Source organism: Fistularia commersonii, chromosome 28, assembly GCF_037954325.1.
Source record: "Fistularia commersonii isolate RoL2024-O1a breed Wild chromosome 28, RoL_Fcom_v1.0, whole genome shotgun sequence".
Taxonomy (NCBI): Eukaryota; Metazoa; Chordata; class Actinopteri; order Syngnathiformes; family Fistulariidae; genus Fistularia; species Fistularia commersonii.
Genome location: NC_141311.1, coordinates 537,421 through 588,551, shown reverse-complemented (window position 1 = coordinate 588,551; position 51,131 = coordinate 537,421). Strand labels below are relative to the sequence as shown.

The following is a 51,131-nucleotide window of genomic DNA, read 5'->3' as shown; positions in this document are numbered from 1 at the left end:
AAAGATATATAAACATACAAATACATACATATGTACACAAATATGTATATATAAACATATACGAATATCGAATACATATATACATACATATATGAATGGGCATTTATAATTGATATACCAAAAATAATTTGTCCTTTATATATCTATGTACATATATACATATAAACATATTAATATACATATATACACACAAATAAATATATGCCTATATGTAAATACATATAACGTTATACAGATATATCTACATATATTATATCTACATATAATAACATATAAATATCTACATATGATAATCTACATATATATTATATACATAAACATATACAATTTATACATATATATCTATTTATACATATGTGTAAATATAAGCATACATGTATATATATACATATATATATACAAATATATAAACATACATATGTACATGTAAATATATACACTTATTTTTGTATACACATGTATAAAAATAGACTAATATATATATACAAATATGTACACACATACACATAGATATATATGAAGACACATATTTACACATATATATAAATATACAATATTAACATATATACATATACATGCATATATATACACACATACCCTTGCATAAATATAAAAATATAAACTTATATATAGATATGTATTCAAACACAATCTCATATATACAAATTGAAATACTAAATAAATTTTTATATACAAATATACAAATATGATAAATTCATTCACGTATACATGTATTAATGTATACAAATATGTACACATATATATATATATACAAGTAAGTTCATTTAAATATTCATAAAAATGTAAACACACATATATATAAAATACATAAAAAATATATATTCATATATATAATACATATATATATAAACATACACACATACAAATATAGCCGCAGGGAATCTTCAAATTAAATCAAATCTTTGAAGTTACAGTTAACAGTTAAAACAATTTATATTTCATTATATTTCATTGTATTTCTTATTCTTCCTCCTTTCTTCTATTATCTATTACTGTTATGGTTTTACTTGAAACTCTGGCACAACAATTTCCTTCTGGATAAATAAAGTTGTTCTCATCTCATCTCATATACATTTATGCATTTACAAATATTTTTACTTATATATATATATATATATATATACACACACACATATATATGTAAAAACACATAAATATTTACGTATATACATATGTACATATTCAAATATATGTAAATGTATCCTTTAAATATTTATTTCCATAGAAACATAATATACCTATAAATATGTAGATAAATAATTGCAAAAAGATATTTCTATAATGAAATATATGTATATATACACACTCAAAAATATGTATAGATATATAAACATATACAGATATATATCAATAGACATATTTATATATATAAATAGAAAAATACGAATATATATATGTATATATACATATACGTATATACACACATACGCATTCAATTGTATATATATCAAAATATATATCGTATGCATATACATATATAATAATATACATATATAATAATGTATCCTTTGTAATACACATATTTACATTTTTTTTAAATATATGCATTAAATATCTATTCATACATACACAAATATAAATACATAAATATACTTATACCTACAATAAACATACACCTATAAATAAATATATACTATATATATACTATACTATACTATATACTATAAATAAATATACTTACAAAACTATGTATACAAGTATATACACACAGATATACAGCATACATATATATACCTACCTACCCATATACATAGATATACATTTACATACACAAATATACAAATATATACAAACACTTGTATATAAAAATGTATCTACATACATATATCTATATATCTAAATATATATATATAAATATAAATAGACACAGACATGCACAAACATCCATATACATGTATACACATATATGAATACATATCAATAAAACACATACTTATATACAAATATATATATATATATACATATATACACATACATGCATGCAGATAAATATATACACATATATTAATAGGTTTTTATAAGCACACAAACGTACATATACATACATATATGTTTACCTATTTACAAACACATGAATATACATCTTCTTCTTTCGGCTTTTCCCTTCAGGTGTCGCCACAGCGAGTCAACTTTCTCTCTCTCTAAGATCCTGTTGAATAATCTAGTCACACATGAATATACATAAATATATTTATAATGCCATATATATTTAATTTTTACATATACATAAATATACATATGTATGCTATACATATATGTATATTTATACGCATATATGTATGTCAGTAAGTTACATCTACAAACATACATATGAATATACACATATTTAAATGTATTTGCAAATATATACACACATACACATATGCATACATATATATGTATATGCCTACATATATACACATATTGATATACGCAGACATACATACACAATATATCTTTTCACGTAAATGCATATATATATACATAAATACATATTCAATGCATACACACATTTTTTAAACATGTTCATATAAATAGAAATACTGTTTTATATGTAAACATGCATAATTATACGTTAAATAATGTAAAAAATGTATATGCATATATACATAAACACACATACATAAATACATATCCATAAAATACATACGTATATATGTATATACACGTAGATATAGATATATATATTTACAAATCTACATATATGTATACATACATATATTGCATATATATACATAAATGCATGTATACATGTTAGTATATATATCTTGTATGTATGCCTTCATGTATACAAACACACAAACATAATATAGACATGTACATATGTATATTTATGTAAATGTATATATATATTTATTTGTATGTTTTGTATATATACATATATAAATATACAAATGTATATGCATATATGTACACATTTACAAATATATATACACATATATATACAAATAAACATACAAACATATACAAAATACACATATACATGTATATATGGACACACACATAAATATATACATACCTGTGTCAATATAGAAACATACATAAACACATACATATATTATAGATAAGACCTTATGTTCCCGGCAGAGAGCTGCGTTCCTCTAATACAAACCTACTAGCAGAACCTTCTGCTCGCTCTAAGCGATCTCAGGCAAAACTGTTCTCAGTTCTACTACCTCAGTGGTGGAACAAACTTCCGGAAGCAACAAGACCAGCATCATCTCTCTCAACCTTCAAGAAACAGGTCAAAACTGTTCTCTTTCAGGACTTTTTACTGCGCTGATGGCCCAGATCAGGTTAGGCAGCAAGTTAGGCTATGCAGTGTGTGTGTGTGTGTGTGTGTGTGTGTACGTTTGTGTATGTCTTTGTCAAAAAAAACAAAAACAAAAAAAAAAACCTCACTAACCCCAGCTTACTGTTCTGTATATTTCCTGTGCATCTTGTATTTGCAAGTGTATTTGCAGTCCTTATGTCCTCTATTGTAAGTCGCTTTGGATAAAAGCGTCTGCCAAATGTAATGTAATGTAATGAAACATATATACATATAAACATGCACATATACATACATTTGCATGCTTATATATACCTATACATACATATATATTTGTACATACATATACAAATATATATGCAAACATACACATCCATATACATACAGTAATTTATAATATATTTATGCAAATATACATACATATATACACACTTATTAATATAGACACATATGCATAGATAACCATATACATACATACATATATTTTTACCAGGGTGAGAAGTTGGGGAGAAGTTCAGAATAGAGCTGCTCTTCCACGATGCGAGGCCTGGACTTTACTGCACCTGCTGCAACGCCGGATAAGCAGGAGAAGATGGATGGATGGATGGATGGGTGGATATACTTATACAAACATATAAACACACATATATACATATAACTATACATATGTGCATAAATACATATATTTTCATATGTATCCACACACACACACACACATATATATATATATATATATATATATGTACATATTCACACACATATATATACAGTTTATATACACATACAAAAATACATACATACATACATACATACATACACATACATACACATATACATACATACATATACAGTCATTCTTCCTTTAATGACAATGATCCGTTCCAATGACCACATCATTAAGCTATGTTGTTCAGCAAAAACTCCCTTTATGTCAATTCAAATAATCATGTATAAGTAGTATAACATATAGCCTTACAGTTGGCTGGCCTACCCGTGCTGCTTCGAACCCCAACCTTAAACAACTTTCCTCATGTCACTTGATCATCTGAAGATAGATTTCTCAATCAATCGCCCTCCTTTGCTTCTTGGTAGAAGATCCATGAGCAGAACGAGTTGTATATGTATATATACATACATACATATACTGTACATATATACACACACACACATATGTATATGTATACATATATATATATATACACACAAATATATAAATATACATATATGCATATACAAACACACACACACACATACATATACATATATATATATATATATATATATATATATATATATAAAATTCTCTTTTTTTTTATTTTATCTCGTTATGCTTACAGCTTTGATGCTCCAACCCATCTGCCCCTCTATTGCTCCTCAGGGACATTTTTTTATTTTTTATTCTGATTCTGATATTAGCTGATTCCAACGGGCATTGGACCAGAGGCAGATCACTCATCCTCTCATTAACGCCTCATATAAGTATAAAAACATTCAATCCTTGTGAAAATCTTCTTGTTGTTGCAAGTGGACTTCACTTTCTTCCATATATATATATCGATGTGTATCTGTGTTTGTTTATGTATATACATATAATTATCTTTTTTTTTATTTTATTCTTAATGCTGCTACCCCATGTGCCCCCCAATTGCCCCTCTGGGACATATAAAATGATTGTGATACTGATATGAGTCGATCCCAGCTGGCATTGGACGTTAAGCCCTGGAGATGCTAGTCAACAGGGACACTCCTAGAGACCATTCACCCTTTCATTAACGCCTCACATTAACATACAAACATTCAATCCATGAGGAAATCTTCCTGTTATTGCAACTGGACTTCACTTTCTTCACTTGAAGATGTTCCAGCACTCCTCCCAGAGCCGTCTTCACTTCTAATGACCTGTGAGGAATTTCCTAAATATACCTGCCAGGGTTGTGGGCAGGTCCAGGCTATCGTGGCTTGTTGCGTAAATGTAAGAGTTGATGTGCAGAAACCAGGTCTAAGTAATTGTTATGCTATCCGGGGTGTCGTTTGTGGGACAAAAGAGCAACTTTTGTGGGATTACCTGGACTGGAATGTTAAAGGGTAAAGCTAAACTTCTCTTCCTTTGGTCCACAGCCAATCAACCCTCTTCATCTAACCCTACTCTCTGGATCCACCTCTCACACACCAACCATCTTTTTATGGATCCTCTCTCACTGGATCCATAAATCTTCTCTTTGGTCTTCCTCTACACCTCCTGCCTGGCAGCTCCACCTTTAGTATGCTTCTACCCAGATCTTCACCACGGTTTAGACATGAACAGTGTTCATATTTAAGCCATTGCCGTCATTACTTTGTCTTGGTCATACATGTCCTGCACCCCTGTGACAAATTCTTCTTTTCCTTTGGGCTTTTCCCCGCAGGGGTCTTCACAGCAAATCCACCTTCTCCATCTTATCCTATTCTCTGGATCCTCCTCTCTCACACCAACCAACTTCATATCCTCTCTCACTACATTCATCAATCTTCTCTTTGGTTTTCTTCCAGATCTCCTGCCTGGCAGCTCCACCTTTAGCAACCTTCTACCCAGATCTTCACCATGGTTTAGACATGAACAGAGGAGTGTTCATGTCCAAACCATCCCAGCCATCACTTTGTCTCGGTCATACATGTCCTGCACCCCTGTGACAAATTCTTTTCCTTTGGTCTTTACCTTACAGGGGTCTCCACAGGGAATCCACCTTCTCCATCTAACCCAATTCTCTGGATCCTCCTCTCTCATACCAACTCACTTCCTATCTTCCCTTGCTATGTCCATAAGTCTTCTCTTTGGTCTTCCTCTAGACCTCCTGCTTGGTAAAGCCAAACGAAGGCGTGAAACCTGTTGGGTCCCCTGAACTGAGGCTCATGTGGATGTTATTGGGGGCTGCTTCAGGCGGCGGTTCTTTCCTGGTTTTCTGGCCCATCGGCACCCAACGAACGAACCGTAACCAAGACCCACCAACAACCCTGGGGCTTCTACTCGGAACCCCCCCCCACACACAGGTCATTACAAGTGAAGAAATTCAAGTTCAGCTGCCACAAGAAGTCACCGCGAGCTGGTCAGCTGAGAACCTCCACAGACATCCAAGCATTCACTCAGTCATTCAAACATTCTATAAAGACATGCAATCATTCATTCGTCATTCACTCACCACAGAAACTGACATTTCAAGCTGTATTGAAAAATGCAACCATTCACCCACATTCACTCGTCTCAATCATAATCAAACGTCTTCTTCAGACATCCGAGCATTCGGCCTTTCATTCACACGTCCAACCAGCTCATGAACCCACACGAAACCCGTCATCCATCCATAAAGGTGTGTGTACCAGGGTTTGCACAAAACACGTCCACAAACGCAAAGGAGCTGAAAACACCTTTTTAATTTCCTGACATTTGTTACAACCGATATAAAAATGAGATTCTAGGGTGGAGGACGCTTGAAGAAGAAGTTTACACAGTCTTTGCTCTCAGAGAGTAACGAGGAGGAGGGAAGCACCGTGAAACCGCTGAAGCCAGAGAGAAGATGCCATATAATCAGGAAGCTGAGAGATCCCTCCAGAAGGGAGAAGGTAACATAAGGAGAGGGTTTGTCGTTTGGGGCTATTTTTGGTCTTAGCTTTGGTGGTTAGATGTTTGGCAGATGGGAAATCAGATCCGCTCCTGGAAACATTCATTCATTCATCTGTTCATTCAGAGCTCCAGGAGCAAACTGAAACCCAAACATCGAGCTGTGCTGACTTCCACGTCTGGAGGACGTCTCCAGGAGGCACCTCGGACGCTTCTTTGGGTCTCCAGGAACATCGTGTTGCAACCATCGAAAGCAAGAAGAAGGACGCTTCTTCAAGGAGGAGGAGGAGGAATAAACGGGTCATGAGGTGGAGTCCTCAGCGCCATGAAGAAGAGGAGAAGAGCTGGATGAAGGCCGGGTGAAGGCTTTTTGAAGGTTCTCAGTCGGAGAACCAGAGTCAAAGACCAACCATGTCTTGTGAAAGGTGTGTGTGTGTGTGTGTGTGTGAGAGTGTGTGTGAACATTCAAAATGGAGCTCCAGGAGGTTTCCGGGGACGATGGTTTTTCTCTTGATCACAGAGCGGTGGTCTCGGCCTGCAGGAAGGCGTCTGGGGGCGGGGCTTGGGCGGCGGCGGGCTCCTGACCTGCAGAGCTCTCCTCCGGTTGGTCCACGATCACCGCGGGGACGAGAGCTCGGCCCGTCCCCTTCAAGAACAGGACCCCATCTACACGGCCGGCAAACACGTGGACTTTCAGACCAGATGATCACACCACTTCTCAAAACACACACACACACACGCACACACGTAAACCGTCACACACTCTGCAAGACACCAAGGACGCCTCCTTGTTTTTGAGCCGGAAACGTGGGAGAATCTGGAGAGCGTCCCTGGTGTGTCGGCGCGAGAAGACACAAAGAACGCACAAAACAAGCGCACACTCGGGTGTTTGCAGACACACTGAGCTTCATGCAGAAGGCTGAAGGTCCATCCAGGAGTTTGGAGACGTTTCCACAGAGGAGTTAGCTTTAGCACGCTTTTAGAGCCAGACAAAAGGAGCTACCTGCTGAACGTGCACTAACGCTCGGCATCAGTATGGATTAAAGAGCACACAGCGGCATTATGTTTATACACACACACACACACACACACACACACACACACACACACACACACACACACACACACACACACACACACACACACACACACACACACACACACACACACACACGATGCAGCAGCCTTTTTTGAATCCTTACCATCACCTGCCTTTCAAAGTTCATCCTACAGGCATGCCGGCAGCTCAGACATCTGCAACGTTTACACACAGCCCGTCATGCTTTATGTCCCCGCAGTGGCAATCTGTATGTGTGTGGGTGTGTGTGTGTGTGTGTGTTTGTGTGTGTGCTGGGAGAGGGAGACCCAAAGGCAGGAAACACACACACACACACACAAGGTGAAGCACTGAGAAGGAGCTTGGAATACTCAACGCTTGTTAATCCAGATGAATGAATCTGCATGATTCATTCATCTGGATTGATAATTTGATTAAAAATGTAAACACAGTGAATGCATCCACATCCACATCGGTGCTCCAACTCGCCAGAAGGACCTCCATCCAGATGGACGACTGCAAACAACATACGGGAAGGTTGATGCCCAAAACCGCAGGCAGCCGCCAGCCGTCGGGGTTCTTCTGCAGGGGCTTCGGCCAACGCAACGCCATTTTATTTCTATTTTACACCACCTCTATTCTTCAGGTTAAATAACATCATCATGTGTGTGTTTGTGTGTGTGTGTGTGTGTTGTATATAAACTGACCTATGAAGTCACAACATCAAGCTGTATAGATAATGAATGTATAGGTTGTGATTAATCTAAAGTTTTCATCTAAATTTGAAAGTTTGACAGCATTAATCCACATGTATAAATGTATAACAGCTCTAATGGTTTGACAGCACTAATATATGTATCATATAAAAAAAATATATGTCTATATATGTTCTGTGATATATGTATATACATATATTTATATCTGCCCCCACAAAATGATATATATAACATAAATATAAAAATGATAAACATAATGAGTGTATGATAGTCATGAGTAACCATGTGTGTGTGTGTGTATGTGTGCTTTCGTGTGCTTACATCATCTCCCCCCACAAGTTGAAAAACAATATACAGATTGTGTTTTTATATATATATATATATATATATATATATATATAGATGTAGATTTGTAGATATACACATAGGTTAATATATGTATATATAGTGACTTGTAAATGTGTGTGTGTCTATATATTTACATATTCCTACCCTGAATATATACATGAATAACATTATATATAAACTACATTTATACAATGTTTCTAATGGTTTGATAGCCCTAATCTTAGGGGCTCAGCTGCTGATGGTGTGTTTTTCACACACACACACACACACAAACACACACACACCATCGAGACCAAAAGAGCAGAATACACACTTCTTGTCACCTTCAGGGACGCATCCAACAACAATACAGGAACACACAGACACTTAGGAGTCAGTTTCTCATCAGCGATGTGTGTTACGTTCTCAGAGGAGAAGCCTGGTCTCATCTGTGTGTGTGTGTGTGTGTGTGTGTGTGTGTGTGTGTGTGTGTGTGTGTTGCATACCTGTAACGACCCTGGAGGAGGCGTCACTCCCGCTGTCGTTGGCCGCAGGCTGTGGCGGCGGCGGCATGCTGGGCCTGGGCCGCGGCTTGGGCGCCGGCCTGGAGGGCCGCGGGAGGGAGCCGTAGTGGGGGGTCGCCACCGGGTGCGCCCCGGATCCGTCGTGGGGCGGGGTGTCCGGCGGCGTGGGCGTGCCGGGCGGGGAGGACTCGGGCTCCCCCTGGCCCGGGTGTGGTTGCGGCGGCTGCGGCGGCGGGTGGGTCGGAGAGTGGAACGGGCCGTCTTTGCCCGGGTGGCGGCGAGGGGTGACGGGCGGGTGGTGCGGCGAGCCGGGGGTCTGGTTGCCCGGGTGAGAAGAGAAGGGGCTGGCCTGCTTGGGCGGGGCCGGCGCCTGCTTCTTGGTGCCTGCCGACACAAACGCAACTTAGTCAAAACATCGTCGGCGTCAAACGCGCCTTCGGGAAGGCCCGCTCACCTCTACGGACCACGTGCGGACTCGGACCCCGGGACCCGCCCTGGGAGTTCTGGGCTCCCGGCGCGAGGTGAACGGAGCCGTTCCTCTGGGGGGGCGGGGTGGACGTGGACTCCCGGGCCGGGCTGCGGAGGCACAACACATCCGGGTTACTGGGGCGTCGGCGGGAAGCGGCGATCGCGGCGACGGGGGAGTCGGGACGGGGTCATGCTTCGGACGGAGGTTATGGTTCGGGGCGGAGGAACCAGACGGGATCCACAATCACTGGGGTTTGTTTGATCTGCATGCAAGATCCGACGGCGTCTGCGGGTTAGAGACGGACGGGCAGGCGGGAGGTGAGAGAACGGACGGCCGTGTGCTTTTTAAAAATGTCCGGAATCGACGACGACGTCGCCTGCGGAGGAAAACACCGCACACATTTTACAAAGGTTTTCCATTGGTGTGAAAAGCGAAGCGGGACGCAGGATATCCACAGGGCGCCGCCGGAAGCCGCCGCCGGAAGCCGCCTCGGAGCCAAGACGGGCCGAGGCTCCGGCGCGGACCTCCGGACCTCCAGAGCGCCGACGTTTTCATTTCTCTACGGCGACGGCACTCGTGAAATGAGTGAGGACATGCGATATCGTGCATCCTATGATTGCTCACTTACTTTGACGACACATTTGACTACTCTCAGCGGGCGTGAAGGCGTCAGAATCAGGATAATCGTCAAAAAAAAAAAAAAAAAAAAAAAACGGGCGACTGAGGCTCCTGATTGGTGGATTGGTGAGCAGGAAGTGGAGTGGCGCCGCCGCCCGGGCTCCCTCCTTACCTGCTGTCCGCCGCGCTGAGCCGGGTTACGCTCGGAGGCGGCCGGAGCGAGGAAGGAGCCCCGGCCTCCAGGAGCGGCGGCGGAAGCTGGAAGGTGGGCGAGCTTAGCGGGGGCTGCTCTCTATTTACAGTGCTGGATCTACGCGAGGCCTCCGGCTGTTTGCTAGCGACGCTGGGAAAGAGGGAGGAGATTTCAGGAGGAGGAACCCGAGGAACCTGAGGAGCGGCGCAGAAGGAGGAGGCCCACACAGAACATCAAACCAGCAGCGGGCGATCACCTCAACTTTAATCGGAGGTAAAGGAGAAAACACAGGTGTACACAGCTGGACAGAAGGCTTTCCCGGAGAGCGGCGACGGTTTGCTGGAGGGTCTTCAGCCCGGCGTCACCGCGGCGCCGCCTCCATCCCGCCCGTGGCGAGGAGCGGGCCGGCGGGAGCCGCGCCGGACCACGGCTCTGCTCTGAAGTCTGGACCGGGCAGATCTTCAGCGGGCGTCTCCGTGACCGTGACTGACTCGTCGGCCGCTACATAGAGCGCCGCCACGGCCGGGGCCCGCGACTCCTGCCGGCCCGGCGGCCGGGGGCGGGGCCGGGGCGGGAGGCTCGGGCCGAGGGCGGGGCGAGACAGGTACCTGTCTTTTCGGGGGCCGCTGCCGTCCCCCTCCTGACCCGGGCGCCTCTTCTCCGGCTCGGGGTCGGGGGTCGCCGGGTGGCTGGGCACGGAGAACATGCCCGACACGTTGAAGTCCACCTCTGAGGAGCAAAGACGGCACGGATGAAGCGGGTGAGGGGGCCATCGTTGCCATGACGACAACGACGACGGCAGGTCTGACCTTCAGGGAAGAACCAATCGGCGTGCTGGATGATGGGCTCGATGATGGCGACCACGTGGACAGATGTGGCCGCTGCCATCTCTGCTAGCGTCCTGGACACACACACACACACACACTTGGTCGATCTCATCTTCACCGGTGACGGAGGCGAGAAGGTCACGCTGAAGGGAGTCTCACCCCTCGGTCTTGGCCCACAGCAGGTTGGGCCCCAGGACGATGGCAATGTTGCTGGGAGTCATTTTGTTGACGTCGCTCTCTTGGGCCAGTCTGGCTAGAAACTTGACCAGATACCTGCAACACACACACACACGCACACACACACACACACACACCGCTTAACAGTCTGGAACCTCCAGGTGCTGACGGATCTTCTCAGGAGAGCTCTCCCTCAGGCTCCCCGGCAGGTCAGAGGTCAGATTCTCCACCCCCAGATGAGAGGAACAATCCAGCAGCTTCTGCTCGGACGGAGGCGTCGTCAGCTGAAGGCCTCAGATCTCCAGGGCAGAAACGAGGGCCAAGGAAAGACGCTGACGTGACTCCGCCGTGGGGTTTTTATGTTTTAAACATCTACTCAGATCATCTGGAGACACTTCCAGGACCATCTCCTCTGGAGGGTCTGCTGGGTCGGACCGACCGAGGAAGGCGGCTGGGCTTTGGGACGAAAGAGAACGTCAGCCAGCAGGTGGTCTCTGACGGACCGCCTGTCCATCCCGGCCTCGACGCCGCCGCCTTCCACGTTCAAGGAGAAGATGCCACTGAAGACCTCGACGATGGAGATCATTGCTCGCGGTGCAAACATGAAGATCATATTGTTTCTATTCGGATTGATCGCGTCCACGAGGAGGAACGAGCTCCATCCAGTGGCGCAACGGCGCCCTCTAGTGGCGACCCCGCTGCCGCCTGGCGTCCGTATGGAGAACATTCTTTCCAAAACGTTCCTGACCACCTCCACCTCCAAGTCCTCTCTGGAGTTGGAGGTGAAACTCACACATGGAGATGCTCTCACCTGAAGTTGGCTTTGTGAGTCTTTGGCAATCGGTCACACGTCACCCACAACGCCTGGAGACGCTTGTCGGGGTCGGACACACTGAGAACACACACACACACACACGGTATTGGAGCTGGGTGTGTGTTACGCCACAGAAAGTGTGTGTCACAGGAGATGGAAGATCTACTCACTTGGAGGCCAGTGTCCACTCGTCATACAGGGCGAAGGTCATGAGGGGCTCGGGGAGCTCCCTGAGGTATGACTTCAGGGCTCCTGTGTGAGGACATCACACACACACACACACACACACACACACACACACACACACACACACACACACACACACACACACACACACACACACACACACACACACACACACACACAGGCAGTGACACACTGACCTAGACGCCGCCGGCGCCCTGCGGACTGGAACGTACCAGCGACGGCGTGGGGGTCGAAGTAGAACTCCTCCAGCTGGGAGGTGGAGCAATCCAGCGCCGCCTTCAGCTTCTTCAGCTTGGAGGCTCCGGCAGCGATTCTGAAGAGACCCTGTGGGACCAGGGAGAAGATGAGGAGGAGAAAATGAGGAGGAGAAGATGAGGAGAAGAACCGCATGCAGCCAAACCTCATTCACTCATACAAACCTTCACCCTCTCATCCACGCCTGCAAAGTTCAGCGCTCGTTTCTCCATAAACGACCAAACGCTGTGAATCATTCACTCTTGATGAAATACTCAATCTATTCTGCATTCCTTTACTCTACTTTCAGACCTGAAAATCAATCTCCAAGCCCTTTCGGGTCAGTTATTGATCAGGAGTAAGGATCGATCAAATCGGTATTTGAAAAACCTGACAGAGTGACATCTCTGTCTGTGAGGATCTCAGTGTAAAGCCACACACACACACACACACACACACACACACACACACACACACAGTGTATTCCTGTATCCCATAGTTTCCCAACCACTGTGCCGCGGCACATTAGTGTGCCCTGAGAGATCCTCTTTTGCCCACTTTCACCTGATTGGTCCAAAAATGATTTATCAAACACAAATAATATGTCTTCCTATGTCTATGTGGGCAGCGTGTCCATTCCATGGCGATGGGTAGTGAATTAACCCGTGCATCTGTGTATCAGAGTGATTAGTGATGCTTTGCGTGATACATTTTTAAAATAAAAAGTACCATAATTTCCGGACTATAGGGCGCGCCTCAGTATAAGCCGCTAGCCGGTCGCTATCTCGGGCTTCCTCCTGCGCGCTAAAACCGTCAAAGTCGTCTTCTTCGGTGTCGGAGTTTAACGGACTCAGAATTTCACGGTCATTTCATCCGTCGATGTGACGAGGATAAACGTTTTAGCGGCGTGAAGCTCGTTAGCGTCTCCCACCCAAAAAAGTCCAAATATTAGCCTCATTGTTGTTTACGTGAAAAAAGTTGCAACTTATCATCCGGAAATGACGGTACTTGTATCTGCGTAAACAAACAGGCAGCGTTGTTGAAAACGACCAAGACCAGTGAGAAAGCAGTGAAAGCTGCTATAAAGTTGCTGAACTCGTCTCTAAATCCAAACAGCAAAACATTAACACGACCTGCCGGCTAAATCATTGGAGAAGAAATGCTCGGCTCTGGCCTTGATAAAGTAATAGCCAGTTCTCTCAAATAATATCATTTCCAGACATATTGATGACATGTCTTCAGTCGTTGCAAAAAAGTGTTCTGGAAAAGTTGCACATCAGCGGGAAATTTGCATTGCAACTTGACGAATCTACAGATATTAGATATATTAGATTTCACAAGAAGTAAATTGAGACGACGGTTTCATTCTAATTCGTTAAAAAATGTTTTTGACATATTTATTTGTTGGTGTGCCGTGTGATTTTTCTAATGTCAAATATGTGCCGTGGCTCTAAAAAGGTTGGGAAACACTCCCGTAGCTGAGTGACCACATTTTGGCCTCAGATGTTTCCAGTGTGGCCCGTTCATCTGTACCTCCTCCTTCATGCCGGTCTCCAGCAGCATCATGACGCAGGCCTCTATGGGCAGGGCGATTTCACGGTTGCTCTTCTTCAGGTGCTCCTCCAACGCCGTCCCGAACGCCGGCTTCTCCATCCAGGAGTCTAGGACAAAGAAAGAGAGCGTCATGTTCTCCGTCCACCGCTGGAACTCATCAAGTCAATCTGGCTCTGCTTACCTTGCTGTAACTGGATAGTGGGAATAGCTGCCTCCAGAGCCGCCAGAGACCTCCTGTGATAGTCGGCCTGGGCTTCCAATAACTGGAAGGCATGCAAACCAGACGTCAGAAGATCACGCTCCATGCAAACAATCCAGGAAGTGTCCGGTACCGTCCGACGAGACGCGTTTACACCGGATTTCCGTTCCCGGATCCGATGGGAGATGCACCCACCATGACGTAGTAGCGCGCGTACTCCCCCTCTTTGGATGCAAAGTTGTACATGTCAGCGGAGAGCTGGTCCTGCCAACGTCAGAGGAGACACCAGATAAGAGTCCTGGGTTTTTTTTTGGATCCTTCAGGTGGTTCTGGAGCTGCAAACCATCATAAACTAGAAGCCGGACACCGAGCGTGTTAAACTCCATTTACTTTGCATATCTCCACTTTGTTGAGGGCCTCGTCCATCTCGTCTTTAAGGGAGTCCGCCTTCGCCGCCATGGCCTGGTTGTTGGACTTGGTGGCCTGGTACCACCTGCGGGCGCAGAAATGACCCCGCCCCTTTTTTTAGAGAACCAGAAATGACGTCTTCGCCGCCGTCCCGCCGTCCGTCCCGTACCTGGTCTTGGCCGAGTCGTAGTCCAGGACCAGCTTGGCCAGCTGCTTCCTCTGTTTGAAGATGTTGGGGATCTCCACCTGGAGGAGGTCAGGACCGGAGCGTTAGCGAGCTTCACACACCTGCACAGGTGAGGCGGCGGCCAATCACAGCACGTTTAACATCACGCTGCAGATAAACAGCGCTCTTCTAAAAACACAAATCAGGAAGTGAAATCGAGAGCATGCTAACGCCTTGTTTCCTGTGTGTGTGTGTGTGTGTGTGTGTGTGTGTGTTACTTCTGCCAGCTGGTTCAGAGGATCCAGGATGTCTCTCTCGATCTGAAGTTCATGCTGCATCAGCTCAGTGGCCAGCTGGCTCTCGGCCTCCCCACACACTTCCATCATCTTACTGTTTGCACACACACACACACACACACACACACACACACACACACACACACACACACACACACACACACACACACACACACACACACACACACACACACACACACACACGGTGGTCACAGTGCTCCTCAGAGGGAGTAAAAAGAAGGAATGTGCTTTTCCTTCACTCCCTGAGATAATGACTCTGCTTCTCTGATGAAAGAACTACCGAGTTCTTTCTATCACTGACAGCCGGGGTGTCGTTTCCACCGAGGGCCCGAATCAGTGTTATGGTTGCCCTCAAAGGGCCACATGGAACGGTAACGGTATATCTGTAACTAAATGTAATGTAAAATAAATGTAACTACCCCTTAATGCTAAATAACTTACTCAAATCCAATGTGTTACTCATGCATTTGCGTAGATGTAAGAAAATGTCTTTCGTGAACACATTCTGCTGCCATCGTAGTTTGGCTTTTAATTCTTGGACAATTTATTGTTTTTCTAGGAGGCTAACTTTAGCATACTTAGCTCCGTGTTTGTTGTCAAAATGCCAACGTAGGTTGTACTCTTTGACAAGCGACGCTAACTCAGAACACAAAAAAACATACTCCTTTTTCTCCTTGAAGCACAAACATGTATTAGCCTTCCCATCTTTCTTGAAACAAACTTCCATCTGCATCAACTTTTCTCTTCCTGGACATTTCAGGATCTAATGATGGGATGCCGTCACTTGGCAGGTAACATGATCGGCATGACTTGTAGGAAATGTACTTTATGGTTTGTCTCATTTATTTTAAGACCTTCAGAGCTTTTTAGATGTTCTCGCAGGCCACAGAAGATGAGTTGGCGGGCCACATTTGGCCCGCGGGCCTTGAGTTTGACAAGCGTGACCTCTAGATGGAGGTGGCCAGTCTGGTGAAGTGTGAGGACAACAACCTCACCCTCAACTCCGACAAGACCAAGGAGATGATAGTGGACATGAGGAAGGCCACTGCTCCTCTGGGGTCTTGAGGATGAGCAGCTTCAAATACCTGGGCGTCCACATAAGCGAGGACCTCACCTGGTCCCTCAACACCACGCAGACGGACAGGAGGACTCAAGATCAGATGTACTTCCTGAGGAGGATGAGGAGGTTCGACATGTCACCTAAGATCCTCAGCAACTTCTACAGCTGCACTGTTAAGAGCCTCCTGACCAGCTGCAGCTCTGGACCAAACACCTGCAGCGAGTGGTAAAGACTGCAGAGAGGTTCACCAGAACCCCACTGCCTTCTCTGCAGACCATCTACCACCGCAGAGTCCACAGGAGAGCTGCCACCATGGCCAAGGACCACGCCCAACCTCAACATGGACCATCACACTCCTACCCTGAAGACCTCGTTCTACTTGACTGCCTTCAGACTCCTAAACAGCCGACACCTTCTTCTTCTGCACTTTCCATGCAGCTCAGCACATCTAAAGTGCCCTCAACCTCACCCCTGCACCCTGTGAGCTGCAGCCAATGGTTTACTTGCACTGCCAGCTTCTTCTCCTTTGACCAGGTCCATGGTCTCCCCCCATTCCAACCTGCTTGAACCCATTTCTGCCAACACCGTTCATATTTATTATAATATTTACACAACCTGGTTACTGCAAATACAGATCCAAATGCACTGAGGACAGCAAAGTAAGAGGGAAGCATGGAGGCTGTTGGGAAGCATGTTTCCACACTGTACGTATGACAAGAACCTCCCTGAGCCTTCAATCTATTACTCGACTTGGACGTCCTCCTCACCCGATCAGGCTCTCGTCGCCCAGCTGGGAGCCGCCCTCCTGCATGGCCTGGGACAGCGCCGTCAGCGGCAGCTTTTTCTGGACGGACGAAAACAAAGGAAGAACCATGAAGGAGAACGAAGGACGGGAGCATCTGCTGGACGCCAGGCACCGCGGACCAAAGTAGACCAAATTACACCAAAATAATAAATAAACCAAAATTAGACTGTAGCATCTCTGCTTTTGGTTCAACGCGACTTCCATTCTGATCAGTGACATTACAGACCTGGATGACTGAGAACCACATACAAACAACAACAACAATGATAATAATAATAATAATAATAATAATTATAATATAGGTATTATTGGATACAGAGAAAAGGTTTGATGGAAGAGGTTGATTTGCTGTGGCAAACCCTGAAGGCTGCAGCTGAAATTTGAACTTTTGATAATAATTTGTTTTTTTTTTACATAACAATAATACTTATTGTTATAAGAAGAAGAAGAAGAAGAAGAAGAAGAAGAAAATACTACAACTAATAATATAATCATGATGATCATTATTATTATTATTATTTAACCATGATAACAATGCACAACATTGTATTTCTTATTCTCACCCCTTTTTTTTTACTATTATTTATTATTGTTGTGTTTTACTTGAAACTGGCACAACAATTTCCTTCGGGATAAATAAAGTTGTTCTTATTCTTAACATACAGAGTAAAGTAACAATAACAAATATTATTATATAATATTACTTACTGTATTGTTATTATTATTATTATTATATAATCATAATGACAAAATACAGCATACAAAAACAATAACACGTATTGTTGTCATATAACCCTAATGCGTATTGTGGTTATAAAATATATTTTACTATTAATTAATCATAAGAACAACACTAATTATTATCAATAATGATATTAATAGTAATAATAACCTTAATAACAACAGGAAGCAGAAGACTGATAACAGCAACAAAGATACTGATGATATTATTAATACTACTAATCATGGTTTCTGTGAAGGTTCTCAGTCGTCCAGGTCCTGGTTGTCAGATCTCATGGAGGTCTGGACTGGTTTGTCTCCTTGAAGATGTTCCTCCTGCTCCTCCCAGAGGTTCTTCAGGTCTAACAGATGTTGGGAGCCTCAGGTCTGGTGTTGGTGGTCCAACCCCAGCAGTCCCGAAGCTCCAAACACCGTCTGAGCGCAAGAACCTCTCGGACGAATGAAGAGGAGGGACGTCTTGGAGTCCAACCGCCAGCAGAAGATCCGATCAAACCAGGACGAAGAAGAAGACCAGCGGAGCTCCGCCTGGTCTTTCTCAGTAGAAGAGAGGTCTGACTGGTGGTGGAGGCTCTACGTACGTGTCTCTTCTCGGTGTCGGTGCCCAGCTGGCCCTGCAGACACGACACCAGCTTCTTGTGCGAGTTGTGGGACATGGAACGCACCAGCTCCATCCGCCGCTCGATCTGAGGAACGCACAAAGGTGGAACCAGAACGTCGGTCACGGTCGGATCTTCTCGACACACACACACACATTTGAAGATGCCACAGATGCACAACGAGAGAGACAAACTCTGGAAGCCCTCAAGAAAATCCATGAAATTAAGATCGATGGTCACCAAGAGGAGCGGCGGAGAAGGTTGTGAGAGTGAGGAGGACATGGAGGACATGGAGGACATGGAGGACATGGAGGACAGCGGTGAGGTGTGACAGAGCAGCTTCAGTTGGAGGTGAGACTGCATCAGGAATCATCTCCAAGCTCCTTCTTCTTTGCCATGGTGACAGACAGATGCAGATGTTTGCAGATGACATTGTGATGTGTGGTGAGAGCGGGGAGCAGGTGGAGGAACATCTAGGTGGGTGGAGGTATGACCTGGAGAACCCAAGAGGAACGGTGAGGCTACAGGGAGCGGAGGTGAGGAAGGTGGAAGGACAGAAGGTCAATAGTCCAGAGGTGGAGAAGACTTGGACAAGCATGTGGAAGCAGGTTGGAAGGCGTGGAGAAAAAAGTAGAAGCAGGAAGGAAGGGGGAGAAGATGGAGGTGAGAGCAACCACGGTGTCTGGAGATACTGAAGAAAAGACAGGAGGCACAGATGAAGATGAGGAGGTTCCTCTTTGGGAGTGAGCAGGATCAGGATCAACAAGGAGTCCATCAGAGGGGCGGCACATGGTAGATGTTCTGGAGATAACTTCAGACGTGGACAGAGGAGGGAAGGAGAAGATCTGGGTGGAAGGGTGGAGCTGCTATAGCCCGTCAGGCTATCCGACCATCTCTTATCTTCTCATCCTGGTGGGACCTTCATTGGAAGACCTCACCAGGGAGGCGTCCTGACCTGATCTCACAAACACCTCCTCTAAAGTCCACCCTGCAGACTGGTTGAAGCCCGATCAGAAGCTCCACGCTGGATCTGATCATCTGATCCGTCAACATCTGACAAAGGGGAACACACACACACACACACCCACACACGGCTGCCATCTACTGCTACTTCCTCTTCCTGTTTGAGAGTAAACATCTAGTGATGTTGGAGCGCTGGAGGGTTCTTCTCTTCTTATCTGTCCAATCCATCTGCACACACTTTAACACCCTCGTCACAACATGTAAACAGAAGCTTCAACCTCCCCGTTGGAGCTTTTTTAAAGAGTCCTATCAGACAGCGATCTGTGTTTGGGTCTAAAAAGCAAAAATCTACTAGCAATTTTCTTTGAATGTTGAAGAAACAAACGGTTTGAACTCCGTGAGAGAGACGGCTCTCGTTTGTTTTCATTTTCCAATTCAAGCAGCAGGTTTGGTCTGTTGGACCCCATGGTCCCCATGGACCAGGATGTTTGCGGATGACATTGTGATCTGTAGTGAGAGCAGACAACAGGTAGAGGAACATCTAGAGAGGTGGAGGTATGCTCTGGAAAGGAGAGGAATGAAAGTTAGTCGCAGCAAGACAGAATATATGTGTGTGAATGAGAGGAACTCAGGTGGAACAAGTAGGCTACAGGGAGTGGAGATCAAGAAGCTGGAGGATTTCAGGTACTTGGGGTCAACAGTCCAGAGCGAAGGAGAGTGTGGAAAAGAGACGGTCCAAGCAGGTTGGAATGGGTGGAGAAAAGTGTCAGGGGTACCAAGAGATAGAAGAACATCAGCCAGAATAAAAGGAAAGGTGTACAAGACAGTGGTGAGACCAGCGATGATGTTTGGACTAGAAACTGTTCCAATGACCAAAAGACAGCAGGCAGAACTAGAGGTTGCAGAGATGAAGATGTTGAGGTTCTCTTTGGGAGTGACCAGGATGGAGAGGATCAGGAAGGAGTCCATCAGAGGAACAGCACATGTTAGATGTTTTGGAGAGAAGGTCAGAGAAGCCAGACTGAGATGGTTGGGTCATGGACAGAGGAGGGATAGAGAATGTATTGGTAGACGGATGCTGGAATTGGAGCTGCCAGGCAGGAGGTCTGGAGGAAGACCAAAGAGAAGATTTATGGAGGTCGTGAGAGAAGATATGACGGTAGTTGGTGTGAGAGAGGAGGATCCAGAGAAAAGGGTTAGATGGAGAAGGTTGACTCGCTGTGGCGACACCTGAAGGGAAAAGCCAGAAGAAGAAGAAGGTTTGGTCTGTTGGAAATCTAATAGTTCATCTGGTTCCACATAATAAAGAGATTCACCAGGATCAATGAGAGGGTGAACGGCCGTGTCAATGTTTTCGTGTCCACACCATGTGTGAGGGAGGCGGTGAACGGCTGAATATCTCAATATAAAATATGAATGAGAGGGTGATGGTTGCATCTCTATGATGTGTAAACGAAAGGGGGAAATGTTGTATGTCTCCTAGATGATGTCTGAATGAAAGGGTGAAAGTATGTCTAGATGAGATGTGAGTGAGAGGGTGAACGTTTGCATGTTTATGAGGAATATAGATGAGAGGGTGAATGTTTGAACATATCAATATGACCCATAAATGAAAGGGTGAATGTTTGTAGGTCTTTATCAGGGGTCGGCAACCCGCGGCTCCTCTTTCATCTTTACACCGCGGCTCCGAGTGTCTTGGGAAAATAAATGATAAATATTTAATTGAAGTGTATTTCATTTGTGTTCATTCCTTTTTTTAACTTTAAGTTCTAAGTTGAGAGATTATTGTGATCTTGAAATATTAAATAAAATTATATTTATTATTTTTCGCCGCTCAAAATAACGTCACACCGGCGGAAGCCAATATACCCGCCAGCCGGTAAAGTCCCCGCTTGCAGATGCTGTGCGCAGAAGTTCAGGAGCAGAAGTCTCATAAACCAGGTAAAATTAATATTTATGAAGATATTTTACAAATAATTATTTTTTATTGTTTACTGACACAGTGATTTTTTTTCCTGATTTATTTTTAAAATTCAGGTCAAGGCTCCGCTAAACGCTCTGAAAGCCCAAAGCTCAAAATGAGTTCATTACATAAATAAAATGTAGATTTATTCCATGATACTTTGTGAATTTCAGAAGCAACACACTACACACTTGTTTATACAAAGTGTAAAGGTCATAAAAAGCAATATATACAGTGGTACCTTTATTTTAGACGTCAAAAAGTAATTTTGGCTCCCAGTGTTTTCTTTTCCGAGGAAACCGGGTCCAAATGGCTCTTTGGGTGTTACGGGTTGCCGACCCCTGATCTTTATGAACTATGGATGAGAGGGTGAATAGTTGCATGTCTCTTGAGGAGGTCTGAATGAAAGGGTGAAAGTACGTCTACATGACATGCGAATGAGAGGGTGAATGGCTGAATATCTCAATATGACATTTGAATGGTTCATATGAAATATTAATGAGAGGGTGAATGGTTGCATGTCTATGACATGTGAATGGTGTATGTTGATATGAAATGTGAATGAGAGGGTGAACGTTAACGTGCTCGCCCCTGTTCTTCAGGGGTTCGAATGACAAATCTCTTAAATTCTTCTAGAAAAAGCATCCGTGAGGATGACTGGATGACTGGATGACTGGATGACTGGATGAGGGAGACGGAGTCCGGATAGAATCACAAGCAAGAAAGCTGGCTGAGCAAAAACCGCTGCCATCCAAAGGTCGGCCCACGCCACCTTTGTTCCCCCGTGGTAACCGAAGCCGTAAACACGGCGAGCCGGCGACCTCTGACCCTCAGCAGCAGAACATGTGCGGCGGCGGCGCCGGCGCCGGAGTCCCACAGGAAGTGCTGCTCGCAAGGCATCGGCGTCGGTAAACCGGAAATGAAACCGCTGTCGAAACGCTCCGTTTGGCTCCACAAATAGCTACCCCGAGGATCTGCAGGGCTTGAAGTCACATAAAAACAAAAGTATGAGCTCGACTCTTTGCCCGGTGAAATAACCCAACCACGCCGAACAGCTCGTTAGCTTAGCATCGATGGAAACATGGGGAAACAGCTGCGTCGCTAAGGAAAACAAAATGCCTCTCGGCAGCAGGGAGGGAAGCGTTCTGTTATATTATCTGTTTCATTGGATTCCAAAGAAACAATGAGACACTCTGCGATGTGTGTGTGTGTGTTTGATGTCAGTGTATGTGTGTGTGTTCAGAACCTCCCTGCCGAAGCAGGACGTGTCCAAACAGGACGGAGCCTCTCCCGGTGCACGCCACTGGAAAAACTGAGGAGCCGAGCCTGGGACGCCGCCGCCGCGGAAATCATGAGTGTCAGGTTTCAAGCTTGACGCCTTTGGGAAGGGGTGCAGGATCTAGTGTGTGTGTGTGTGTGTGTGTGTGTGTGTGTGTGTTAAAGGGTAACAGAGTGGAAAACCTTCGCTCTCTCAGCTCGTGTTTAGAGGAGATCTTCCCCTGAAGGCCCGAGGGTTGGACACCAGAAGGAAGAGCGAGGCGACTGCAGCACAGAAGCAAGAAAACACGGCAGCGAGCGGAGCGGCTCCCAGCGCGGCGGCTGACGGTGGCATTCCTCGGGGCTGGAGCTCCAGGAATGTCCAACGCAGCACAAAAAGACGCCAAGAATTCTCTGGAAGGGGGACGGGTTCCCAGGCCGGGACCCAGAGCCAATTTTGCTGAATCCAAAGCAAGAGCAGGGCTTTGGGTGAAGACGGGGGCTGTTGCTGGATGAATGGTGTGTGTGTGTGTGTGTGTGTGTGTATGATATCAGGACGACATTGCTGTGGTCTGATCATAGTTCTCTGCTGGACGCTATAAGCCCACAGCGTCTCTGGGCTTCTCACATCTCCATTCACACACACACAATATTTCCACTGGTGACCTCACAGCACTCGTCCCATCCCCCCGTACACACACACACACACACACACACACACACACACACACACACACACACACACACACACACACACACACACACACACACACACACACACACACACACACACACACACACACACACACACACACACACACACACACACACACACACACACAGTGTGTCTAGTGTGACTTCAAGACAACAGAACTTCACCAGGGTTCAGCTTTGAGTGGAAAACCATCAACCTTTTTTTCTCTACATTCACACACACACACACACACACACACTCTCTGAGATGGAGAGTCGTGGGTGAAGGCAAGGAACTTAGCTACTAGAAGATGATGCCTTCACCAGAGCCTTGGAGGAGAACATACGAGTCCTTCTAGGTCTGCAGATCACATCAGCTGAAATTAAAGTGGGTCCAGGGTTTGCTCGGACCAATCACAGGGCTTCTTATAGACATGCAGCCACTCACACGTCTGGACCATGTCAAGTCTCCGGTGAACCTCCTGCATGTGTGGACTGTGGGAGGAACCCGGAGAACCCTGAGGAACCCCCGTAGACATGGGTAGAACATGGAGTCGCCACACAGGAGGACCTCCTCCAACCGGGGACCTTCTGGCCGCGAGGAGAAAGCTCTAACCACCGCTTGTTGACATGATCTGAGGCCCTGCCCTTCCCCGAGGGCTTGTCGAGGCGTGATATGGGCCAAAGTCCTCGCAGAAGAATCCCAGACTAACATCTGCGGGTTCTTAAAGCAGGAAGTGCTTGGGCTAAGTGGAAACTCCTTCCTGTGACGACTCCATCGGCCCATCTTGGGTTCCTTCGGACCTGGACGTCCCATCCAGGGTGTCTACAGGCGGCCATCTTGGACGGAGATGGTTCTGACACCAGATGGGGTCGGACCGTGCGTGGATTGCATTTCGATATTTTTATTCTGATCAACCATGCAGACGAGGTAACCTGGATTAACACAGGCCGTGAAGTTCTGCTCGCGCTACATCTCGCAGAAGAAGACGAAGAAGAGCAGGAGCGGTGACGGAGGAAAATGGCGGACCTACCTGTAGGAGGTCATCACTCAGCACTTCGGTCTTCTCGGCCCTGCGGGGAGAAGAAACAAGACGATGAAGAGACGGAGAAGCGAAGCGGAAACGTGACCGAACAATAACCGCCAGAGGATCGCTAAGAGCTCCTCGTGAAGATGTCGAGGTCCATGACCTGCAGCGAGAAGCCAACCAGGAAGTGTGAGTTGCTAGCAAACACACCTGTGCCTGAGGTGTCTCCAGGTAAACATCAGGGCTGCTTTAGACCAAACACTTGAACTTCACCAACAGGAAGGAGCTGGTTTGAAGCATAAAGTCCATGACGTGGGTATGAATGAATGACACTTGAAGGACACGTGCACATACACACACACACACACACACACACACACACACACACACACACACACACACACACACACACACACAAGGAACACACAGGAACACACACAGTCCTTACTGTTGGAGGCGGCGGCGGCCATAAAAACATAAACACAAAAAAGACGAGCACAGCGCTATCGCAGATCAGCTGGCGTGTCATGTGAGGAAGGTGGTGAGATATTCAAAATATTACTTTTAATCATAATTAAAATTGATTTATAACTAAGAGGGTGCGATTGAGAGAATGTATTCAAAAAATTATTTATAATTATAATTAAAATGAATGTATAATTTAGAAGGTGAAAAGAAGAGTATATATTCAAAGACTTATTTAAAATCATAATTAAAATTATTTTTTAATAAGAGGGTGAGATTGAGAGTATGCATTCAAAGATTATTTATAATTATAATTCAAATGAATGTATAATTTGGAAGGTGAAAATAAGAGTATATATTCAAAAACTTATTTATAATCAATATTAAAATTAATTTATAACTAAGAGGGTGAGATTGAGAGAAAGTATTCAAAGATTATTTATAATTAGAATTAAAATGAATGTATAATTTAGAAGGTGAAAATAAAAGTATATATTCAAAGACTTATTTAAAATCATAATTAAAATTAATTTTTAATAAGAGGGTGAGATTGAGAGTATGCATTCAAAGATTATTTATAATTATAATTAAAATGAATGTATAATTTAGAAGGTGAAAATAAGAGTATATATTCAAAAACTTATTTTTAATCAGTATTAAAATTAATTTATAACTAAGAGGGTGAGCTTGAGAGTATGCATTCAAAAAATTATTGATAATTATAATTAAAATGAATGTATAATTTAGAAGGTGAAAATAAGAGTATATATTCAAAAACTTATTTGTAATCATAATTAAAATTGATTTTTAATAAGAGGCTGAGATTGACAGAATGCATTCTAAAAATTATTTACAATTATAATTAAAATGAATTTATAATTTAGAAGGTGAAAATAAGAGTATATATTCAAAAACTTATTTTTAATCAGTATTAAAATTAATTTATAACTAAGAGTGTGAGATTGAGAGAATGCATTCAAAAAATTATTGATAATTATAATTAAAATGAATTTATAATGAAGAGGGTGAGATTAAGAGTGCATTCAAAAAAATATTTATAATTGTGATTAAAATGATAAATATCTATTATTTGTTGATATTTATTTTTTTACCACCTCATCACTTTGCTTTTATTTTTAATATCTCATAAATCTTGATTTTGTGTCTTTGAGCGTCAAGTAAATAGAATGTATTATTTTTAGTTGTAGTATAAATAAATACATGGATGTTACGATGGCAAACTACTGATAATCTCTTAAATTTAACCCTTCTGAAGTTGATGTTGACTAAAAGCTGCCATTTCCGACGGGCAGTGAAGTATCTGTCAAACATGATATTCTGTAAAAGCTCTGAAGGTTGCGGTGCAGAGCCTTCCTTCTCGGTTCTGCAGAGGACGCAGGACGGGCTGGAGATCACGTGACCCTCCGAGCCACGGCGCCTAGTGAGTGATTCACATGTCAGCTGACATCTACACCGGCCGAGCTGCGACGCTTCAGACCAGGAGCAGATGGGTTCTCGGCTCCTCACGAGTGTGAAGGGAGTCCGGGATCTCCGAGGCCCTCGGCGGACCTCTGACGCTGCACTTTTGCTTCTCACTCCAGGAGTTCCTCATGACAGGCTAATAGCACCGCGGAGGCTAATTCCACAGGCCGTAAACCGGCTGACCTGAGGAGACGGTGCGTGAACTTGATGGCGTCGCCCCTCGGCGTGAAGCTGCAAACCTGCTCGACGCACCCACGTTCCTCGTGCTGGTCCACCGGGAGGAACGTTATTACAACAACAACAACTTCCTATTAATATCAAATTAGCATGGATTCCTGACGCAGCTCTGAGCCTGGAAGCAGCCGCTGGTCTAAAATTTTAATTCCTCTTCCCTCAGCCGCAGGGAATCTTCAAATCTTTGTCGTTAAGACCTTAAAACAGTTAAGACAATTTGTATTTCATTGTATTTCTTATTCTTCCTCCTTCCTACTATTATCTATTACTGTTATGTTTTTGCTTGAAACTCTGGCACAACAATTTCCTTCAGGATAAATAAAGTTGTTGTCATTCTCAAATAATCCAGACTCTGAGACCCGAGCAGAGTCAAAACATGGGAGCGATTCAGGAATTATTCATTCATTCATCCTCGCGGTCGTGGTCTACATCAGGGACGGGCGAGCGTTTTGGTTGGCGGGCCGCATTTCTTATTTCATTTTTATGCACAGGCCGACTAGGTGTCATGTGAATTAAGCAAAGTGAATATTGAAATTGAAATATACATTTTTTGGTTGTTTTTTTTTCAACTTTGATATCATTAAGGATGATATAAATGTATCAATATTATTTTGTATGGAATCACCCTATAAAATTAAACAAAAAGAAAAAATAAAGAGCTTCTAAATTCAATATCGATTGGGAATACTTGTTAAAACATTCAAAGAAAAAAGTAAAAGGTTCCGGATGTGTAAAAAGCCCAGGTTTGGTCTGCGCCGTCTATTCCAGCTGTGATTGGACGAGAAGCGGGGCTCACCCGTCCTGGACCAATCACAGCGCAGCGCACGGGGACCAACCATTCCCCCCCTCTTTCGCGTGTCTTCTAGAAACATCCAAGCGTTCACCCTCTCCTTCACACCCCTGGACCAGGCAGGGTCTCCATGAACCTCCTGCAGGAGGAACCCCACGCAGACATGGAGCCTCCACACAATCCAACCAGGGAACTCCTTGCTAACCATCACTCCACTTATTTTCAACTGTGACACACACACACACACGTGTGCACACACACTCCACCTTATCACCACGCTCAGTGTTGGATAAGAATCTTCTGAATGTTCTGATAAGTGGAAGCGACCTGCAGCCGAGTGACTTGTCTGTTTTCCTTCTTGCAAATCACATGGAAATGAAACCGGCTTCCTCTGGAATAAAAACACCACACACACTCGACACAGACACACACACCGCCGCCCCCCCCCCCCCGCTGTGTCACCGTCAACAGCCGGAGAAGCGCTTACTGTGCAGAAACTCTTTGTGGCCGGCAAACGCCCCATGGCGTGGGGGTTTGGGTGGGGGTGCAGGTTGCCGGGCGTGGCCTTGAGATCTTCTGGAAGCTGTCATTCTGCCGCCATGACTTTTACAGCTCTTACGCAACACAGGAATGCGCCTGAGGAGCCCGGGGGCCGCGGGTCCGAGGACGCCATGTTTCAGGACGCCGCCGCCGTTCGTGCAGCCGTGCCTCAGAGGAGGGGTGATGATCACCACCACCTTCTGGTGTCATCAAGTCCACCTCTCAGAGCTCACTGGTTGCTTCCTCCCAGGCTTTGTGAGAACAGCTGTCAGGAGCCTGTGAGGCTTCAATGGGTTTAGGTTCAATTCCAGGACGTGTGTGTGTGGGGGGGGGGGGTAGGAGACCACTTCCGGGAGGTGTTAGTGCAGAAATGTGGAAACACACCCTGAGGGAATCTAGCTTCATGAGAAGATCAGAACATGGAGCTGAAATCTCTGAAGGCAACACCTCACCCAGCTGAGCTCCAGGGAGCCCCAAAGCAGCTTCACACACTTCTCTGGACCCATCCGGGTCCTCAGAGAACGTGGCCTGCTCTTTCGACACCGCCCACACACACACACACACACACACACACACACACACACACACACACACACACACACACACACAAACACACACACACACACAAGTCAAAACCGCCACAGCTTGTTTTTTTGTCACTTGGCGCAATAGGCTGTGTGTGTGTGTGTGTGTGTGTGTGTGTGTGTGTGCGTGTGTGTGTGTGTGTGTGTGTGTGTAGGAAACACTCACCTCCCAACAGTCTGGTTGGCGAGTTGCCTCATTCGATTAAACTGCTTCTTCATGTTGTCCTTCTTCTTCTTCTTCTTCCACAACTTCTTCTACTTCTTCTAGTTCTCCTCCTCCTCCTGCTGTTGCTGCTGCCGTCGGGGTCGCGCCTCCTCCAAACGCGCACGGCGGAGCCGCTCGTTAAGCCGCAGCCATTGCGCCGCCGGCGGCTGCGCTCGGATCCCCGCGGTGCCGCGGCGGAAGTGCGTCCTCTTCCCCCCGGTGACGTCCGGCGTCTGGCGCTGGACGGGCCGGAAGTGTCGCCGTCGGAGCCCCGGGACCTGCAGCACCCGCGGCCGCGGACGGCTGAGGCTGCGCGGCGGCGGGAAGGAGGAAGTGACTGCAGAACAACCGAAAAAAAAAGGGCGGAAATGGAAACAAAAGTGGGTTCGATGTTGGTTTAATGACGCACAACGGAGGCGTTTCCTCTGAAGGACCTCGGAGGAGAGACGGCAAGAAGCGGAGGAAGTTCTAAACTTTCAAACTCCTGCAGGTAATCCAGTCCAGATCCGGGTTCTGCCGCCCGCGGGGATCTGCTGCCCCCTCATGGACCATCTGGGCGTCACAGCTCCAGGAGCTTCTCACACCTCCCTGACCAGGACGGCGGTTTTGCTGGAGATGAAATTCAGGAAAGCTTCTGGAAGCCGCACCTTCAGTGCACCTTCTGCACTTGTGGAAGCCATCGCCGTGTCTGGTGATGGGAGGAGCAGCTCTGCAGGAGACCTTCATGTCACAGGAGGGTTTCAGACGGGCTCCTCCACAACAGCGCCCTCCCACGGAGGAGGAGGAGGAGGAGGAGGAGGAGGAGGAGGAGGCTCCTCCATGGGCTGTGAGACCCTTCACAGGCCTCTTACAACCATTCACGCGTCTGGATAATGTAGGGTCTTTGATGGACCTTCTGCATGCGGAGGAACCTGGAGAACCCTGAGGAACCCCATGCAAACGTGGGGAGAACATGGAGACTCCACACAGAAAGGTCCCCAAGCAGGAACCTTCTGGCCGATGGTCTTCTTGTTCTTCATGTCTTGGCAGACGGACCACAGATGGTTTTCATCCAGGACGGAGGACGTGACACGTGAAGGTTTGGGAAGGGAAACAAACTCCGTGAAACAGATTTGAAAAAAAACACATTCAAAATTCAATGACTTCAGACGTTCCACCACAAGCGAGGCCTTCTTCTCTTCTTCTCAAAGGAAACCACATGGGGACCCTTGGAGGTCCAGGAGGAGCCGCTGCTCCTCCACAATAGTCACAACATCACTTACTTCCTGTCAGATTCACCCATGACGCCGTCCTACAATGAGATTTATCTTGTTCATTCATTCATTCATTCATTCATTCATCATCAAGTTGCGGGGAAGCTGGAGCCCAGCCGGGCTGTGATTGGCCGAGGTTCATCCCGCCGTCATTATGTTTATGCCGCTATTAGCACAGGTGCCGCTAACACGACGCATCCCAGAATGTTCTGCCGGTGTTTTGGACCCATAAATGTGGTCTCCTCTGTTGACAGCAGCCGTAGCGACCGTATGCTAATACTAGCATCGTGCTAGCCCTCTGAAAAAAGAAAGGTAGAAGATCAGAGTAGAAATAAGTCTTCTTTTCTTTATGCACTTTTTCTTGCTACTCCAAGACATTGGCTTGAATATTATTATTAGTTCATGGGTTTATTATTGTTATTTACTTGTTACATCTATTATTAGCCTGTGGAAAAAGGTTACAGTTGACATTTAATTCAGAAGGCTGCAAATCAAGAAGGCGTAGGATTTTTATTGATTTTTTTTTCTTTAGGAAATGATGCGTTGAATTGATGTGTTTTTCATAATTTGAAATTTGATTTTGCATGTGTGCAATATTAAGTTATATATTGTATCGTTTTAAGCTTTAATCGTTCCCTATTCAGTTTGTAAGCCGAACGTGCTCCATATGAAAATGTTCATTGTTGTATTTGATTTTTTTTCCAATAAATATCAACGTCGGGCCGCGATTTTGTTCCAGTTTTGAATTTTTGCCGGCTGTGTATTTGAGTTTAACGCCCCCACGTTAATGTGTTTATCCGCTTTTTAAACCCACATGAAGGTCAGCCAGCACCGGCACAAAGGTCTCGTGAGGATCTGCTGCCAAGGGATGAACCTCAAAAACCAGACTCCTCCGATGAGATCTCCTTTGACGCCGGTTCTAAACCATCTAAAGCTAATCTCGGTAGACGGCAGCCACCGTGGGAGGTTTACGTCCCGTCCCGCTTCCTCTCACGGCGTTCCGTGTGGCCCGGAAGGCCCCTGGCGGACGTCCTCGCTCCAGGTGGAGGTCACAGGAGTTCCTGCGTGAGGTGAAGATGGACAGGAAGTCGGGGCCGGGAGACGCCTCGGAGGAGAAAGGGGGTTAGCGCGTCGCTTGTCTTCTGCCTCTAGTGTTTGCTGGTGCCGACGGCCAGGAGAAGCTCTGACTCGTTGAAAAGACGACGGCCCGGGGGGAAACAGGGAACATGTTAGCAATTAGCAATTAGCATTATCTACTAAAGGGTTGGATTCCCACGGGCGGGGGTGTTCCTGTGAGGAGTCTCCATGCGTCTGGTTCCTCCTGGTTCCTCCCACAGTCCAAAAACATGCAGGAAGTTCATTGGAGACCCTGAACTGACCAGACGTGGATGAATGAACAATCAACATTTCAGATGCAGCGTTTTCTCGAGCGTCAAATCTTCTGTTCCACCGCTGACCTGCAACCAGGCGTTTCACATTCCAGCCCTGCCGACCTCCTCCTCCTCCTCCTCCTCCTCCTCAACACAAGGTTAAACCAAGGAACGCTGCGTCTTCAAATCCTTCACTCCTCATCGTGTCCTTCTAATGGAATGAGGGGAAGCCTGAGGAGCAGCGAGGTGTTCCCAGGGTGACATCAGCGTGGAGCTCCAGGCCCTCGCAGATGGAGAAATGCTAATAGCTTCCCGCCCACAAAGCCCAAGCATTCCTGGAATCCGCCGAGTGTTTGCGTCTCGGGTCTGATGGCCCGCGTCCTCCTCGCGCCCCCGCCGGCCTTCTGTGCTTTGTCTCTGGAGGAACACCAGACGGGGCAGGAGACACCAGCAGCTGCAGCCGGCGTGACGCAACACTTCCTCGCATGGACGATGCCTCCAGGATCCGTTTCTTCGAGGGCCTTCAGGAACCCTTGGGGACAGTTTGCGTCAAACTGTTCGGGTCAAAGGTCTGCTGAAGGAGGACAACCGCGTCCAAATGAAGGATCTAGTTAGAAAAGTGGATCCGACACACACACACACGCATTCACACACACACACGTGGGTTGTTATCCTTGCAAACGGGACAAAAATGCACAGAAATTATATTATTACACTGTAACTACAAATAAATTCACATAAAGAAACCGGCTGTTGACACACAAGGACTTTTTTTTGCAAACACAACTGATGATGTTCTTTTCTTTCTCTCTTCCCTCTTAAATCATATTTTTTTATTATTATGGGTATATTTTAGTTGTGCCGAGTCCACAAAGCTACAGGGGAAATGAAATGAAATGTTAAACTAGTGACAGGGGTTTGTTGTCGCTAACGGTGCGCTAAATATTGAGGAATAATTAGATAATTTGTTGTTTTTGCCCAGATGTTTCCACCAACTAAATGTTGCTGCTGAGCCGGACCCACCTTGCAGCCCCCCGGGGACGGAAACCACCGGCCGCTGCGTTCCTTCGCCCCGGAACACACCGCCTTCCCCGGCCGGCAAGCCGGCCTCCGCCCGTCCGGAAGAGCCGCCGGCTCGCCGGGGCCTCCGTGCGGCGGAGCCGGAGCTGCAGCGCCTTCCTGGGGTCCGAGCCGCCTGCAGAACCGCCGCAGCCGCGGATACAAATCCACGACTTTCATTCCTTAAAGCAACTAAGAACAACTTGGAAGCGTCTTCTGCCGTCATGACTCTTATTTCACATGATTTCAAATCCCTGCAGGGAAGCCGCGCAGCCGCCAATTCAACGGTTATTAACAATAAAATCTCTTCAAACGCTGCAAAATCAATACAAGTCCGATTCCCTCCGTGCACGTCCTCACATCCCGATCCGGTTCAGCTGCAGCAGCCGCGGGCCGCGTCCACAGGGGGGCCGCATCGTCCCTCCGGCCCCACGGACACGCGTGGCCGGGCCGAGGCTCCGCGGCTCCGCTCCGGAGGAGGGAGGACGACTCAACTGAGGGTAGCAGGGAGTGTGTGTGTGTGTGTGTGTATGTGTGTGTGTGTGTGTGTGAGAGAGAGAGAGAGAGAGAGGGGTTATAAAAATGTCGCAAGTAAACGTCAACTGAAGGATCTACAAATCGAAAAATCGTATCAAATGTGTTTCCATTTACAAACATAGAAAACCAACTAACTAGCCTTCTAACCATCTATCTATCTAACTAGCTAACTAGCTTACTAACTAACTGCTGAAAATAGATGAACAAATAAATACCAAAGAATTACAGTATATAATACACACACATACACACTCACACGCATGAATACTTACCTGTAATGTATATGCACACACACGCACACACACATACGTATAAAGTGTAGACACACAGTATAATCACACGCCTATATATATATATATATCCACGACCACACACACATACACTATACATATGCGTATAGATGAAGCGTGCACACGCACATATAACCATACACAAGCATACGTGCGTACGTATACATATTCTGTATATGCACAGTATATAACACACACGTACACACACACACACACACACACATGCATACATATAATGTATAAACACACGCACACACATAGATATACTAAACATATACATGAACATGTGATATATAGGTAAAGCGCGCACACACAAACATAACTACACACACACACATACCTACACTATATATATATATATATATACAGGAACGTATGATATATACGTGAAGCACACACACACACACACACACACACACACATGCAAATTCGTTATACATACACATATATATATATATGAAAGTACACACATACAGACACACGCACACACTTCATACGTACATGCATACATGCATATAATGTGTGCGTGTGCGTGTCAAGGTAACCGATCGGTGAGAAGAAACTCCGCGCGTCCACGCGTGGACGCCAGCTGCGTCCTCTCCTCTCCGGTGCGTTCAAGGCGCCAATAAATATCCAATAATCGATCACCTCCATGATCAATGAGACGAAGATAAAGCGCCTTGCCGGCCTGCTCGCGAGGGCCGCGCGCGTCCTCGCGAGACGAAGGTGAGAGAAGCGGCCTCCGCGCGCGCGCGCACGTGCACGCGCACGATCCCCAGGTGATCCCTCCTCCTCCCCCACGGATGGACGCGAAGCTAAAAATGGAACGGACCGTGAAGCAGCCCGCGAAGGCCCCGGGGCCCCGCACCTCCGCCTCCGCGCCTGCACCCGCACGGTTTTCGATCCGGTTTCGAACGGAACCGGAAGTTATGAATCGGCGTGAACAAGAACCAAAAAGAAAAAAAAAAAAAAAAAAAGAAGAAGAATAAAAAAATGACGCCGGTTCACGTTCAAGTGAAAGAGACCGTGAACGCATCACGGGAGGCCTTCAGGGTCCGAAGGAGAAATACTTCACCGCTTGAAAGGAACATTTTTATTCTGATGTTTGGACTTCCAAGCGAAACCTTTCTACTGTTCGGGAACTTCAAAGAACCGGAAGCCGTTTGATGTTAAAAATCCAGCCGCAGATCAAACGGAGCGGCGGCGGAAACGGATATACTTTATTATCATCTGCGCGGTATTAAATACTTTTACAGGAAAAAAATAAAAAATAAAGAGTATTAAAGCGGAAGTGTTAGTCGCTCATCTCTTGGCGCGGAAGAATCCCGCGTCCGTGCAGTTTTCACGGATGGTCACGGTCACGTAGTTCATGGTGACGTCGGTAACGGTCACCGTGTCCGCGCCGGCGGCCCGCGGGCTCCAGGGGGCCGCGGCGGCCTGCGGGGCTCCCCGCCGCGGGGCCGAGGGGCCGCCGGTGGCGGCGGCGGGGGCCCGGGACGCGTACCGGGCCCGGTGCCCGGGCCCCTCGGGGCCCCGCTGGCCGTGTCTGGGTGTGATGGTGGTCTCCTGCTGGAACCTCCTGGTCAGCTGGAGGAGGCTCTGCTCAGAAGCTTCCTCCTCCTCCTCCTCCTCCTCTTCATCCTCCTCCTCTTCATCCTCCTCTTCTTCCTGGAACCGGCCCCGCTTGGATGCGGGCCCCGCCGGCTTGCGGCCCCTCCTCCGGGGGCCCCGGGGCCTGACCTCCGGCTCCGCGGCCCGCACCAGGACGCTCTCCCCCCGGTTGACCGCGCTCGGCGGGTAGATGTTGGGGACCACGGCGCGCAGCCCCTCCCGGGCCCGGGGCGTCAGGACCGGCTCCGGGGACGGACGGGAAACGTGGGCCCCCCCGGGAGGCCCCCGCCGGAACGCATACCTCTCCCTGGCCTGCGCCTAAGGACAGAGACGGGTTTGATGGAGGAGGAGGAGGAGGAGGAGGAGGTTCCTCCGAGGCTCCGCTGGGGTGCAGGTCCAGGTGAACCCCCAAAAAAAGACCGGGGGGAAGAACCGAACCACCGACCTTCAGCAGGAACGTCTCCGGCTTCGGTCCTCTCTTCTTCGGCCCGAACAGCTCCCGCTGCCGCTCCCTGGAGATCAGAGATATTAAATAGAATATTTCAAACATATCACATGTATATGATATATGTATTTATTTCCATTCTGTTGTCTATCTGTATCCCTTAATGTTGTTGTTGTTCACTCTGCTTTATTTGTGGATGTCTTTTGCTGCCTTTTAATTGTCTCTATTTTTATTATATTCATATTTGTCGATAGGACAACTGTTACACCGCTGTGTCAAAAGAATTTCCAATAATTTTTCAATTAAGTATGTTTTATCCTATCTTATCTTATCTTATCTTATCTTATCTTATCTTGTGAAATTGTGAAGCTCAATTATATTTGCCAAATTAAACATGAGATTGTATATGTATGTATATAAATATATTATTAGTAAATATGATCTATATATGATATATACTGCTCAAAAAATAAAGGGAACACTTAAACAACACAAATGCAACACAATGATTGATTTGGACTTGTTTTAAGGACATTACATCGACGTTGGATCAGCCTGTCGTGTGTTTTTCCACTTTTATTCGGAGTGTGACTCCAAATCCAGACCTCCGTGGGTACATATATTTGATTACCATTCATTATTTTGGTGTGTTTTTGTTGTGAACACATCCAACTTTGTGAAGAACAAAGTGTTTCATAAAAATCTATTCAGATCTAGGATGTGTTATTTTAGTGTTCCGTTTATTTTTTAAACAATGTATATATATATACATTTGTCATGTAAATGATATATACATATTTTTTCAATTCTGTTGTCCATTCTTGTTCTTGCTGTCATAATGCTCCTTATTTATTATATGTGTATATTATAATACTATATCATATTATTATTATATGTGTCTCTCTTTTGCTTTTAATTCTCTTTTGAATGTTTCTATTAATATCATACCCATATTTATTGATAATATAACTGTTGAGCTGGTGTGACAAAAGCAATCCCCCAATGGGGATCCATAAAGTTTATTTTATACATGCGTGTGAAATTGTGCAGCTCCTCTGGCTTGTGAGAACATCAGATTAAGAATATATTTATGTTTTGTATTCTTAGTAAATGTTATGTATATATGAAATAGAATCTTGTTAGAGGTCCCAACCTCTCCTCGAAGGCTGAGAAGAGCCGTGCGTCCAGGATGTTCTCCTCCGGTTCCCAGGTGCTGTACCTGCAGAAGGAGGGCGAAGGGGGGGGGGGGGGGGTGTTAGACAGCCGTGCGTGCACGAGCACCGTGCACGGCGGATTACAGACACGCACGGTGAATCCGGGCCCTGCTAAAAGCTAGCTGGACCTTCACCCCCCGCAACCACCCTCTCATCTCATCTCATCTCATCCTCCCTGCGGGATTGTGCACGGGGTTAGGCGTGCACGTCGCGGGTCGTGATTGGAAAAAGACACACGCACGTCCGGGGACGAAGAAGAAGAGGTGCAGTTGTGCGAGCGGCCGTGGAGGAGCGCTGTGACCCGGACGAGACGAAAACACTCACTTGTGCGACCAGCCCTTCCATTTCACCAGATATTCCCAGCGACCCTGCAAGACAACACGCACGTCAGCACACGCACGGGCCGTGCGCGGGGTTGCGCGACGCCGCGGAGGCGCGTACCCGCCGGATCCGCCGCTTGGTGATGGACTCCGCCGCGAACACGCTCTCCCCCACGGCGGAGAGCTCCATGCTCCGCCGCTGCTGCGCGTCCTCCGCGGGCGCTTTAACGCCACACATCCCATAATAACACGCGGCGTGGGGGTGGCGTGGGGAGGAGGGGGGGGCGCAAACGTCATCACGTCGCTGTTGCCAGGCACCGGGCCGACCGCGGAGGAAGCTCATTGGCTGGGAGGGCGGAGGGGGCGGGGCTTAACGCTGCAGGGACACACAGGAGGAAGAGATAGATGAGGAAGAGGAGGAGGAAGAAGGAGGAAGAAGAAGGAGGAAGAAATAGACGAGGAGAAGAAGGAGGAAGAGGAGGAAGAGGAGGAGGAGGTGGAAGAGATAGATGAGGAAGAAGAGGAGAAAGAAGGAGGAAGAAGAAGGAGGAGGAGGAAGAGATAGACGAGGAAGAGGAGGAGGAAGAAGGAGGAAGAAGAAGGAGGAGGAGGAGGAGGAAGAGATAGATGAGGAGAAGAAGGGGGAAGAGAAGGGGGAGGAGGAGAAGGAGCAAAGAGGAGGAAGAGGAGGAGGAGGTGGAAGAGATAGACGAGGAAGAGGAGGAGGAGAAAGAAGGAGGAGGAAGAAGGAGAAGGAGGAGGACGGGGAGGAAGAAGTGGAAGAGAAGATGAGGAGGAGAAGGAGGAAAAATGAGAAAGAGAAGGTAGAGAAGGAGAAGGAGGAGAAGGGGGAGAAGGAGGGGGGATAGAAAAGGAGAAGGAGAAAGAGGAGGAAGAGGAAAAAGAGTAGGGGGAGAAGGATGATGAGGAGGAAAAGATAGACGAGGAGAAGGAGGAAAAAGGAGGAAGAGGTGGAGGAGAGAGAGGAAGAGAAGGAGGTCGAGGACTTGGAAGGGGGGAGGAGGAAGAGGAGGAGGAGGAAGAGAGAGAGGACGAGAAGAAGGATAAAGAAGGGAGGGGAGGAAGAAGAGAAGGAGGTTGAGGAGGAGGAAGAGATAGAAAAGGAGGAAGAGGAGGAAAAGATTGACGGGGAGAAGAAGGAGGAAAAAAGAGAGGGAAGGAGGAAGAGGAGGAAAAGAAGGAAGAGGTGGAAGAGATAGAGGAGGAGGAGAAGGAGGAAGAAGGGGGGAGGAGAGATAGAAGAGGAAGGTAGGGAAGGAAGAAGAGATGGACGAGGAGGAAGAGGAGAAGGAGGAAGAGATGGAAGAGATAGAGGAGGAGAAGGAGGAAGGGATAGAGGAGGATGAAGAGGAAGAGGAGAAGGAGGAAGAAGGGAGGTGAGGAGGAAGAGAAGAAGGAGGAAGAAATGGAAGAGACAGAGGAAGAGAAGGAGGAAGAAGAGGAGGAGAAGAAGGAGGAGAAGAAGGAGGAAGAGGAGGTGGAGATGGAGAGGATGAGAAGAATGACAGAGGAGGAAGGAGAGATAGAGGAGAAGGAAGAGGAGGATGAAAAAGGAGAGGCTGATGAAGATGAAGCTCTGCTCTGATTGGATGGATTTAAGGGAGCCGAGCCTGCACCCCCCCCCCCCCCCCACACACACACACACACACCGGAAGTTCCGGTCTGATCAATCATCAATAATGATATGGATCTGAAAGCGCGCCAGCCTCGTGCAAGGGGAAGGCCCGCGCGGCCGGAGGCGGGGTCTGGAACCGGAAGTGTCCACCGTGCGGTGCCGAGCTGCGGGGCCCTCACGCACCCACGCAGCGGGAAAACCCGCAGAGAAATGATGCAAATTTAGAATTGATTTCAAACTCGCGCCGTGGCGGCGTTTATTTCTTTTATTTCTTTTTATTTGATGAATCTACTTTATCACCCAATCGACGTCTCGATTCAAACGTACACGAATAAACCGATGACTATATAAATATAAATATAAATATAAATATAAATATAAATATAAATATACATAAAAAAATATAAATATAAATATAAATATAAATATAAATATAAATATAAATGAATCAATTTAAGCTCCGTTCAATGTTTCCAATTCTTCCGTCCTGCGTGTGAGAAAGACACGCCTAATACTCTTTTTACTTTTAGGTTACAATTAAAATGAGCATTATACTTTATGTAGAAAATCATTATAATTTTTAAGATAGAGACTTTTATTATTCCATTTTTATTAGAGGCTTTATAATAACTATTGTCGTTAAATAATGAATTTACATACATACCGCTATAATTAGGATCCACAATTTGTTTTGTCGTTTTCTCTTGTAAGAAATCGAAATTCTAAAATTTGATATGTTATTAATATTATCAATGCGTCAGAATAATAATTATAATAATTTTAATAATAATAACAATTATTATGATCATTTTTAACATTATTATTACGGCCGTTATTGTAGCGATATTTATGTGTTATTTTGTTTTAATGATGCTTTTCAAAGTGACGGGACAAAGTAAAGACGACGAGAAGAAGAGAGAAAGAAGCGCACGGAGAGAATCACACGCACGAATGCGTGGGGTGAGAAGAGGTGCTCCGTGCACCTCTTCTCACCTTTTCTATCTGGTTTCGCTTTTCTCTGACGAAAGACGAGAGGAAGGAAAGGAAGGAAGAGGATAGGAGGTAGGAAAGGAGGAAGGACGAGAGGAAGGATAGGAAGAAGGATGGGGGAAGGAAAGAGGAAAGATGGGAGGAAGGAAAGGTGGAAGGATGGGAAGAATAATTGGAATAATTGGAGGAAAGATGGGAGGAAGGATGGGAAGAAGGATGAGGGGAAGGAAGGAAGGAAGGAAGGAAGGAAGGAAGGAAGGATAGGAGGAAAGGAAGAACAAACAGTCCTTGTGTGCACACACCACTATTGGTCAATTCTGCTTCCTAGCTGAATTGGGAAACATCTCAGGTGTGTGTGTATGTGTGTGTGTGTGTGTGTGTGTGTGTGTGTGTGTGTGTGTGTGTGTGTGTGTGAAATAAATATGACGGTTTTAGGTGGAGTAGAAAAAATGATCTAGGAGGAAGGAGGAAGGAGATGAGGAGATGAGGAAAGAAGAGAAGGAGATGAGGAAAGGATAGAAGGAAACGAATGAGATGAGGAAAAGACGAGTAGAAGGAAAGGAGAGGAGGAGGAAAGGAAAGAAGGAAAGAAGGAGGAAAGAATAGAAGGAAACAAATGAGAGGAGGAAAAGGAAGAGTAGAAGGAAAGGAGAGAAGGATGGGAGGAAGCCGCCGGTGTCCTCGCGCCAGACAAAAGGCGCGCGCCTCCCCTAAACAACAGCCTCCATTTTGGCGCTCGCGGGGCGACACTTCCGACACCCCGGTACTTCCGGTCGGCTCGAGCCCGCGCCGCTGGGGGATGGGGGAGGGGAGGCGGGAAACCGCCCCTGCGCGCGGGTGCGCGCGCGCGCGCTGCCGTCGCTTCATCTCCATATTTGGTGCGCGAGTCGGCGGGGGTTCGTGCGCGCGCGCGCGGAGCCGCCATGGCGACGCTCGCGCGCTCGCTGGCTCGCGGGCGGGGCGGGGCGGCGGAGGGTTTTCCGTTCCACTCCCTCGCTCGCCTGCGCGCGCGCTCCCTCTCCGAGCGGTCATTGGCTCTCCGGTTTCCGGGCAACCGCCGCTCACCGCCCCACTTTACCGGGAGACATTTTACATTTTCTACCCGGCGCTGTTTCAGACGAACACCGATAATAAGAATTCTGAAAAATAAACGGAACAAATGAATATATATTAAAAAAATAAGTAAATAGTGCGCGCCACAGGCTTCCAATCAGAGCGGTCCTCGGGGAGGCGCGCCGACAGACAGAGCTACAGGTTGGCGGCGGTGATCGGAGACGCTTTTTTTGTGAAGAAATTGAAAAATAAAAAGGATCAGAGCGGCAGAGAGAAAGAACGGGTGTCGATCCAGGAGACGAATTCATTCCCTTCTGTTTCGTCTTGATGGAGGAAGTCTTTGTCTCCATTTGGACAAAATGATAGAAGCCCGACCGGATGAGGGACCCGGACTTCCGGTCGTCCCACGGGAGAATGACCCCTGACCTCTGACCCCCGTCGCTGCGTGTCGCTAGAAGAAACAAACACGGGGGACGACAGGGGGATTAGTCATCGGTCGCGAACGACCAAGGGTGTCCTCGGGGGGAAACGGGTCATCGCCAGTCTGGATTATCGCAGATTATACCGTCTGCCTTCCTCCCGTCCTTCTTCCCACAGACGTAGGACATCGACCGTGGACTTTACAAACACGATCGCTTGAAAGCAGTAAAAGTAAACCGTCCCCAAAGGTCGGGCTGTAAAGCCGTCCGACGAGAACGTCTGGACGACGACAGAGAACTCGGGAGAGGAACCGCTGCTCGGCGGCGACAAAGAGAAACGGGCCATTTCGCAAACCTGACCTTTGGCAGGAAATGCCACGGCGCCTACGAGCGCTCCGATTATATTTAAATGTCAGCGGACCCAGACCCCTCCCTGCTAGCATTGTGCCAGTTCATCCACAGGTGGGGGCCAAATACTTGACTCTGTTTTGTTGAATTGTGTTAGAATATAAGAATTACATAATAGCCGTCCCTGCCCTTCTCCAGGGCTTTTTGTTTACATTCTTGCTCGAGGTTGATCTGCGGTGGAGAAGTGACGCGGGCTGAAGTTTTAATAATACGAGAGACCGCGCCGTTACGCAACACAGAGGCTATTGTGCGGGATGGCGTCCGATTACACAACATAATCTGTTTTTCTATTCTCGCCTCGCGACCGGGATTCTAACGTGCTTTCGATTCGCCGGCGCAAATCGACGAATCCGAGGCGACCGCGTCGCCGGGAATCATGGAGCCGAGAAGTCGTCTCTCTCTTGTTTATTGTGAAACATACCATCCAATCTTCTGCGTCGTCCCACTCCTGGCAGAAGATACTTTCAGACAATCGTTGTGACTTCGAAGCGAGCGGACGGACGTAACCGACGGACTCGTTTGAATAGAATTTAAAATGAAAAAAAATGGCAGTTCAATTGAAAACTTGGTGGAAAATGTTTGGTAGCAAATTAGAAATCAAATAAATATGCGCTCTTCAATTTCATTAGCATTTTAGCATTCTCCCTGGCTTTGCATTCAATGTGCATGGAAGGCGACTTAAGACCTGCCCTGTATATAGATATATATATATTTAGATATATTACATCCGTCGAGTTTCCACTGGGTTGCGTTCAACGCCGAACCGAAACGGAAAAAAACACAGACCCGTCGTTCACAGGTCGCCACCGGCTTTTTCAGCCGACGGAAAAGGAGAAAGCGAAGATGCCGATGTGCTTTTAGGGGACGGCGGTCAGAAGCCCAGCGGGGTCTTATTAAGTCATTAACAAAAGGAGGGGTAACAATACGGCAGCGATCCGCACCCCATGAATCACTGAAAAAGTGAGTCACAGGTTTGATCGATGCGCGAGTGCTTTTACTTACGCCTCGCTAGAGTCCTTGCGAAAGGAGGAAAAAGCGCAAACATCTGCCGGAGGCCCTGCTGGGACGCCAGAAGAGCCCCGGACGTTGCTCTGAACGCATCTTACTGCATTTATTCTCTTTTCCAACCCACCTGCTTTTTAAAAGTCGAACATAACGGATAACCGTTTTCCCACGAACAGGCCGTAAATGGAACAAAAGCACCTTTTCCCGAGTAAAACTATGAAACGAGACTCCGAGAGGGCGGCGAATTCTCCCCTAACAATAAAGGTCGTGACGATAATCAACATTTAAAATGCAAATAAGTGCTTCCCGCGTCTACTGTAATCTCCAGAACTCACCGAGCTCGTCTCTCCTGCTCATCCGGAACAAAATAGTTGCCATGTTGTTGTTGTTGTTGTTGTTGTTGGAGAACCTTCATGTCAGGTTCTTGGTTTGGTGCGGCAGAAAAGGACGGCTCCCGACGAGCCGCCTCGGACAAATGTTTTGTTTTTGTGGGATGAATCCACGTCGATGCGTTCACTCAAATCCTCGAGGGCACTTCCTTGGCTACAACGTTACACGGGCGTTACAGTATAAAACATTATAAGAAACATATTGAATTTGAATTATAAATTATAAATTTCCATATATACAAAATCTCAAAGTTTTTGCTTTCTTTCTGTTTTTTCTTTTTTAACATATGCACATTGAAAAGGCGTCTCGGTCCGAGGATGCGGTTTCAGAAAGAGACGAACTCTTTGAAAGTGACGGTGAGGCTGTTCGTTGTGATGTCGGTGATGATGATGTTGCCCATAAAGGGCGAGATCTCTTTGACCGGCGCTTCCGGCGCTTTCTGGGAGACCCGGGTCACGGCGGGCGCGTCCCGGACCTCTTCGGGCCGGGTCTCGGCCGGCCTCCTGGCCTTGGGGCAGCTGAGGTCCATAGGTTCCTCCTGGCCGCCGGAGTCCGTTGCGTGGAGTGCGGCGGTGCCGGCGAGACGCGGGGCGCCGCAGTGAAGGTCCATGGGTTTGTCCTGAGGCGGGGCGACCGCCGCGCCGGGAACGCCGACGCCCCTGGAGGCCGGGAAGGTTTTGGACAGGGTCCGGTCCTCCGCCGGATCGGAGAGCTTTCGCTTGCGGTCGCCGGGGTAGCAGGGGATCCGGATGTGGTCGACGGCCGTAGCGGTGGGGATATTGGCGTCCGCCGACCAGGGCGTCGGCGGAGAGCTGGCGGTCAGCTGCAGGGGGAGGTCTTCGGGTAAATCGGCCTGACCCCGGGCCACCTCGGTGTTGTACTCCTCGGCCGTGCTCGGGGAGGGCTTGGAGAACTGTCGGTCTTGCGCCGAGCGTTTTACGGGATGGTCGGCGGCGGCGGCGAGGGAGCCGCTCTCTTTGGGGAGTCCGTTGTCCGGGCAAAGCGGCTCCTCGGCTTTGCCTCCGTGGGCCGGATTGTTCGCGGCGGGTTTGGCGCTTTGGGGTTTCTCGTCGTTGGAGGATTCCCCGTGCTTGCCCTTGGCCCCGTGGACCTTGTTGCCGTCCATGTACTTGCTCATGACGATAACGATACGTCCGTTCTTGTTTTTGTTCTTGATTATCTTCATCTTGCTGCTCATCGCGCTGGGAAGCGCCGCGTCCTTCGGGTCGGGTTTGAGGGCGCGTTCGCTCTCCGACTCCTTCACGGACGGTTTCCTCACCTGCACCGCCAGCTCTTTGACTTTACTCAAGCAGCCCGTGTCCTTGTCACGAACCCATTTCTGCTGCAGCGCCAGCGGCAGGTTCCAGCCCGGGTTGGCCGCCTTACCGGCCGGCTCCTGGACTTTGACCACTTCCTTGAGCCGCGAAGCCTGGGCGTCGTACATGCTGGGGTCGGGCTCGTAGTGGTGGTGCTTCTTGCTGTTGAGCTGGTAGAAAAACTTCTTCTTGCCGTTGGCCAGCTGATCGGCGGGGACCTCCTGGCTGCTGGGCTGGTACTGGTGGTGCTTCTTGCTGTTCAGCTGGTACTGCTGCGGCTGGGCTCGCTGCACCTGGACGCCATCGGCCTTGACGCCGCCCTCCAGGTCCTGAGGGGTTTCCTCGAACCCCGCCGGGATGCTCGACCGTCTGGCGAACGACGGAACCTTGAAGAAGAGACCAGACATCGTTTCAATACCTCATTCTTTTCCGAATCTCTCCGCGGCGCCGTCAGGGGGAAACAACGGGAAACGGTTTCTTCGAGCCCCTATCCATCCCACAATGCGGCGGACGATTGCATGACCGCCCGGTCTCCTGAGGCCGTGGAAGCGTCCGGGTGTAAAACGTGCAATCGGTGGGGGTAAAAGATTGAAACCCGTGGTTTAAAATCAGACGTCCGGGGCCGGAGAAGAGGTCAGAAACAGCGACCGACCCTGCCGGACGTCAGAGGGTCACGGCGAGGAATGTTCAGGACGGCGTGGCCGTGACCCCGAGGTCACAGAGGTGCCGCCTCACATGTCAGCCTGGGTCCCTTATTCCCAGCTAGGTGACGCAGCAGAGCCATCTATCTCTCGCTCTCCCCAAATATCCACCCATATTTGGCTCAGCATGAAGTCCGGCGGTTCTCAGGGCTTCGGACGCAAGACCGGGGGAACGCAACTTCCATGCCGATGCAGATTCGCAGGCTCTGACACTAATCGTCGAGACACGCTAAAAATAATCAGCTCGCACGTTAGAAACCAAAATATCTGCTCTCCATGTAAGGCCTTGTAGTGTCAGGAGGTGACGGACATGCGGACGGGAGTATGGTCCTACCACGTAAAGATAAACCTAAACCCAGACTCGTGTTTTGGACACAGGGTTTGGATCTGGAGAGCTCTCTTTCTCTATAAATAGCCACGGCCATAACGACAGCAGCTATTAAATACCTGACACACACACACACCAAACCTGAGACGACCCTTCAAACAGTTGGTGGACAACCAGAGGAGAAGTTACCTGGAGTAGAAGGTGTTTTGGTTTGGGGCCTCGCTTGCGATAACCCATCAGCTGCTCCTGCCGCTCCCTGCCAAGACAAAGACCGGTTACACGCCACCCGCCAGGAAACAAACCAACAAAGATCGTGTCAAAATAGAAATTACAGCTCTGGCATCCGGTGTGTTGTTTCAGGTCCTCAAGGTCGAACGTTGGATTTGAATTCGGAGCGCTAATGAATGGCCCCCCCATGTGACCCGCCCCGCTGCGAAGCATCACGGGCCTGATTTGCATACACCTCCGCGGTAATCGTCCAATTCCATATTCTCATTATCCTGCAGAGATTCCATTAATGTTGCGGCGGGGAGAGCCTGTGCTCGTCTCTCGAAGGCGGCCCCTCCTCTTCCTCCATGTTCCGGAGGCGACGTGGAAAAACAAATGGAAAGCCCGGCCCGAGAAGTAAACCGGCCCCGGACGGAGCCGGAGAAGCGTCAGGCGGGAACATCATCCGGACTTTTAGGTACTCGTAGTGGATGTGAAGGTGTTACAGTCAGAACACACACACACGAGACAGAACGGTGTGTGTGAAATATCCCTCCCGTGATATGAGGCTTGACTCATCGCCGGCTCATAAATAACCAGCGGCGGGCGAAAGGCCAGCTGCGCGCCGCCGTCAGCAGACGTGCGTGGGCCCGGACGGCGGCGGGCCTCAGGTCTCCGGGCGAGCGGGCCGGCAGCAGAACGCCACTTTAACGGCATAATGAGCGCCATTTCAAACCGCATCCGACGGGGTGACCTCTATTCACAGAAGATTTGGCAATTACAGGCTCCCTTGTCGGATCCCCTCCCCCATCCTCTGGGAGCAGAGAGGAATCCACACACACACACACACACACACACACACACACACACACTCACTCACTCAGTCACGCACCACACAGCGCAGAGGCAGCCCTCCATGACCATCAGCATGGAGCCAGACACACACACACACACACACACACTCGGGCGAGCAGGCTGGTGTGGAATATGAGAGGAGTGTAAATACTGGAGAGCGCTGCGTCGTCAATTAGCCTTTCAGAAATGCAAATTCCTTTCCGAGGCGTCCCCGGAAAGGGAGGACGGCTGTCCGCGGCCTCTGACAGCGACAGCGGCGGCCGTACTCCTTTTAAACGATTGTTTACGGCGGCGCCCGATCCGGAGGTTCACGCCGCCGCTTCCTGGACGCCAGCAGGAACACGTGCGGTCGCAGGTGACGAGCGGACGATCTCAGGCCGTGCCTTCTGGTGCCGCCCGGCTGACGGACGGAGGGCGGATGTCCGTTTGCGGCCTCGGGCCTCGGGGACGGTCCTCTCGGCCCCCTGGTCCAGCAGATACCACGAGGAGCGTCCACATGGAGGACCTCCCGCCGCAGAAAGCTACTCCTGCAAAAGTAGGTCACGCCGTGTTTGCGGTCCAGGCTTTCAGGCACATCCCTGCGTGCGCTTCCACGCTGTGGACCTCCACGCCAGCAGATCATCCCCCAATCCGTTCCTAGGATACGGTTCAATCTGGGTGGGGGGGGCAGGAAGCCCCTCCTCCTATGCCCATATAAGGAGCCCCATCACTCACCTGTACTGGAAGGCGACGAGAAGACGGGGGTCCAGGATGTTCTCCTCAGGCTCCCATGTGTTGTATCTGCAGGGGGGGGGAGGAAGTCAGCTGTCACTCAACCATCACACGCAAACTCACCCCCCCCCCCCTATCAGCTACACGCGTACGTGCACCCGCGTGCATGCATCCCCCCCCCTTACGTCGAATCCCGGGCACCAACAAGTCGGCCATTTTAGCAGCACAGTCTCGCAAAAAAAAAAAAATTGGTTGGCGGAGCAGAAATAATTAAAAGCGGATTACAGCGCCCGCGCCGACCCCCTTCCCGCGCATACATTAGTGAAGGCATCCGCGGGCACCCCCAACACACACACACACACACACACACACACACACACACACACACACACACACACACACACACAGAGTATTGCAATGGGAACGCATTGCAACGCTGTTCGGAACCGGCGATCCGGAACCGGGACTCACTTCGGGGACCAGCCGCGCCACTTGACCAGGTACTCCGCCCTGCCCTGCAACACACACACACACACACGCACTCATGAGTGTGAGATCGGATCCGGGCAGTATCTCCTCCACCTTCCTCCACCCGCTCCTACCTTCCGGATGCGCCTCTTCTCGATGCCCTCGACCGCAAAGACGTGCTCGCCGGCGGCGGGGAGCTCCATGCTCGGCCGGGATCCGATCACCGGAGATGCTGTTCCTCAAGCTTCCCGTGTGTGTGTGTGTGTGTGTGTGTGTGTGTGCGTGTGCGCGCGGGTCCTCCGCTCTAGTGTGCAAAATGCGCGCTTGGTAGTTTTCCAGTTGTATCCAAATCCGACTGCAGCCCCTCCGCCTCCCTCTCTCGCTGCTCCCTCCTTCACACACACTCATGCACACACACACACTCTCATGCACACACTCCACGGCACTGGCAGCGCACGGAGATATTCACAGTAGTGCGCCTCCAGTCGTGCACTAGCCGTGAATGACGTCACAGGAGGAGGAGGAGGAAAAGGAGGAGGAGGCGGTCGGGGTTTATCCCGTGCAGGAGGGAGCTGTGGGGATTCAAACCGGGGGAACCGGGTTTGCAGAACCCCCTTCTTCTTCTTCATCTTCATCTTCATCTTCTTCTTCATCTTCTGCTTCCTCTTCCTCATGCATGTCGCCGTGCATGAGAAATAATGGAAGTTTGGATGCTCCTCCGCTGGAGGCTCCACTCCCGCGGGCCGAGTGGAGCCTCATGCATTGATCTCCATCATCATCGTCATCTCGGTCTCGATCGTGGTTTGGTCCTGCTGTCCATCATCTGCTGGACTGGCGGGAGCGCAATGGGGATTTTGCATCACACACACGCATTCACGCACATCGTGTGAGAGGGTCGTAACTTTTCTGTCACGCGTTTTGAGAAGTGAGCGGACCCGCAATGAGATCCCCTGAACGCAACACGGTGGTTGGACGTGCGTGAGGCCAGTGTGTGTGTGTGTGTGTGTGTGTGTGTGTGTGAGACAGAGAGTGTGTGTCTGTGAGAGGGGGGGGGGATATAGGTCACACACGCACATCTTCAGACCAGCGTCATGTCCCGTGAGTTCAAAGTTACCCGTGTGCGACCTCCCATTCTTCTAACACTCACGTCGGTGTTTGTGTGTGTGTATGTGTGTGTGTGTGTGTGTGTGTGTGTGTATGTGTGTGTGTGTATATATGTGTGTGTTCACCTGGTTCTGGTGTTCTGGTCGACATCGGTAAACAAGCAGGGCGCCAAGGCGCGCGACACCGGAAGTCCATTCGGATTGGCCCGTTAGGGCGCCATCAGAACTTCTTCATATTAACCTATATTTTATTTTCTTCTTCTTCTTCGTCCACTTCTTCCGAAAAAATCGTCTCTAAAGAAACATTGAATTAAAAAAAATAAAAAATAATTCAGCACGTTAAGGGTTAAACAGAGCCCGCGAGCGGCGCGGCGGCGGCCAGCCTATGACAGGCGGGCACGCGGGAGCTGCACCCTGCCTTATAAGGTCATGGAGAGAAAGAACCGAAAAGCTCGGTCTCTCCGCGGCCGCCTCTCCGCGCCGAGACCCGGTGCCGGTCCGGGTGGTCCCCCATCCCCAACCCGGCCCGGAACGGCCCGGTTACACCGCCGCGGTTCCGTCCAGATCCGGGTATTTTCCTCCTCGCCGCCCAGCTTCCCTAGCAACAGGGAGAGGGAGAGAGAGACCTAGACTTACAGAGAGAGAGAGAGAGAGCAAACAAACAAACAGCCCCGGTGTGTTTTTGTTTTTAGCCGTTAGCCGTTAGCCACCCAACACCGAACCGCCTTTGTTCCGATCGAAATCATACGCCTTTATTTACACACTCATTTTTATTTTACACTCCATCTGAGTCACGGGAATTTGCTAAAATCGGATATAATTATATATATCTATGTATAAATAATATAATATAAGCGGAGTGAAACCGTGAAACTATTTGATTTGAGGTTAGCAAACACGCAGCTCCACCGCACCGATTACCAAACCCGTTCGTTCGCTCAAAATAAATAAAATGAGTCAAATAAAAGTTTTTCTATGTCCCATACATAATTCATTTCGACCGTGCACCTGGGTACATTTTCTTTCCCACCACACACACACACACACGGACAGGGTTCCATCGCGACACGTCGCGGGGAGAGGCGGAGGGGAGCTTGCGTGGGTTGGGACGATGGCGGATCGATCCGCGGTGATCGAAACGGTGATCGATCCTAGTTTCCGGGGGTGTGAATGTACCGGGCAGATAGGCTGCTCTTCCTCACCTCCTCATCCTCACACAACTCTTCTTCTTTTCCTTTTATTAAAAAAAAAGAGTGTGACTCTCCACCCAGAAGCCTTCAAGTTGGCTTTGACCTTGAGGCGTCCTGTCAAGGTCAGAGTGGTGTTATCTGAAGTCAGGGCTGGTTTTATCTCCTCTGTCAAACAACATGTGGCTCTGTTTTGTTTTCCCTCAGCCCCTGTGTGTGTGTGTGTGTGTATTTCCAAACCAAAATAAAAAGGAGACCATTGACATGAAGAGGAGGGAGCATGAAGAATGATGAAGACTCCACTGGTTCACCTGAGGAGAGGAAGAGGAAGCACGTGCGTGTGTGTGTGTGTGTGTGTGTGTGTGTGTGTGTGTGTGATCTCTGGCCCAGTCTCAGCAGGAAACAGCAGTTCGTAGCGCCCCCATTTTTATAGATTCTCTCAATCATCTTCCTAAATTTGAGCTTTTCCTGACTTTTTCCCCTCTCTCTGACACACACACACACACACAGCTGGCTCGCTGCACACACCTCACAAAATGGTGCCCCGGGCGATTCCAGCAGGCCTCCCCTCCCTGGCGGCGGCCGCTCACAGTGACAGGAGTGGCAGCAGAGGAGACGGAGGTATGGAAGGAGGATGGAGGGAGGGAAGGATGGGGCGGGAAGACGTGGGGTAACGGAGGAGAGGCGGGAAAAAGAACCCGTTAGCACCGGGCCGAGCGAGAACCCGGCTCGATCATCCACGGCGACGCGGGAGAAAAGAGTGGAAGGGGACAGAATGCAAGGACGGAGTGAAGAGGAGGGGGAGGAGAGGGTGGAGAAGGTGAAGAGGGTGGAGAGAGTGGAGGGGGTGGAGAAGGTGGGGGGAATTAGAAAAATGTTAAGAGGGCCCTGCAGCCATTCTCACAGCGCTCGGCGGGCGGTCATTATGGCGTGCTATCAAACAGGCCGAAGCAGCCGGGACGCCCGGACGCACTCGGAGAACCGGCTCTGCAGCGACGTACTTCTGATACACCCCTGCACGACGGCCAATTACCTCTCAATAAACACACGCACACACGCTTCAGGTGCCGACACAGAGATCTCCCGGTTCCTTTGTCTGCTCTTGACATATGTTTAATTATGATAATTGTAACAAATGAAAGCTATTAGCAGGCCATTCATCTCGGCCCAGAAGAT

At 47.9% G+C, this 51,131-nt stretch overlaps 3 protein-coding genes across 9 annotated transcripts; all 3 read right to left on the bottom strand.

Annotated features, from left to right (window-relative positions):
- Positions 1-6,659: 6,659 nt before the first annotated feature.
- On the bottom strand, positions 6,660-29,390 carry arhgap17b (Rho GTPase activating protein 17b). Of its 6 annotated transcripts, XM_086176414.1 has the most exons (22): positions 29,041-29,389; positions 24,786-24,825; positions 18,858-18,962; positions 17,501-17,577; positions 15,635-15,746; positions 15,360-15,436; positions 15,173-15,275; positions 14,978-15,046; positions 14,765-14,846; positions 14,563-14,690; positions 13,008-13,119; positions 12,759-12,840; positions 12,586-12,666; positions 11,757-11,870; positions 11,580-11,671; positions 11,379-11,499; positions 10,750-10,920; positions 10,588-10,604; positions 9,945-10,066; positions 9,473-9,874; positions 8,069-8,120; positions 6,660-7,532 (listed from the first exon to the last, which is right to left on the bottom strand). In XM_086176414.1, exons 1-21 carry the CDS (start codon positions 29,091-29,093, stop codon positions 8,094-8,096), a joined length of 2,187 nt encoding a protein of 728 aa, XP_086032540.1. In that variant the 5' UTR covers positions 29,094-29,389; the 3' UTR covers positions 6,660-7,532; positions 8,069-8,093. The 6 variants fall into 6 exon arrangements, with proteins under 6 accessions (XP_086032540.1, XP_086032541.1, XP_086032543.1 ...); XM_086176415.1 differs by lacking the exon at positions 8,069-8,120; XM_086176417.1 differs by lacking the exon at positions 10,588-10,604.
- A 5,276-nt stretch (positions 29,391-34,666) lies between these two features.
- Positions 34,667-37,436, bottom strand: cbx8a (chromobox homolog 8a (Pc class homolog, Drosophila)). Of its 2 annotated transcripts, XM_086176424.1 has the most exons (5): positions 37,300-37,428; positions 37,183-37,226; positions 36,798-36,863; positions 35,645-35,711; positions 34,667-35,517 (listed from the first exon to the last, which is right to left on the bottom strand). In XM_086176424.1, the coding sequence occupies exons 1-5, from the start codon at positions 37,414-37,416 to the stop codon at positions 34,891-34,893; spliced, it is 921 nt and encodes a 306-aa protein (XP_086032550.1). In that variant the 5' UTR covers positions 37,417-37,428; the 3' UTR covers positions 34,667-34,890. The 2 variants fall into 2 exon arrangements, with proteins under 2 accessions (XP_086032550.1, XP_086032549.1); XM_086176423.1 differs by having other exon boundaries at positions 37,183-37,436.
- A 4,638-nt stretch (positions 37,437-42,074) lies between these two features.
- cbx4 (chromobox homolog 4 (Pc class homolog, Drosophila)) lies at positions 42,075-48,119 on the bottom strand. Its single transcript, XM_086176422.1, has 5 exons — positions 47,800-48,119; positions 47,669-47,712; positions 47,201-47,266; positions 45,614-45,680; positions 42,075-44,781 (listed from the first exon to the last, which is right to left on the bottom strand). Exons 1-5 carry the CDS (start codon positions 47,866-47,868, stop codon positions 43,405-43,407), a joined length of 1,623 nt encoding a protein of 540 aa, XP_086032548.1. The 5' UTR covers positions 47,869-48,119; the 3' UTR covers positions 42,075-43,404.
- Positions 48,120-51,131: the final 3,012 nt, after the last annotated feature.

Excerpts from the sequence above, each read along its gene's own strand:
- arhgap17b (XM_086176413.1), bottom strand. The coding sequence starts at position 29,093 with ATGAAGAAGCAGTTTAATCGAATGAGGCAACTCGCCAACCAGACTGTT. Across the intron at positions 11,500-11,579 it reads CGATTGGTTCTTCCCTGAAG|AGGTGGACTTCAACGTGTCG; the intron begins GTCAGACCTGCC and ends TTTGCTCCTCAG. Across the intron at positions 7,533-9,472 it reads CTCCTCCAGGGTCGTTACAG|ATGGGGTCCTGTTCTTGAAG; the intron begins GTATGCAACACA and ends CCGGCCGTGTAG.
- cbx8a (XM_086176423.1), bottom strand. The coding sequence starts at position 37,421 with ATGGGATGTGTGGCGTTAAAGCGCCCGCGGAGGACGCGCAGCAGCGGC. Across the intron at positions 36,864-37,182 it reads TGGAAGGGCTGGTCGCACAA|GTACAGCACCTGGGAACCGG; the intron begins GTGAGTGTTTTC and ends CTCCTTCTGCAG. Across the intron at positions 35,518-35,644 it reads CGGAGACGTTCCTGCTGAAG|GCGCAGGCCAGGGAGAGGTA; the intron begins GTCGGTGGTTCG and ends CTCTGTCCTTAG.
- cbx4 (XM_086176422.1), bottom strand. The coding sequence starts at position 47,868 with ATGGAGCTCCCCGCCGCCGGCGAGCACGTCTTTGCGGTCGAGGGCATC. Across the intron at positions 47,267-47,668 it reads TGGCGCGGCTGGTCCCCGAA|ATACAACACATGGGAGCCTG; the intron begins GTGAGTCCCGGT and ends CCCCCCCTGCAG. Across the intron at positions 45,681-47,200 it reads CTCGTCGCCTTCCAGTACAG|GGAGCGGCAGGAGCAGCTGA; the intron begins GTGAGTGATGGG and ends TTGTCTTGGCAG.